The 72,089-nt window shown below is 41.6% G+C and overlaps 1 protein-coding gene across 1 annotated transcript; it reads right to left on the bottom strand.

Moving 5' to 3' along the window:
• Positions 1 to 38,606: 38,606 nt before the first annotated feature.
• TMEM38B (transmembrane protein 38B) lies at positions 38,607 to 54,784 on the bottom strand. Its single transcript, XM_030467833.1, has 6 exons — positions 54,575 to 54,784; positions 48,956 to 49,112; positions 45,740 to 45,924; positions 44,593 to 44,680; positions 42,842 to 42,959; positions 38,607 to 41,247 (listed from the first exon to the last, which is right to left on the bottom strand). The coding sequence occupies exons 1-6, from the start codon at positions 54,678 to 54,680 to the stop codon at positions 41,041 to 41,043; spliced, it is 861 nt and encodes a 286-aa protein (XP_030323693.1). The 5' UTR covers positions 54,681 to 54,784; the 3' UTR covers positions 38,607 to 41,040.
• Positions 54,785 to 72,089: the final 17,305 nt, after the last annotated feature.

Genomic DNA, 72,089 nt, shown 5'->3' with positions numbered 1-72,089 from the left:
AGCACGAAGAAGGATCACACAATGGTAGAATGAGACTGGTAAGAATCATAGAGAGAGAACACTTTCACTTTTCACTTTGGAAAGAATTACAGGCTACAGGTAAAACTCCACTAGTTTGTACTAGTATTAAATTAATTTTGACCTAGGTTTTTTTTATTTTACATTATAATATATAATATGAAATTAAAAAGTCTGAACACAAAATTTTTATCCTGCCTTTTGAATATTTGATATATTTGATATATTTCATACTGACGACATGAGGACATTTTGATATTTATCAGAAGGCTTTGATTTGTTCTTCTTCCACCATCTTAAAACAAAACTGGATGAACAGATCAAGACTTCAATACAGATGAAAGATGTTATGATGTTACAGTAAGTTCTCCAAAAGTGATGCTGTGAATCACTTTAACAAGTGATCCAGATCTTAATAGATATATCACATTGATTATGTTTATATGCATTGCATGAAATCAACTTTCTTATATGAAAAATTAAACAATATTACAGGTAAAGACGACCATGCCCTAGCTAAATCTTGAATTATTTCTATGGAAGAGCCCCAAAACTCTACCCAGTTCTATAATAAAGTTGAGCAGCAGCACAGTTGTGAAACTCCATCCTTGACATGTACATGCAACAAGGGATTCCATGGCTAAACTGCATTTCCCATAACAAAGAAGCAGGACAAATTATGTAAGTAGGCTTAGCCTAAAGAATTACATCTTCTGAGACACCAAAGACTGAATAAGAGAATGGATGAAGATAGTATATCAAGTCATTAGAATCGCATAGAACAGAGCAGAAACAGAAATGACATCGAGAAAAATAATAGTCCTACCTACAAATGACGTTTGCATTACAAAGCTCATTGTATGATTGACCTCTTTGGGTAGTGACAGTCGTTCTTTTAAGACTTTGATACAGTAGGTTTCTCTGATAAATTCAGATGGGAAGTTTTTCTTCTTTAAATAATATGGGGAAAAAGAACACATTCTGTGCATGAAAAGAGTATTAAAAAGTATTTGTAAATAAATATTCCACAGGACAATGCAAAATCAGTACCATGTCTTCAGGATCCAACACTTCAACTGGTAGAATTAAAAATAAGGAACAGATAAAGCACAGCTAAATATGCTCCTGGCCTGGTCCATATTTGCATTATATCAGCTCTCCTCAGTCTCAACTTCATGCTTGTTTTACCTCAAGCAGACCATCAGTTCCTCTCAGGCAGACTTTGTTTTGAGAGACAATTAATCTTACATCCCAAATTGCTTCCATTTCTGGTGAGCATTCCATTCTCCCAGTTGAAATTCCTTTGCATCCCAGACAGTGATTCCTTAAGTGGAGAAAACAGTCAGTCCTTCTGGCCAAGTGAAGAAATTCACAGCATCCCAGACAGACTTCTCCATTCTGTGCTCCATTGCCTACAACTGAGTTAAACATCTCTAAGTGAGTCCCATCTCTAAGCTTTGGCACACTGAGAAGCACGATTTCCACCACCAGCAATTAGTGCTTAATGAAAAAACAGTAGACACAACAACTCCCTACCAAGATTTGAGGCCATCTTTTAGCATAGACTTTCTAGAGTGACCAATCTACTTCATACCAATACTGTAGTATGCATCTGTTAAAGAAATACTTATCTTCACAGGCTTTGGATGGACTCCTGAGGTAGGGAAAAGATGAAAAAAAAAGCCAAAACAAACACTGGCTTGATTATTTTACAATTTATCTCTTGCTCAAGCACATGTAAACAAATCTCACCAAGACACAAGAAGGTGGCGTTACACTGAGGAATGCCTTCAGCTTGTCTTGGGAAGGCTGCTAAGAATTATTAGAATGCTTCAATTTAACTATTTCTTGATGACTTGCAAATGCACCCCACCCTTCACTTTACCTAAGATGGTGTCAAGCTACTACACACAGACCAGCAGCAGGGAAAAGAGGGATTTGTTGACAATATATTTGGAAAAAAAAACACCAGCACTGTTGTGTGTCAATACTCATCCAAATGTGCCCATTTGATATTTTACTGACAGAACTGAAAATATGTTTGAATTTCAAACTTGTCAAGATGTCTAGGATGCAAGGATTATTTTCCCCTGAGGGCGGATAAACAAGATGGATGGGCTAAACTCCGAATCGCCTAACGATCAAAATGCAAGGTAAGCTGTCATAGACGGGGCTCTTCTCATCCTTGCTGACAGCATGAATTCTGCTGAGTTATTTCTAGTCTTTCTGATTAATAGGCCCAGTGACTAATTAGTTCAAGAATCTTGGTCATAAACGGCACTTTGATAGCTGCCTAATGTTCAGTTTGAGAGAAAGACCCCTCTGATGTCAGCTGGAGATGTGTTCTACAACAAAACCTGTCCCTGCACAACCCTGCAGCTGGCAATTGGTGTACAGATGCAGCGTGGCCTTTACAGTGTAGCCACAGCCCTGGCTGGGACCTCAGATCCACACTGCCCCACTGGGCAGGGAAAAGCAGGGCTGCACCCATCCCTTGTCCTCAGGCTGAGAGTGGTCCATTCCCTGGCCCTGCGCCACTCCTGCAACTGCAGTGTCATGCAAACATGTTTATGTATAGCAGAACACCTTTCACTGGAGAATGGTAATATTCTCTCTCCTCAGGAGCAACATCAGTGCACCCTGGAAGAGATGTAATACAGTCCCATACATGCCAGGCACACCCCAAGATATACACTACTGCTCCGTATGATATTGCTGCTCCTGGAGGGAATCAGCCCAGCCATTCTCCATCAACCAAGAATTCAGGGATGATCACTCGAATGCACTCTAGCAGAACCACGCCACCCTCTGACTAGACGAATGCAATGACATCAGACCCAGACAAGTGTCTCCTTGTCAAACTGCCCAAGATACACTTGGCTATACTAGAGGTTAGGTTCTTTCACTAGTACCTCATTAAAAGGAGAATTATTTCATGGCTTCATGCCATTACTCACAATTTCTTCTATCATCCTTAAATGGAAGAGCTAGAATTAATCGACTTAGTCATTACATCAGAACGTCTTACACATCTTTTTAGATTCCACTGTTCTTTCAAAATGCTCCAAGCTACCAAATGTCATGGCCTGTACCTATGGCAAAGGACACAGGTGATGATTTATAACTCTCCCAGACCCCCAGTAACACGTTGATAACCCATTACAACATTTAGGGATTTTGCTTGCTGGCAATGGGTTCACTTCCAAGGTGTACTGACATACAACAATGTTAAGAAGAACTTGCTCTACTACAACTGAGAAACTGTGTTCCTTGAATTGTCTAGCCTGATGTAAAAGAGACAATGTAACTGACCATAACCACTTTCTGAGCTCTTCCTCTCTCTCATTTGCTTTGTGTCCCCCAGTCCACTCATTCTGACTTGTGGCCAAGTTTGTGAACATGTAAGATGTTCTTATCATAGAATCATAGAATCATAGAATGGGCTGGGTTGGAAGGGACCTCAGAGATCATCGAGTCCAACCCTTGAACCACCGTTGCGGTTGCTAGACCATGGCACTGAGTGCCACATCCAGTCTCTTTTTAAATATCTCCAGGGACGGAGAATCCACCACTTCAGTGGGCAGCCCATTCCAATGACGGATCACTCTTTCCGTAAAGAAATTCTTTCTAATATCTAACCTAAACTTCCCCTGGCACAACTTAAGTCCATGCCCTCTTGTCTTGTTGAAAGTCGTTTGGTAAAAGAGCCCAACCCCCACCTGGCTACACCCTCCTTTCAGGTAGTTGTAGAGAGCGATGAGGTCTCCCCTGAGCCGCCTCTTCTTTAGGCTGAACAACCCCAGTTCTCTCAGCCTCTCCTCGTAGGGTCTATGCTCGAGTCCCTTCACCAGCCTGGTTGCCCTCCTTTGGACCTGCTCCAGAACCTCGATATCCTTCCTGAACTGGGGGGCCCAGAACTGGACACAGTACTCAAGGTGTGGCCTCACGAGGGCTGAGTACAGGGGCAGAATCACTTCCTTGGACCTGCTGGCAATGCTGTTCCTGATACAGGCCAGGATGCCATTGGCTTTCTTGGCCACCTGGGCACACTGCTGGATCATGTTCAGTTTCTTGTCGATCCAGACTCCCAGGTCCTTTTCTGCCTGGCTGCTCTCCAGCCACTCTGTCCCCAGCCTGTAGCGCTGCATGGGGTTGTTGTGGCCAAAGTGCAGGACCCGGCACTTGGCCGTGTTAAACCTCATCCCATTGGAATCAGCCCAACTCTCCAGTCTGTCCAGGTCCCTCTGCAGAGCCCTCCTGCCTTCTAGTTGATCAACACTCCCCCCCTCAGCTTAGTGTCATCTGCGAATTTGCTGATGATGGACTCAATCCCCTCATCTAAATCATCAATGAAGATGTTGAACAGAACTGGGCCCAACACTGATCCCTGGGGGACACCACTAGTGACCGGCTGCCAACTGGATGCAGCCCCGTTCAGCACCACTCTCTGGGCCCGGCCCTCCAGCCAGTTCCTAACCCAACACAGGGTGCTCCTGTCCAAGCTGCGGGCTGACAGTTTTTTCAGGAGGATGCTGTGGGAGACGGTGTCAAAGGCTTTGCTGAAGTCTAGGTAGACCACATCCACAGCCTTCCCCTCATCCACCAGTCGGGTCACCTGATCATAAAAGGAGATCAGGTTGGTCAGGCATTCTTAGGATGTCCCCTGTGGTACCAGGGCTGCCGTACCCAGGAGGACTTCTGTGTCCCAAGCGAAATGTATTACTTGGGAAGAGTGTCAGGAGTGACTACTACACACACTACAGACTACGTCTTCTTTGGGATACAATATGTACTGCCACACAGAATTATTTTCTCCCAGGATAAAACAACCCCGGATGCCATACCCTGCAGAGTCATATAATGGGCAAGACACAGGAATGGCATCTTAAAAATTCTGTCCAACCAATTGTCTTTCTCTGATTAACATGGTTATGTTGAAATTGGCTATAAAGTGGAAAGGCCTTGTGTGTTTTCCCACCCCTGTAGAAGAGGATCCATATACATAACTCACCTGTAGCTGAGGCCCAGCACAGAGCCCTTCATATTTGTCTCTTCCTGAATTAGCAGAAGAGCAGACCAAAATCTGGGCGAGGTTCACATTCCATGGTGCTCCTTCTCCACACAAGGATCCATCCACTGGGGACCACTGGATAGCAGTTCCAGCCAAGAAAGACAGATGCACACATTGGGGGTGCAGGCTGTCCTGATCTTTAACTTGGTAGTCACACAGGCACTGATAAATCTGCTAAGCCATTGGAAGACTTCTCTACCACCTTACCACAAGCTTGTATATCTATGCCAAGATTTGAACCTCTGATCTCAGTGGTGCTTTCAAAAGGGCAAATGCAAAAATTCTCTATCTTGCATGCAAGTTGCCCCTTCTCCCTCTTCTCCTCAGATGACAAAAACACAAGTTCAACCTACACAACAAAAAACACAGCTGTCAAAAACACTACTCCCCAAAACAGCCTATATGACTGTGATCTTCCATTTTCCTCCACCTGTAGAAAGAAAAACCTCTGCCTGAATATTCCGTACAGAATGCTGTAAACCACAAATGAAAATGAAAGGACATCAGCTGTACCATCTCCACTACAGCAGCTCTACGAGGTTTTGCTTTTGCTGTTTTCTGTCCTGTGGGGGCCCAGTACATTTGAATAGTTGCATCAGGTCTTGATACCAAATTTCATGCAAGTTAACTTCCTTCTTGTGGTCTCTGAGACCTGGACCACACAAAGTTTGCAGAGAGGAACCATCCTGACAGCCTACGGGGAGACGACAGAAGTAAACAACTAGGTATGCCCAGGTGATTTACAAAAAGGGCAGCCTGTGATAGAAGACTTGAGTCCTTCTACTAGCTAGCCAACAAAATGTCTGCACATACAAAATCAAAGCAAAACTCAAACTAAAGGTGCTTTCCAGCATTCAAATCTGGGTAGATAACTCTGCAAGCATGCTGAAGAGTAGTATTGGTGTAACGCTTTACAGACTGGTAGATATACATTATTCGGCTCTGTTCTGTTCTGATTACTAATTCAGCTCTGTGGCTCTGTGTTTACCTTATTGCAAAGGTAAACAGGTTTCTACCCATAACCATGTTGTCTCTGAGCAGCAAACCATGTGTCTCTCATTTATAGTATTGTCTAGTCGTGTATCTTCTTACCCAGGTGACACTCCCTTCAGATACTACTTTAATACTATTGAAGACAGACGAAATCCAAGATTTTCCTAAGCAAAATTAAAAGAGCTATTTAAAGACAAAGATGCAGCAAGACTGAAGCAAAGATTTCCCAGGAGGGTCCCTACATGGATAAATTACTGAGAAAGAAGAAAATTCACCAGAAAGCTCTACCAAATAAAATGATCTATAGCAGCCTCTAGTTAGGACACTGTAGTAAGGGATATATGCGTAGAACAGAATGTTGGTATTGTAAATTTCATTCCTAAGAGACTTCAGTCAACTAGTGACAGATTTAAGTTTGACTCTAGTCTTTGATAAAAATATATGATGCTCAATTTAGAAACTTCTCAGAAGCCTGAAGCTTGTGCTGTTTTTCAGCACACAGAGGACAGAAGGCTACACGTTGGTGATCTTTAAGCAATCTTCAGACCTTCTACTCTCATCTGTGACAATACCTCATGAGATGAAGCTTCCAGGAAACAATCAAAAAGGCAACAGATGGAAACTCAAAAGCTCAGTGCTATGATCTAGGAATCTATGCACCAAGGACCAATTTTACACATTGCAAACTCTTATGAAAATGGGTACTATTGGCCCTCTCTTTAAATAGGTAATTATTCATGTCATTCAGACGGAGTCCCTTGCAGAAAGAAATGGCTCTTGCTGTGATGAACAAGTTTTTCAAGTCTAACAAACAGATCAGTTCCTGAGGGTATATGGATTGTCCTGTTAACTAAACAAGAGTCCCCTTGACAAAGAAGACCTACTGTTATAAAAATATGCTGGTTCTCACTGCCCATTTTGGATTAAGAAGGAAAAAGTAGAAGCAAAAACTTACTTCAGGACTATGACAGACTCAAGATTCTGAAGAAGTTTGCATGTGTAAGTATACTGAGGAAGAGGAAAGATCCAGGACTGATTAAAAAGCTCTGATCAAAGCCAAAAGATCACTCAAGAGCAATGTCAAAAGAGAAGAATAGCTCAGTGTATCCATCTATTTCACAGTTCAGTCTCAATCTGTATATTGCTTCTTGGGACTACCTGATGAAGAGAGTAAGCATCTAAAAGGCTCTGGGATGCCTACTTTTTACAAGACTGAAAAGGCAAAACAGTAATAAAAACCATGTACAAAGATCACCTTGGATGCCTCCAGATGCCAGCCCTGAACCAAAAGTGGATGGGGCTTCTGGCCCTAGATTTGAGCAAGGAGTGGACTGATTGCCTGCATGAAGAAAGTATAAGGGAAACTATAGTGTCTACAACCTGACGAAAGTGAGGAAAACTTCACAAAACAGTGCCCCAAGCTTGTTATCTCAAATGACAGCACAGTTATTTTGCACCTAACAGACGTAGAAGGGCTTCAGGAGGGCCAGCAGGCTGAGGCACAACAGCTCAGCAGGAGTGTGACACCCTTCCCTCAGCAACAAGACAGATCCTAGCAATCCAGCACATTCAGGACAAAACCTGTCCAGCAGGAAATACACAACATGTAGTGCAGCTAGGATCTTCTGCCATATAGTCCCCCCAAAACACAGCATGCCTATTCGCCCTTTTTTTCACCAGCATGACTTCTCACAGAACAAAGTCAAGATTACAAGCACAGTTCACAGACTAGGTCCTTGGTTGCCACTGGTACCTAGCAGAGTACCTTGTGTTCCAAAATTTCATGTTTCAGCTGAGTCATTCATATCCCCAGGGACATTCCCTAACTGCAAGACAGAACTGCCTGAAGATGAAATGAGCGCTTCGGCAAAAGCATCTCAGCCTGATTTCCATGAAGCCTTCTCTGCCCTTGACACTGCTAGCACCCATAAACAGTACAGGGATCAATATGGAAGTAAGTTTGAAACCCTACACCAAGAAGCTGATAATTTTTCTCTTTGAAAGAAAACATACATAGCTGCACACAATGACTACTAATCACATCATTTAACGTACTTCATTACTTCGTCGATAAAGGGCAGCATGAAAAAAAACCAGAGTAAGAAAAGCCTCATCCTCCCCTTCATTTATCCTGTCATTGTTGAATGCAAACTCTCAGGTACAGAGGATATCTAAGAGTCTCCATCTCTACAGCACCTTGTGCAACACTCAAATTGCAATCAGAGCTTCTAGGCATTCAAGCAAGCCATGCAATTCATACAAAGTGATAAACACATGAAATATAAATTATTATTATTTCCACAGAAATTTCATGGAGAGAGGTGGGGATATTTTAAAAGGACCATATGTATTCAGCCATCAACACTAATAACACGTCTACAGTGAACTGCCCCTGTACTCAGCCCTGGTGAGGCCACACCTTGAGTACTGTGTCCAGTTCTGGGCCCCTCAGTTTAGGAAGGATATCGAGGTCCTGGAGCAGGTCCAAAGGAGGGCAACTAAGCTGGTGAAGGGACTTAAGCACATATCCTATGAAGAGAGGCTGAGGGAGCTAGGGCTGTTCAGCCTGGAAATGAGAAGGCTCCAAGGAGACCTCATCACTCTCTACAACTACCTGAAAGGAGGTTGGAGCCAAGTGGGGGTTGGCTTCTTTTCCCAGGCAACTCTCAGCAAGACAAGAGGACACGGTATTAAGTTGTGCCAGGGGAGGTTTAGGTTGGATATTAGAAAGAATTTCTTTACCGAGAGGGTGATCAGACATTGGAATGGGCTGCCCAGGGAAGTAGTGGATTCTCCATCCCTGGAGATATTTAAAAAGAGACTGGATGTGGCACTCAGTGCCATGGTCTGGTAACTGCAACAGTAGTGGATCAAGGGTTGGACTTGATGATCTCCGAGGTCCCTTCCAACCTAGTTGATTCTATGCTTCAATGATTCTATGAACTGTCTTCACTTTAAACACATTAAAATGAATTTAAAAATTGCTAGATAGATAATGTGCAGTTTGTGATAAAACACACAGACTGGTCAAGACATTGAAAAAGAATACATCAACCTGTGTCACAACTACTGAAAAATCACCCAATTTTCAGAGGATGGGTACTCATTCTTTCAAAAAGTAGAGTCCTTAAAAAAAAAAAATTGAGTATTTTTAGACCAAGGTATCATAGAATCATAGAATTAGCCGGGTTGGAAGGGACCTCAGAGATCATCTAGTCCAACCCTTGACCCACCGGAGCAGTTGCTAGACCATGGCACTGAGTGCCACATCCAGTCTTTTTTTAAATGTCTCCAGGGACGGAGAATCTACCACCTCGCCGGGCAGTCCATTCCATAGCCTAATCACCCTCTCCGTGAAGAAATTCTTTCTAATATCTAACCTAAACCTCCCCTGGCACAACTTAAGACTGTGTCCTCTTGTCTTGTTGAAGGTCGTCTGTGAAAAGAGTCCAGTTCCCACCTCGCTACAGCCTCCTTTCAGGTAGTTGTAGGCAGCAATGAGGTCTCCCCTGAGCCTCCTCTTCTTCAGGCTGAACAGCCCCAGCTCTCTCAGCCTCTCCTCATAGGGTCTGTGCTCGAGTCCCTTCACCAGCTTGGTTGCCCTCCTTTGGACCTGTTCCAGGACCTCTACATCCTTCTTAAACTGAGGGGCCCAGAACTGGACACAGTACTCAAGGTGTGGCCTAACCAGCGCTGAGTACAGGGGAAGAATCACCTCCCTGGACCTGCTGGTGACACTGTTTTTGATACAGGCCAGGATGCCATTGGCCTTCTCAGCCACCTGGGCACACTGCTGGCTCATGTTCAGTTTCTTGTCGATCCAGACTCCCAGGTCCCTTTCTGCCTGGCTGCTCTCCAGCCACTCTGTCCCCAGCCTGTAGCGCTGCATGGGGTTGTTGTGGCCAAAGTGCAGGACCCGGCACTTGGCCGTGTTGAACCTCATACCGTTGGAATCGGCCCAGCTCTCTAGTCTGTCCAGGTCCCTCTGCAGAGCCCTCCTGCCTTCCAGTTGGTCCACACTTCCTCCCAGCATGGTGTCATCTGCGAATTTGCTGATGATGGACTCAATCCCTTCGTCTAAGTCGTCGATAAAGATATTAAACAGAACTGGGCCCAACACTGATCCCTGGGGGACACCACTAGTGACCGGCCGCCAACTGGATGCAGCCCCATTCAGCACCACTCTCTGAGCCCGGCCCTCCAGCCAGTTCCTAACCCAGCACAGGGTGCTCCTGTCCAAGCTGTGGGCTGACAGCTTTTTCAGGAGAATGCTATGGGGGATGGTGTCAAACGCTTTGCTGAAGTCCAGATAGACCACATCCACAGCCTTCCCCTCATCCACCAGACGGGTCACCTGATCATAAAAGGAGATCAGGTTGGTCAGGCAGGACCTGCCCTTCCTAAACCCGTGCTGGCTGGGTCTGATCCCTTGCCCATCCTGCAGGTGCTGTGTGATTGCACTGAGGATGATCTGCTCCATAACCCTGCCAGGCACTGAGGTCAGGCTGACAGGCCTGTAGCTTCACATCAGTAGTCTCTTTTGAAGGTATTTTAGAAATTTGATTTTTGGTTCTTGTGCACCAGCAGTATGGAGGACACCTAAAGCATCCCTTGATTACCGTACAGCCTCAGAATTATTTCTGCTTATACACAACTATTTTTTGAAAACTTAATCCAATACACATATCATTACTTTTATTTATCTACAGCTTGTTCTAAGTACGTACCAAGGTCTTAGTATTTAATTTATATAATAAAGGACTTAATATTTACCAACCAAAGAACCATTCTGCCAGCAAAAGTTACAAGAACTTCTAGAAGGTGTAGCTGATGAAACATCCTCTGATGAAATATGGGCTGGTAATCATGGAGAGGTGCACTTGATCTTTTGGGCAAAAATAGGAAGATGAAATTGGTGCATTGTGGAAATGTTTTATGGAAGAAGTAGAGCAGAATTTCCCACAAGGGACACTTCACCACTTGGAGTCATTATAGGAAGGTTTTCCAAAAGTAACACACTCTTGTCTGCCATTTTTGCATCAAATTTAACTCTGAAATCATGGGACAATACTGCCTGACCAGTCCTATGAAGGAGTGCAGACTAAATAACTCCACAGTATTCCAGAGGCTACAAGAGTGAGACTTAACAAGCTTTCTAGACTTCAGGAATATGAGGACTAGGGAAACAATATTGCATCAAAATTCTTTCTTCAAACTGTCTTAATCCAAACCACATTTGTGTTTATGGAGACTTCACAAGACAATAATGCAGCTATAATCCAAGATAAATGTAGCCAGAGAAGCCACTGAGTGGGATATCAAGACCTACCCATCCAAAAGGAAAGAAAGAAAACTCAACATGATAAACTTGTTTTGACAAGAGACAAGTAACTGGAGTCTAAAACTGGCAGCTAGACATGAGACAGGAATACCTTAAATACTGGTTCCAGCCCAGACCAAACTGTAGTTGATGAAGCAACTTTATCAGTTACTTACTGTTTGGTGAACCAGGTTGGAGGCCTCTGTCTTATTTCTTTTCTCTTCCTCTGTCAGTAGGTAACTATCCTAGAGAGGAGGTTCAAGCGCTTGTGGTGCCACCACCAGGACCCTGCTGAACAGACAGTCACAAATTGCAGTAAGAGGGGGAGGCAGTGGCAACATCCTTTCCTGAACTATGTCTCTTTAACAAAGGAGCAGACAGATTAGGTCTCAGGCACTGTCCAGCCATTGCCTCTCATCAGCATAAAAAAAGAACTATTGCAATGATAAAAACCTCAGTATCTTTTAACGTAGTGAGAAGCAGGCTTGTATAACTGAACTGTGATTATATACTCTTCCAGGTGTCTATTAGAGAAAGAAATACACAGAAAATTGCCTTACATACAGGAAGACAGAAAAAAAGTTTAAAAATCATGTATGTATATAAAATAAAAGACACACCATTTACATATGAACTACTAAGCATCAATGTTTAAAAAAAAAATTAAAAGTTTAAAATATCTAAATGCAAATAGCATAAACTGCAGAAAGCCAATGTTTCCCTCATGTCTAATTCTTAATTAAAGCATTTCAGAACTTGATTGAGGTATAATATCTACTCTCACAAATGTTGTGTATTAAATTCCTCACTGGCAAAGGAATTCTTATGGAAGGTTAATGCTTCCTGTAACATTTATCCTGGATAGTGTGGCTTCTCAAACAATTTTGTGGGCTTTATTTCCTGCACTGTTATCATGCTTTATCTTCACCGTAATAGCTTTACAAATCCCTCATCTTCTGCCAATATAAAGGCAATAGTTATTTCTCAGTCCCACCACACAGGTTAATTAAACACAAAAACCCAAGTTAAAATAACCTGTAGAGTGGACATAAAACCCAGAAAGCAAAGAGACACCAAGCTGAAGCTGTCGTACCCAACGCCACATAAACTTACCCAGCCAATATACCACTCCACTTTACACCAGTTTAAATCTGAAGACACTGGCTTTCAGCCTGGGAGGTACTGTCCTCTCACATGGCACAAAATAGGTATTTGCTCACCTGCAGTTAAGCCAAGCAGGACACCAGCATGAAACAAATACTGGGGGACAGGGCTCTACAGCCACCACAGAGTACCCTGGCCTGGAGTCACCAGACACATGCTGGGAGAACAGGGGGCCGCTTTCAAGTTCCTAGACATAAAGCATGTGTAAATGGAAAAATAACATCAGCTGCACTAATTGAGGATTCAATTGTTGTGTAAAATGAGTACAGCTGGCATGCTGAGGTGTCAGACAGGGCTGTGGCAGAATAGCAACTAAGAGCATAAAATATAGCAAGAAACGCATGTGCAGCTTCATCTCATACCCTCACACTAGCTGCTCTTTGAAGTCAGGTAGATTTTTTTTAAGCATACTGCCATTTCAGCAGACAGACCTACCATTACTTGCCAGCCATTAGTTGTGACATCTGACATGACACAGACCTCTGTACACACTGCTCCAAGATACAGCTACAGTTCCCACACACCTCACGCAGTGCTACAGAGCAACACTGTGAGACAGTCGCACATGCAGTGGGCAGAGACGAAACAACAAAGCCATAGAGGCATTCTTTTGTCATGTGAATGGAAGAGAAACCAGCTCCCCATGTTTCTGGGGAAGAAAAAAAAAAAGCAAAATATGCATGTGCACAAAAGTGTTCTGTGTATTACAGCTGGTCTTCTTGCGGTTTTTACCCATACATTAAGATCTAGCATTGGTACAGTTGACTGTGCTAGTATCCTCTCCTCCAAACTGCTTACTCCATCACATCATCTTTGTGTATGTCCTAGTGCCAGTCCCATTAGCAAGAGGATTCACAGGTATCCTCCCTTCTCAAACCAGTGTAATGAATGCCAAGTCTAAACACATGGTGCCATCATCATGAAATGTTTCCAGAGGCAGGACAAGGTTTATGTTGTGATTAGGGGGATAAGGAGTTATACATGAGATAGAGTAATATAAAATCAGAGATGTGAGGATCTGTCACTCCTCAAAAATTCAGCAAAACATTAAAAATCCTTGAGTTTAAGCATGCTATGTCTTGAATATGCTAGTTTAAACATCAGCACAAGAACAACTCTGAAAAACATGGTTAAGGCAAACATTTGTACGTGTTGTAGAAAGGGGAGGGAGAGGAGTGAGAACTGGAGAAGGACCAGCATGCAGCTCTGCCGCAGCAGCAATGCCAGCAGGGGACTGCGGAAGATTCAAGCGGCCTCATCGGGACACTAAGTCCTGTCCCAAGGACCTGGTGGAAGAGATGTCAACAAACTGGCAGGGAACAGAGGATGCCACTTAGACAGAGAGGGTGGAGTACTGGCTTGCGAGGACAGGTTGTGGGTCCAGGGCTGATTCAGCAAGAGGAGAGGGATGGCTTTGGGACAACTTGCAGCATCACAGTGCCTACCACGAAAAGACTGGTAAGAAAGGGAGAAGTTCCTCTCAACAGTGTCTCACAGGAAAGTAAGGGACAGTGGCATGGCTGAAACTGGAGAGGTTCAGGCAGAAGATAGGGACACACTTCTTCCCCTGAGGATGGGCAGGCAGCCGAGCAGGTTGCCCAGACAGGCTGGGCTGCCCCATCTTGGAAGTTCTCAGGACCCAGCTGAATAAAACTGTGAACACAATGGTCCAATGTCACATGTCAGCCTGCTTTGAGTAGGAGATTTGAATAGAGACCTTTCAAGGTCCCTTCCAACCTGAACTGTCCTCTGATCTTACATTGTAAATGTCAATACATATATACAAATACACACATGTTGTGTATAGTTGTAGATGCACACACAAATACCTATGTCCACGTGTACCTGTGCAGCACTGCACTGGAGTAAAACACCACCTTCTACAGCTGCCAGTGAGGTTTGATTTTCAGTTGCTTATTTTTTCAGGCATTGTAACAGATGCTGGTTTTAAGGGATTTGGTATAAAAACTTTCCTCTTTTCTTTGAGCTCAGATACCTGTGCTCTCTTCTTGCTACGCAGTTATCCTAGAGTTTGGAGGGCTGAGGAAGATAGGCTGAAGAAGTAAGATCATAGGATAGGTGAGTGATTGTTGTGTGGACATGACTGACAGACAATGAAGGCACAAATACAGGATGTGCTGCGTTCTTGTAAATAGCTAGAATGTCCATGTACAGGATATACAGCTAGCATTAGCCTTTCAGAAGCACAAGCAAAATACAATATAAGTGAATTTGACATGTGAGGTCTGACATTGGAGCAGAGCCTCAGATCAACAGGGAAAAAGTTATGTCTATTAAAGTTTCTTTCCAACTTATACCATTTATCTGTAAATACAAAAGTAAAGAAAAATAAACACAAACAAACAAGATCCAAATAGTTTCTCAGTTACACTCATGCTGTGCTACAGAAGGCTTGATTCAGGTCAGAGTTAGCTCCATTCTGTCTAATAGCTGTAGTAAAAGTGGAATCATTGCATCCTATGTGCAATTGGACTGATAACAAACCTCAGAGATACTCGCTTATTTTTCCTGCTGTTGGAGGCTTCAAAACAGCTCCACTACAATGCAGGCTAGAATGTGACTCATTGGACTGGTGCCCAAGTAAGGAAATATTACTTCTCCTCAGGTTACATTCCTAAAATTCACCAATTTCAAGCAGTTTTTCTCTCGCACTTTGAAGAATTAGATTTTCGTTTGAAAGGGCTGAACAACAAAACAAAAGGGTCTTCTCTATAATTTTTGTAAATTCTTGTAAAAATTACCACTGCCAAAGAATTTTCACATTTGGTTTAATCCTGAGTTTCTTTTAAATCAAGACATCATTCTGGGAAGAGTCTGCTTATGACCCAGTTACAAGAAACAGTACAGCAACCAGGGCAGATCAAGTTCAAGTGACAAGAGGGTCATTGCTGCAAAAGCAAAATGACACAGTGCAACCATGAATAATACCACAGAGAGCACCACAGAAGCAGTACAAATGAGTTGGCAGTAAAGAAACAGGTGATGGGTAAGGAGTGTTGTGATCTGTCTCCTTCAGCAGTAGTGAAGACCTGAAGGTAAAGGAGGACAGGCACCTACCAGGGTTGCTACAAAGTCGGCTTTACTGCTACTGCCTTTATGACAACAATATAAAGTAACTCCCACAACACAGTGAAGATAAGCTCTTTAAAGAAAATATAAAAGCATTAGCTTGGCAATTCATCTGAACCTCATCATGCATTGTAGACATTTTTGAAGTTTAACAAAGAAAAGCACATCATTAAAGAATACTGGTCTATCACTATTTTTATGCAAATCCTTTCAGATAGTTGGGTGGAAAATTCCATCTAACACACAGTGAGAAATAAATGTTGCAGGGTGGAAATTTCAGCTATACCAAGTGCATCTATCACTTGTATATTCCAAACTACTGTATGTGCCCTGACTACAGAATTAGTATTGATCCATTCACCATGTAAACATCAAGTACTTTCTACTATTACTTGAAATAGCATGCTATCACAATTTCTATTTCCTCCCTCTATCTTAAATAGAAATATTGCACATTAGCTCTTCCCTTCGTGTACTTTTTTGGACAGCTATGTAACTACAGTATTCACAGCTGTGCTGGGTTTCCTGCAGACATCTGCAGTATTACCATCAAATTACTTTATTTTCAAGTCATCTCTGATGGAAGGCAATACAACTCTCATTTACACTGAAACCTGTTACTGCGACTTCTCTTGGTAAAACACACAGGGTGCTTTGTTTTAGGATATCTGTTCTGACTACCATTATGAATGACTACCTCAAACAACTTTCCCAAATCTTACTCCCATACCTCTCATGAGTATCACTAAGGTAAGAGTGGACTACAAGAATCTCAGTAGATATGCCATCTGAGCACACAGAACTGAGAAAAAAAATCATTGCTTCCATCTTACCTGTATCAAAAAAAGCCAATGTGGCTAAAATGCAGCTTTGGAAAGTGCTGGGAGAAGCTTAGAAGCATAATATGTTTCACCTGTTGGAACCTTGCTTTGTCTCTGAGCATGGTGAAAAAGTTACAGCTGAAAGATAAGGGCTGGTCTCCAGAACAACTCTAAAATTTTAGATTTGAGAGCTGGTTGTAAAGTCTGGAGACTTCAGCAAGATAGCCATGCTTCCGTAGAGTAGTGTGGAACCTTTGATTCTTTCTCCAGCAGGCTGTGACTCACACGTTTTGTATTCCAGGTGCTAGGTCACAGCACCAGCAATATTTCACTTGTTTTTCAGTGCAAAATGAAGTGACTTCAGCCCATAAAGCTGCTGCAGCCAGAGTAGATTTTTCTTCAAAGGTAATTTATAGACTGCAACAGTTCTTCTTCCCCAAAAGAACAAACTTTGGTGCCCACATCTTACTGCAGCCCCAGTGGAAGCTGAGCCCCCTGCTCTCTTAGTATTTTGAAAATCCCAATTTGCAGCTTCTGAAAACATCCACACCACCCTCCGTCCATTTTGTGTTGGTGCTCCCATGTATAAATAATGTATCCTACTGAAACTTTAGTCACAGTTCAAGCTGATGCAAAAATAGAAACGCAGTGACAACCTATCCAGGCAAAACCTACAGGAACTACAGTCACTCCAGGAAGCTGCAAAGAAAGCACGGTCTGTACACCAACAAGGAGGCATTCCAGTTGAAAAAATTTCATTGATAATGCCCTGCTGCCTCCTTTCTGGAACCACCAGATTCAAGACCCTGCCTGAGCTCAAATGCTGTGCATCAGATGGCTGAGATCATGTCTCCATGGCAGCCAGACCCCAAGCCATTTAAAGTTTTAATGTCAAAAAAGACTTCATATATCGCATCAGGAAGTCCTGAAGCCTCCAGGGAGAATTGCCAAACACTGCATGGAGTAAGCCCCAGTGCCTCTGTTTGCCTCTCTAAAATGAGACTGGTGATAAAGACTTCAGGTAATACTTCTAAAAAGATCCAGAACAGAAAATTTTGGCAGAGAAGGGAAAGTGACATATGCAAAAACCTGTGGTCTCTTCTGCTTGGTGAATGGATGAAGTGGTATGGTCTGATTCCACAGTCAAAACCACTGGACAGCTATCCATGTGTGCCTGTCCCTGGAGTGCAGAAGTCATGAGCTGTGACCATATATGCATTCTACCCTGGGAAATCTGCTCTGTGTAGACAAATGAAACAGATCCCAGTTGGTCAGGCCTCCTTTTTAGACAAGCACTTGCAGCAGAAGCACACATTTCTCTGCTCTCTGCCTTTCGACCATGATGGCAGCATCCCTGGGAGATCAGCTCCCCATTTGCCATAGAGCCATGCTGTGGGCTATCAAAAATATTCATTCTTTCATATCTTTAAATGCAGAAAGACCAGAAGGCCTAATAATCTAATAAGCACACAGACTGGAAAGACCATCATCCCCACAGAACACACTGAGAATGGCAGGATTCTTTACTTCAAGAACAGTGCATCTTTGAGATCTGCTTCTCACAAGCCAGCACAATAAAGCTCCCGCCTCAGAGGTCACGGCAGTGCTTTTCACCGCATTTCAGATGTAGGCTACCTGATGCACACCCTCATGTCAGCTGCAATAAAAATTCCAGCAGCTCCAAGCCCAGGAAACATCTGGGCAATCTCAAACTATGTAGAAGTGATGGCAGACAGTAAAGGGTGGCCAGGACCAAGGAGGAGGAGGACTACCTGCAACCCATAGGTGCTCATACACCTCTCATCAAAGGCTCATTTTCTTCAGTAGACTTGCAGAGCCCCTCTCCGAGACACCCATGTAGAAAAGAAAGGAAACAGATGGTTCAGGCATAATTTTTTTTACCAGTACTGGAGTGGTAATGATTTATTCCATCTGATAATATGACCACGAGGTGTTGGGGCGCTTGAGGGGAGCAGGGATTCTCTCCCTCAAAAGAAGGCAATAAGAAGGCCTTTCTTCAGGGCAAATTATGTAAACTTCAGTGTGAGGCGTGTTTCTTATTGTTTATAAACATCGTGTAGGCCTGTAGTCCCAAGCAACTGCTGACAGCCATCTTCTGAGAGTGATTCTTTTGATATGACTCAAGCAATAGAGAAGCCTCTTTCCTCAGAAAACTGAATAAACGAGATCTCTGGCATGCACCACAGATTATCAGAGAAAAAAAACCCAAATGAGGAGATGGAAGACAGCCTCCAAGTTCTGCCAGAGGAGTGTTCAGGACTTAGTCACAAGCTTCTTTTCCTTTAGCTCGTAGTGTCCTAAGTGTATCTCTAAACCAACACAAACAAGAGGTCCTTCAGCAGTTTCTCCAGACCTCCTATCAGAAGGAGCTCTCCTCCTATCAGAATTTTTGGATGTAAGTGCTATGCCAGTATCCTATGGCTTTTCATCCAGACTTAGCTGTAGGGCTGCTACAGGAATGAGTGACCACAGCCACTGGGAAGAAGCTGCTGACAGATCCTGAAAACAAAACTGACAGCCCAGCAGTAGCACTTGGGGAGAGGGGCAGCTCAATTGTTTTAAAAAATTGAGCATGGGGTTGTCAAGTACATTGGAATTAATTGGTAACTGGGTAAGCAACTAACTCCATTTAGACTTCCTGAAAATCTCAGTTTTGTGAAAATTATCAGAGATAACTGTGTTATGAGTACATCACAGGAGGCACTAGAAATTAAGAGAGAAAAAACAAAAGATGCAGAAAGGAGATGCAGAGGGTAAATTCATCATTTAACTCATAGTCAGTGGATATGAATGGAGCTGTGCTTCATTGTCATGACAGCAAGGATATACTGTAGCATGTTAGCATTCCATTCCCATTACCAGTTTGGTCACTCATTTGTCTTTCTCACATCTTCCAGGCTTCACTAATCATCACCCCAGGATGTTCCGAAGTATTGCCTCTGTGTCCTCTGCCGAATCCACTCTGAAAGACCAACAGCTTTTTTCAGTTTTTCAGATACGCTTTGAATATCATGATTCATCAGCAGAGACCTCTGGACAATCTCTTGCAGTTACGTTTGTTTACTTAAAGATGTGTTATATTCTTTCTTAAATTATGCAATGCAAACAGGGAAACTGTGCTATCAGAAAAGACTTATTAAGTCTCCCTGTAAATTTCACACAACTGCCAATTATGAGGTCATAAAATCGTTCTCCTCCCACTTAGGCTGAAATAGTAAAGTCCTACACATAAACGGGTACCTAAGAAGCAACTAATGGTTTATCATTTCCTTGTGGCCTGTATCAATATCTGCCATTTGAAACCAGCACACTCGTGGAAAAGGTTGGCAGTACTACACTACTTTTCCTAACAGTATAACTAGGGTCTCTAAAGAGTAAAAAGGGAAGCCTCAGTGATCCCAGGGGCACTTAAAAATGTTGTCTATGGCACCAGTTTTTTTTTTTTTTTTAAAAAGAAGCAACAGGCGAAGCAGAGACTGGAGGCCAGACCTCTTCACCAGCCGAGCAGACAAATGCCTTTTGCCCCTACAGACACATCCTCTAGCTACCCATCCATGCAGCCTGCTTCCTATACTTTTAGCCTCAGAAGTGGCAGGAAGTAACTCATCAGATGAGCCATTCAGGAAATGTAGGTTTTGAGGTGTTACACCACCTCTCCTCTACCTTATGTGGTACTGTTCAGCTAAAATGTGTATAATTCTAGCCAGGGATTTCCACAAGCATGTCCACCTACATGCAAGGCTGGCACATATGCTAATTCTCATGGCCGCAGGGCCCTTTGCATTCTTTACACGTCTCCATGATGACTATGCTGTCCTTTATGCTGCTGAATGGCTCTGAACTGTGGCAAAGCAGCTTCTTCCCTCTCTTGTTACTGTGCTGACTTCAAAAGAGTGTTTTGTGCTTGCTCACTTCCTGGGAGAGTATTCTGAAGTGCTTATCTAAAGCCCTAAGTCCATCACCAGCACGCCAGAGAAGTGCAGAGATTGCAACAACCTCTAGAGTGTTCAAGCTTCCATCTGGCAGCCTTTTGGGTATCCCTCCTTCAGTACGTACACAGCTTCCTTGCAGTGCCCATGCCTTGTCTGGCTGTGGAACCTGAATCAGAGCAGGCAAAATGAAGCTCAAACATTTTGCCTCCACCCCTTGTGTTCTCTGTTGGTGACCACTCCAGTGCAAATCAACAGAGCATTTGGTGTTCAAGTAAGGAGTACAACGGGCTGGTAAGAAACAGTTCCTTCTCTCTTCAGCTTTAATTGTGTTGGCACCCTCAACTATGCTCACCCCTCCTTCTGCTAAATTAATGTACAGATCTCTGCATCTGAGCTCTGCAGATGTGATCTCCATCTGGAAAGCTATTCCACTGACAAAATACAGCTCAGTCTCACCAATCACCAGCTCTACTATAATGTCAATTGCAGTGAATTTTCTATGCCATTAGCTTCTGCCATGCAGACGTATCATGGATACATGTCTACACAAAGGCTATACCCATGGAAACCTCCATTAGATTGCTCAGGATAGAATGACCACTGCCTGCATCTGCTCTGAAAATCAAGAGAAAGCGCAGAGACGATGAGTTAGGTAGCTGCTTTCCGTGCAGCAAGGCTAGGACATGCACATAGGTCAGTACATTCAGGTTAAGTCACAGAGAATACATAAACAGAAAATAACAGCTCGAGCTCTGGAGTATTAATAACAGAATGTAATAAATAACTGAAGTCCAAATCCTCAAATGTATTCAGATATCTAAGTTCCTTTGGTTACATTCCCATTAAATATCCATGCCTACTCTACAGAACTCACCTGCAAAAGCAAGGCCACACTCACTGATAACACAATAATTGTCTCCATCAAAGCCATAAAGTCTTCAAAAGCAACTTGCTGAGAACTATGGTAGTAGGTGGTCTTTAACAACCCTGGGACATGCTATATGGGGAGGTTCATCAAGAACCATCCACATTTTGTTTGACAACAGAAAAATGTCTTTTTCATTGCTGCCTGTGCTACTCTTTAAATGAATCCCACATAAGACAGTTAGCTGGATCCTCTGAAACAAGAAGGCTACACTTGGCACCTGCTGTGTTGCAGACTGTGCCTGTGAAATTGCATTTACAAGGACAAGACCAGACAGAATGGCAAAAAACAAGGAGCTGCTGAAATTATGTATTTGCCTGTATTATACTGAGTTTATTATTAAGAGTAAGGAAAGACTGCCATGTACTTAACAGTGAACATCTCCTTCAATATGTCTTGAGAGTGGGACCTAAGCTGCTTACAAAATCAGCTTGGGGGGAGAATGACTGTCTACATCATATATTGCTAATGCACAAGTAACTGCTGCCAGCTGATTTGCAAATGCTACTATGGTGTACCTATTACCAGACAGTGCCTAGGTAAAGCTTACATTGTGAGTGACCTGTGGCATTACCAACGAAGTGTCACTCTGCAGAATTTAAACCGAGGTACATTCCTAATTTGTAGATATAAACACATCATCACATCCCTAAAGAAAAGGAGTATAGACTGTTGCCCAGCTGCCTCGTGTTTGGGCTTGTCCATTGAGAGCAGAGAAGGCACCTCAGTGGGTAAAACCTAACAATTCACATGAACTTTAAGTAGTAGGGAAGAACTTTATGTACAGAAATTCTCTCCAGGGCATGCAGAGTCTATGTGTGAAGCGTACCTGGAAAAGATAAGCTTGTGTTTGTCTAAACTTTGTAAGCTTGCTCATGTGAACTAAATAAGAGTCACTGACAGTCACAGAATCATAGAATTGCTTAGGTTGGAAAATGCCTTCAAGATCAAGTCCAACCACAAACCAAGCCCACCACTAAACCATGTCTTTTATTCACGAAGTTTGGCACTAAAATATGTATGGAGTAGTGCCAAGCTTCACGACTTCTCGGTAGACACGCAGTAACATAGGAAGCAACTTAAATCTATGCCTAAAAAACCCAGAACACCAAAACTAACCAAGGGAGCAACCAAAATTCAGATTTCAGTACACGAACCTCAACAAACCTGGAGACCCACAGGAGCCACATCGGTGGTGACTGCCTGCCCCTCCAGTGCAGTGCTCCCCACGACAAGGAGCCTCCATCAGGGCGCCGGAGGGCTTGTTGCTGCAGCACGTGCCTCGCGGCCGGGCTGCCGGGAGCGGGGATGTGCCGCCAGCACCCCCGCAGGCGGCGTTGGGCTCCTTCGCAGGAACGCTCCGCTGCTCGTCAAGAGCTCCCCGCTCGCACATGGCGAGCACCGCTGAGCCCACCAGACCGACAAACCGAAGAAAGCAAAAGGGAGAAGGAAGCTGGAAGTGACTCCGGCACCACCTCCCGCCGCTCGCCGCTCCTCCCACTTGAAACATAGGCCGGCGGCAGAGGGCCGCGCCGGGAGGTGTGGGCGTGGCCACGATAGCGGGGGGGAGATGCGCGGTGGCAGCGCTACCGTGACCCGACACCCCCTCCCCCCACCTCCCCACGCTCCCCAAGCTTTCCTCTCGGTGGCAGGCGGGTCGGCACCGGCAGCGGTACCGGCATGGCGCCCCGGCACCGATCGGACGGCGGCGGCGACGGGCGCGCGCCACCTGCCGGCGGGCACGCGCCAGCGGCGCGGCCACGTGGCACCGCCCGGCCCGGCCCGGGGCACGCGCGCGTGAGCCTTCCAGCTCCCGCCCCCTCGCGCTCCTCCCCCTTCTGCCCCCTCCCTTTCCCTCCCAAACCCTTCCGGCGGGGCCTCCGGGTGGCCGCGGGTTCCCGGTTTCCGGTAGGAGGGGGAGGCAAAGCCCTCCCCGAGGAACAGGCGAGAGCAAAGACCGTGGCTGCGTGGCGTATCGCTGCTCCCCCTTTTCCCTTTCCGCACCTTTTTCCTCCTCCCCTTTTCCCCTCTTCCCCCTTTTTCATCCTCCCTCAACCATCGCAGAAGTTTCTGCTGTTGCCAGCCCAAAATTCAAAACTAAGTTGCGCGTTGCATCTTAGTTACAGCCCAGCCGCTGATGCTTTCACGCATGCTTTCAATTTTTCCAGCCCCAACCCCCACCATTCAACCTCTCCACGCTGCTCGGTCCTGTTTCAGTGTTAACCACCTGTCTCTCCAGTCAGGAGAGTTCATGCGAAAAAACGGCAGCGACGCCATCCACGGTTATCAAACCGCTTGTAGTTTGTTTTTTTTTGTTGTTGTTCTGCTGAAGATGGCTTCAAACATGGGTCCTTCGATTCAGCATTTGAAGTCAGGTCAGCATAGTTTCTTTCAGAGGCCGAAGTGGCTCCAGTTATCCTCTTACGTACTCTGGTGTGAACGGTTTGGGATGTAGTTTTTTGAATTCGTGTTCCAGAAAGAACAGATCTGTGCTTCAAAAGAAATAAAAGCCCTGAGGCCATCTATACTTCCTGTGGACACAACTAGATTCTGTGGAAGACCATTTGCCATCCAGGAAAGACTTCATGGTGCAAAATTCATCAAAATTAAATCAAAGTAGACAAGAAGCCAGACTGGGAAACTTAGCCAAGTAGGTTATTTCCCACCAAGTCTAATGCCAGTTGTTAGAAAGGGCTTAAAACAAGGCTAATTTTTTAGACTTCAATCCAGAGCCATTGCAGAAATTCACAGAGATGCATCTGTGATCTAAAGTCTCACTTTTTCTGTATCAGGGTAAGACTTGCATCTGCTGACAACTGCTTGGTTAGAGCATATCCATAATATCAAGAGGTAACATGGAAATAATTGCTGTTCCATCTTCTGAGATCATTACTGTGTTACTTTTTTTTAAAATTCTGTATTGTATCATAAGACATCCCAGTGCAGAAAGACTTAAGTAAACAATTCTGTCATATTGCCACCTGCACTGAAGGTGCTGATAACCCACCTATATTCAATTCCCCTTTGGTCAAGACTGAACAGATGGGTTCCTTCGATGCTCAGCTCCAGGTGATTATCTATGGATAGCAGTAGTAAGGGCAAGACATTCCAATATTGTCTGCTGTCTTCTATATCCTCTAAGATTGCTTGTGAAAGTGTACTGCCAGGTGCATCCAGAACCAACTATAAATAAAAAGAATTTGACAGTCTTGCTGCTACTCTAGAATAACATTATAAAAACATAAAAGTACAGCAGCAGGTACATGAAGATTTTTATTGTTTGAATTCCTACAGCATCCATATAGCAGTGTCTTGGGAACACAGGACCAACAAAGCCATCAGGCACCCCAGGATCATGTTAGTAGGCTACTGCAGAATTGATCTGGCCATCAGCTTGCCCGTAGACACTGCCTAGCTTCACCAGTCACTTAGGGTACACGCTACTAGATGAAGTCCTTCCACTGATTCCAGTATATTTGACATCTAACACTGAGAAACACTGAAAAAGAATGGAGTACTTGTACAGAGTATAACTGATCCAGGTCAGTAGGGTTTCATTAATCTTGATACTTAGAAGGCCAAGAATAAGATACACTGTGCGTACCGCCCATCTGAAATCCCAGTACACAGTAATTTCTAAGACACAAGTCCCACATCTGCAGAGATATTAGGGTGACTGTCTCCCATTCATCAAACAGTTAGTGGGAGTTTCCAAATTGAAAGAGAACTGTAGGCAGGTTCCTATTCATATCTCCAAGGCATTGCTGGAAAACGAGCTTCAGCATGCACAGAAATCCTTGACTTCTGCTCTGATAACTGAAGGACATGTGCCAGAGCTGTCACATGGAGTATGAAATACTGATAGAGAAGCCAAAGTCTCAGACTTACCAAGGAGATCTTCTAGAAGAGGCCGTTAATCATGGCAATTGATGATACTTTGAGTTGGTCAGAGCCAGCAGTAGCAGTGGGGAAGGAGGAAACAGTGGAAGAGGAAAGGTTGATAGAAGAGGCATTGTTACAGCATAGCTGAAGCAACAAAGACCCTGAGGTTCTTCAGACACTTGGGTATCAGGGGTCTGTTATGAAAAGTAGAAAGCATTGGCTGGTGGGCAAGGGCAGGACAGGAAAACCACTCTTAAAAAGTTCTAATAAATGCGGATTTTAAATGTGTGGATTTTATATGTGCCAATATTACACACAGGGCTTCATTAGTTAAACATGTTTAGGGCTAGTGTACCACACCACTGCTATTCACTATGTGAAATATACACCTCCATGTACAAAAGGAAAAGGATATGTGACTTCTACATGGGAAGTACTGTCACCGCTGTGTTCAGCTGAGCCAAGTTTGTGGCAGACCTTGCAGCCTAGCAGAGTGCCAAATTGCCCAATGGGTTTTGCAGTGTACATGGTTTCATGTTTTATTTGGTGATGAATAATTGCCATAAAGTGTTTGTGGAGATAAAGAGAATAAAGCAAGAGTGTTATGCATGTTTTTTGCTAAGAATAATAGCATAGTATTTGTTCATGTAGTGTGCGAAAAATATCAACTATCACAATTTGGAGGCCCTAGGCCAAATTTATCTGTTACTGACACCATCTACCAGCATACTGCAGCTGAAACCATCAGTTAGTCCTCTATTTTAAATACTTCAAACAATATGAGATACCTCATTTTGAATTTTAAGCCAAATACTCTTTCCATACTCTTTCCATGTATATATTACATATACACACTTTACTCTTCCAGGATGCAACATGAACAGCCATTATAAAGAGAATGATACAAAACCAAGGCCTCCTCTAATTAAAGTTAACAAGGATGAATAACCAGTAAAAAAAGCAAATACATTCATAAACACATGCAAAAAAAAAAGTGATGTAACAGCAGCAGAAAGTTACTTTGCCATTTTCTATCTTCTCTGGGATCAGCCACCCCTGTCAGATGAATTATAAATGAGCCTTGTGAGACAGATGTATTCTAAGTTTGTTTACTTTGACTTCATTTTTTTATTTTTTTTTTTTCTTAAGAAAGAAGAGGGGTGATTTCAAAACAAAACCCCAAACTTGAAAAAAAATAGGTCAACGAGATCAGTACAACATGATCCAAGCTTAAATATTTTTTCCCTTTAACTGATTTTTAATTAGTATTTTCATAATATTTTATTAATAAAGGTCCACAAAGAATCAAACTTCCAGATACAACTTCTGAGCAACTTTGGACCTAGACTGACCTGGGCAGTGCCTCCAGTGGGTTCCCTGCTGATATACTACCACACTTCTGGCAAAGATGTTTTTACATCCTGGCCCAGATTTTGGAACTGAAAATTACAAAGAGAAGGAGGAATGAGCAATGTTAAAAATTGTAAATCAGTCCAATGCATTTCAAATTAGATTCTGGTAGAATATAAAACAGTGAAGGTGAAATATCGTTTACAATAGAAAAACAGAAGGAAATAAGAGAAAACCTGAATAACAAGCAATGGAATAATCATGTGACACAGCTGTATACTGCAGAGTGTGAGATGATTCAGAGGATCATAGCTGAGCAGTAATAACCTAAGGTCCAATTGTGCTTAACTCCGTGAAGTCATTGCTGCTGACTTTACCAAGATAAGGTATACAGCTGATACACAGCTCAGAGTTTGAAGACCAAGTGCCAGATATCTTGCAACAGATAACCTTCAGAAAAGATCCTTTGTCCATTTAAATCACCTAGACTTCAAGGACTTTGGATGAATTTTACCAGCCTGCTCCAGCTGGGGATGCAGTCATCAGTTGATAAAACAATTGTGGGAAAATGTGTTGTTAGGAAAGAAACTCATAATGGAATACAGTTCTAAATGTTGTTAAGTGAACTGAATATTTCATACTGATGTTGAGTGATATTTTCTCTTTTTGCAGCTACTGCCATGAGCAATGAGGAAAAAGAGCACTCCATCTGGCCACAATCAAAGGCTGATGAATTTCATGTCTAAAAGGGAGCTTCAAGACAGGCTTCTGGACTCCAGATGAACACTTAGAAGTGATGGGGAACCCTCTGTCAACTGAAGATTTATTCCTACAACTAATCACTTTCTCTTTTCAGATATGTACCTTAAGCATAAGCACACACCTCACTTTCAAGGCTTGGCCATCAAGCTGCCTTTATCATCAAGAACAGTTCAGGCTTCTCTTGAACCAAATATTTGATCTTCAAGTTCTAAAATCCATTTCTCTCCCAAATCCTTGTCACAAATTTTCCAGTACTCATAAGCTATAAATAGAGACAGATGGAGAGAAAAATAAAGACGCTTATGCCCTTGAAACCTTTTTGGTTTCTGGCAGGAAGAAACTTTCTGGCAGGAATCAGTGGAAGAATGGTAGCTATTTTGCTTTTAAAAACATTTGAGTTGCTCCTCGTAAGTAAGGCCAGCTGATGCGTAAGGCAGTTGACTATTTCAGTACTGTTGTGGAACTGGCCAAGGAGTTGCTTAAAATACTAATTCCTTTTGACAGAAGCCCTCCAAGACAGCTTCAGACAATTACGTCTGGAACTATCCAAAAGACAGACTTCAACCATGGCAAATTTTATATACATACAGGAGGCACAGACAATGTTACTTGTCACATATCACCATTTTCAGGAATGTATAATAGGTACTGGAGACCATTTTCATAGCCAGCACACTTGTTTTGAAACTGCTGGTCCAAAGACCTGATGTTTGATCTGTAGAACATCTCTGATCTCTGACTATGTCTCAGTTTGTTCTGATAGTGCAAATTTCTATCCTCCAACAAATTGCAGTGGAAGAACTAGGACTTCTGCATGCATATATGGTTGGACAGAGGCTCAGGTCTTAGAATAGGTAGAGCTTCTATGTAAAAGATAAATCCTAATTTTTAAACAACTTAAATTGTATGCAATTACACGCAAATTTAATTATATATAAATCTAAATTATAATGCAATTTTAAAATTAGAATAAACAGTTAAACAAACATGCAAATTAACTTCTAGATCTACCTTACTGGTCATTGTTCTCACCTTGCCTATTTTGTGCTGCTAAAACAAACAATTTAAATGCAGGAGGTGAAATGCAAGGTTTTTAGTCCTAGAAAAAGGACCTTCATGCTCTTTATTCATATTATATTCCAAGCTTTCAAAAAGAAAACAAAAATTTGACAGCTCTTGGATTAGGCCAACAGACAATTTGGACTAGCACATCTCCTTTAAGGAGATTTTGTTTGTTTTAGAAAAGAAATAAAAAGTAATAAATCCAACAATATATTGATAAATCTCATTTCCTTTTCAGATGGGTCAAGAAGCAGCTTTTAATTTGTATAAATATGATCCTGAACGTGGCCATTGGCTTTCAATCCAAGGCAGAAGTTGTGTGTGCAAAAAGTGCATTTACAGAACTGGACCAGTTAAAGGTGGACCAGTTATCTGTCTCTGTAGTTGCTAGTTTTCTGTTAATCTTTTATTCCCTGAATTGCTTGACACGTGTGATATTGCTGACATCTCTGTGTCCCGGGTGCCTAAGCTTCAAATTCGCTGTGGATGCGGAGTGCTACAGCACCTTTCACCGGCAGATGTCTCTCGGGCTGTGTAGAAGCACAGCCTGAAACGCTTGTGCAGTCAGGCCATAAGGAAACTCAGCTGGTACAAAACCCCGTTATAGTTCCAGCCTGGGACATGTGGAAATTTAATGAACTCGCTTCAGTAACGCAACTGCTGCTGTGTATAAAAAGTATTAGGGCAGAGCCTCGTTCAGTACATCTCAATCTCTACACTGCGTTTTGGCTGCCTCTCTCTGTTGAGCATAAGGGCTTCCTTGCTCCTTGAATAGCCATCACGACTTGTTTGCAACATCCTCCATGAATGCTTGTGGCCAGACAATTAAAAAAGCTAAACCAGCCTCTCTGCTCCTGTTTTTGGAGCCCCCAAGGATGCTTCAGTGTTGCTGAGAGTATGTTGCTTGGTCAGTATACTGTCCATAAGTCAGACAAGGTCAAAAATGCATGGACTAATACATGCGTTTTTCAGAGCCATGGGAAACACTAGGAAGAACCCACGTGGTGCCAGAAAATGCAATAAGGCAGAAGAGATGAGAATCTAGACACAATCCAAACAGTGGACTTTTTCCTAATATTTTTTCAAATACAAAACTTAAAAGACATTATCAAGGCTGTGTGTGCAGTGAGCAGAGTGATGCAGACAGAGCTCACAGGAAGAAATCCTCTGCTCAGGTAAAGAACCAAACTGCAGACTTCTTCCTTCCTTCGAGGCATTAGGATAATGGGACTGTTAGAATCAGGGAGACAAGACTGGATGAAGAGAGCACCTTAGTGGTGGACTCCACTTTGTCAAGCTCAGTCTCTCCCCTGCACAGATCTTGCACAGTTCAGATGGCGTAGGTACCAACTCTCCTGATGCTCAGAAAAATCCATACCTTGGCAGTCATAACATCAGCTTGTGACAGGTGGGAATGCTAAGCTGTGGAGGTTGAGTTGAATGCTGAATGCTGATTGCTTCAGAGTGTCCTGGTTTGGGCCAGGATAAAGGTGGTTTTCTGTTTCTGTACTTTTGCTTTTAGCTAAGTCCCTTGTAAGTAGTCTCTCTGAAATTAACAGCAAGTTTCTCAGACAGTGTGTGCTTCTATGATTGATAACACTTGATGTTTATAGTTCCAGCCAGAGACTGGTATGCAGAGCCAAGGACACTGCTTTCCTCAGCTCTGAGGAAAACGTTTTACTGTCCAGGAGGATAAAGAGGTCCCACCTGAACCCTCCTTTAGGGAGGAACGGACAAGATAGATGCCAGAATTGACCAAACAGAGTATTCCATTCCATATACGTCACACTCAGTATAAATTTGAGGCATCACGTGGGCCGAGCCAGATCTTTTCCTGCTTCCCTTCCTCCCCGGCATCCTGGAAGGATCCTGTCCATTCGTCTGCCTGTGGTCCTGATCCGTGCCAGCCCATATCTGTGTGTTCCTGCCTCCGGTTCCCGACTGCTGCCGACTCCAGGAGTCCAGCCTGGACTTTCCCAGGGCTGCCCTACAGCCTCGGTGGTGACGTGAGAGTTATTGGGGGAGAGGGGGGAGGAATGTGGTTTCCATTTTCCTGTATATTTGTATATATTTAGTAATTTTTCCCTATTTACCATTACTGTTTCATTAAAGTTGTGTAGTTTAGTTTCCAACTCATAAGTCTCTCTCCCTTATTCTCTCTCCTTTCTTCATCGAGGGGACAGAGAGATTAAAGAGAGCGTCTGTTATTCGGTTTAATTGCCGGGTCAGTGTTAAACCGTGACACAGAGCACTGAAAGACAAGTGATGAGCACCCATCCCATAGAAAGAAGACTACTTTCTAAAGGACACTTAGCATCCAACTTTGGTCCATCTGACTGAGCATTGTGGATGTATTTCCCACTTGTTTGCTTCCTTATCCAGATCCCTATGAGTAGCAAGATACTCTCAGGAAAATGGAGCTACAGCAAGGTTTTATTCTCCAGCCGGATCCTCAGCACATCCATATGGCCTTGTAAATGCATGTTGGAAAAGCCCTAAATAGAGAGCTTGTAAGATAGAATGCAACCACTCAAAGAAGTTTTCTTGGCCAAGGAAATGGACTTTAAAATGTGCCCAAACATGGATGTACTGTAATGGTTCCATCACAGAAGAGACTGTAATGGTTCCAGACAACTGCCCTTCCACTTCCCTAAATTATTTCTAAAAGCAGGGGCACATGCAAACCCAGAACCCAGCACCTTTTCTCACCTGGCTACAAGCTGAAGACACACAATCCTTCTGACAGTATGTTTAGTGCTGGGACCAAAATGATCAAAGCCACCTTGGAAATTTGCACATACAAGGGGAATAAAATATTGAATGTGTTCCAAGTACCCTCTGTTAAGTGTTCAGGCTAAAGCTTTAAAAGAGCAAATGTTAACAAACACTAGTTGTTTAGCTTAAATTAGTAAGTTTTAAGTAGAATGAATCACTCAGAGTCAATCCTTTAGCATTAGCATGAGTATTGAGATTCACTGAAGCCTGAGCCTGTGAGCAATGGACTTCTGCCTAGTTGTGCTTTGGCATGGGTAAGAGTTAATTTTCTGTAATAGCTGGTACAGTGTTGTGGTTTTGATTTAGTATGAGAATAATGTTGATAGCACACTGGTGTTTAGTTGTTGCTAAGTAGTGTTTTTCCTAAGTCTAGGGCTTTTTAGTTTCTCATGCTCTGCCAGTGAGAAGCTACACATGAAGCTAACCAGAAGATAAGGAGGCAACAACCATTGGCAGAAGCTGCAACTCAGCAAGGTAAGAATAGTCTGTGCCTCGAGACAGAAAAACCCAATGAAGCATTAAGAGACTCCAGACCAAAAATCACCACTGGACCAGAAAGGCACATGAAGAACACATGAAGAGAATGAGGGCTGCGTGCATTTTTTTACAGGAAACCTGGGGCTAAGCCTGAAGGAAGGGGTATGCATCAGGCTCATTGCAGTTGCTTGCTCCAAAGGGTCTGTGGTCCTAGTGGTTAAAGTTCTGAGTGGTATGTGTGTGTCCATGAATGATATGTGAGAATCCTTGTGCAGTAGCCTCATCCTTAATGTATCAAGAGCCTCCAGTGCACTTCCAGTGCCTAATCACACACAGCTGGAAACAGGATCTGCATTTTTTGATCTTGCTAGTTAAAACACATCTTAAATGGTTTTGTGGCACATGGGCACAATTGCTTTTGCTATGGAAATGCTATCACAGCCATACTAAAAGAGATTCTGACTCAAGCTTTGTCATGATTTATCTGTAATTCCATTGGTAAAAAGCTCTGAGAACAATAACAAGGCTGGTCACATCAAGCTCTCCAGACAATTCAGTAGCAGCATTCAGCCTATTTCACAGGTTATACCAGAGGTGTTTGACCTACCCATTTCATGCTGTACAGTCCTTCGTTTATTCGTTGTATGAAAGAGCATACTTTTGTGTGTAAAGGAGCATACCAAGCAGCAAAACTCTGGCAGAACCCCCTAACCATTCATAATAATATGAGGCAAAAAACACCAGGCAAGATAGGAGAGTTTTGTAGCACTCTTTGTAGTCAGAGACAGTAAACATAAGAAGATAAGTATAATAGGTAAGGTACTCTCATTTAGATCCAAGAGAGCCGTGGAGGATGAATTTTCACTGTTAATGCGCTAACCAGCCTTCATGTTCACCTAATGCTAAAAGCAGCTCCCACTCTGGGCTCCGTAAGATGATGGTTCTCAGATTTTATAGCTGTTCATATCACACAAGTCACAGTCCTGACAACCACGAGGTAAACCCTTGCATAGGACACCACTGGATGAAGAATCTGCCCCTGCTGCAGATGTTCCTTCTGGCTGCTGAAGCTTCACTACCAAGGTAGAAGCTTAGCACTGCATCTGTGCCAGTTTCAACGCTTCTCCCATTTTGCTTTGTCTTTGGAGACTGTTTATATTTCTGTAACACCAGCCCCAAGGCAGGCAAACAAATGCTTTTCCCACTTGCTTGAGATGCTCTGTTTTATAAAATGGGAAGCAGAATGGTGTGAGTTTGTACAAGTTAAAATCAATATCTTCTCCCTAGTAATAGCACTATGTGATAGGCTTAAACACTTTAAGCCTTAAGCATCAGCTTAACATTGGAAAGGAAAAAGAGACAGGACTGCTGACAGCAAGACTAATTGATTCTTTCTGTTTGTTGTTGTTGTTTTAGCATGAAGCTTTTTGAGGCACATCAACATGCGAAAAAATATTTTAATGTGGCTTATATCAGAAAATTACAACACCTCTCTTCATTACTGTGGTATTGAAATAAACCCCAGTCTGCAAGCTGAAGAGTTAAGGCAAGTCATCTGTAACTTTACCACATGACCACAACCTGACAAGGTAAGAATTTTTCTCCCCACTATGCAAGATTTTAAAATACTGTATTATCAGTAAATTATTCAGAAAAAAATCCAGCTGCAATATGAGGATTCTTTCAAAAACATATTTTTGTTTGGAAAAGAAAAGGGATTCATTTCACACACAGGCCAGATATTCACTGAAATTAGGTTTACTATTCTCTATCAATACCTAAGAAAATGTAATGATTTTCTTATACTAGGAACAATGCAGCTAGGAAAAATTACTTTTTTTAAAAAAAATTAACTTTGTTGAAGGTTTTAAGCATTTTCCCATGATTAATTAAATGTCAATTTTCCATAAGTAATTATATATCTAGTTAAAATAAAGGGAGAAAAAATTTACACAAACTATCTATTTTTAAAAAGAAAACCAGTTTTATTACTTTTTTTTTTTTCTACACGGAATTAAAAAGAACTTCCACTAGTACGTTTTTTTCTGCAAAAATATGGCTCTTTTCAGTCAAGCCCATTTTCATCTGGAAAGAAACCCTCAACAGAACAACTGTAATCTGTACTAATAATTCATACATCTAGAATACTCTTTCACCTGTCCTCCTGAAAATGTTCTACAAATAACAGACTGAACTGCACAGAGACAAAAGAACTGCTTTTGATTTATAAGAAAAGATAAAACTAACAAAGCAAGGGCCCACTTTTGAGAAGCAAATACAGGATCAGCCCAGTGCTCTCTCTAGCCAAGTATCCTTTTGTTTGCCTGGCAGGGGAGGCCAATCCCTTGCACTTGTGCTGATCCCTGTAATTTTCCAGGAACTTCAGCCAAGTAATTTTTTGGTGGGAGGAGACTGCCTTTACCTATCCCTAGATAACAGAATCTGCCATGCGTATGTGCCAAGAGTATATGCCTAGAGACTATCTGAGGTCAGGCATATGCTATATAATGTATATAAGATACTCATTATACTCCTCTACCATCTGTCAGTACACAATGAGGCCTGCCTGAGTTAGAAATGGTACCCAATTGATACACCTTTCTAGCATTGCTACCTGTGGCAGTGGGTTCTAAAGCTTAATTATACATTGTGCAACTTCAGTGGTAGCTCCTTTTTTTTGCTTGCTCAGGGTCCATTACCTACCAATTTGCTGTATTAAGCAAAGTTGCTGTATTAAGCAAAAATCACTGTGTGTGCATCAGGTTCAATTTTGATTTCACAGACCTTTGTGATAGCCAGTGTTTCCTCTCTTACAGTCTTGATATAGTGTGTTGGTCACTCACAGTTCTGAAGACGACAGATAATTTTATAAGTTTTATTGCTCTTTATTTTCACCATAAATAAGTTCTAGAAGCCACACCTGTTTGATGCTCCTGGAGGAGCAATGAAAAGCTCCATCCACATTGCTCACATAATAGGTGGTTACATCCTGTATTGCCTGAAATTACTACCTTACCATGCACCAAGAAGCAGGGATGTGTTTCACTAATAGTATCTTGTTGACAGCCCTCATTTATTTTTTCTGACATTAATGAACTGCTCAAACATAATTTCACTCTTCTCCACATCATTTCAGACTGACTAAAAAAAAAAAATCATCGCTGTTTAAAGATATCGCATTCTTGTAGTTCATGCTGCAAACATATCCCCAGGCATCTTACACTACTTGACCTTCTTAATCATTGCTTTGCCTTACAGCATTGGTGTTTTAATTTCATAGACATCCATAAAGGCCATCTACAGCTCAGAAATGCAGCACGTCACTTCTTAGATCAGCAACAATAGGCCATGCTGGTGGTAGAACCATATTCCTTAGTTCATTTCAGACAGCAGCCTGGGTTTCTACCTCTTGCTATAGCAATAGCACGTTGCATAGCATTTCCAGGAGTTACTCCACTTTGTCCTGACTCTTTGTGTTCTTGTTTCAATCTGGTCTGAAGCTCATTAACCTTGTGCTCCATGCAGTTTGTATTTGAAGGCAAGAACACATGCACATTGGTGCACTATTTGGAAACTTGTTTCCCATGTTTGCATATAGTAGCTTTTTTCAATTGCAATGCATGGGTTTGTTTCCTGAAGTTTCACTGCTTGTCTAAAGTATAGCCATTTAGTACTAAGTTTTTGTTATACTTTTGTTAAACTCTCTAGCATTTGGCAGCTATGTCTTCTTACTATATGGATATTAGCATTAAAATTTTCTCTTTAAACAGCCTTTGTGTTTCAGCTTCTTCTAAACTCAGTTATGATCCACTTCCTGTCAGACTTACTCACATAATGCCTGAAATAAGCATGAGATTTAGATACAAACAAGGGAATGAAAAAGTCACCAATACATTTTATTTCTATGTAACTATACTTTTGGCAAGACAGTTAAAAATCAAAGCCATTTACAAGACATCTGGATTACCCATGGGAGAGGTGGATTCCAAAGAATCCAATCTGATTTTGAACTTTTTAATCCAGAAAGTTTAATCTAAAAAGAAAACATTTATGTACTAGTCACAGGAGTGGATACCCAAATTACTGCAATGTAAATATTGGCAACTATGCCACATTACTTTATAACTGGAATTCGAGCTTGGCAATAAGGTCACCATCTCTCCTCTGCATATTATCAGTCTTTGAAGCCTAAATTGATTTTTAAAAAATCCACAAACCCTATAGAAAAAGCCACTGTCAAAGGGACAATTCACTGCTGACACCTCTTCTGGATGTGCTGTTTCTCAACATCACTGGTGGGGCCTATAAGCTAAACGCATCACACGAACTACGTCTCCTTGTTTCAGCTGCTATACTGAATTAAAGGGCCCTAAAAATATATTGGACAACTGGATTGAAGCCAAAGAACATGCCACAACTAATACAAAGGCAGCTGTTCAGAAAGATGATTCTCTCTCTCCTATGCTTCATTCTTTCCCTTTGCTCAACTTGAAAGGATCACTTAAAGCCCTAAGCCTCCCTCCTGCTGTTTTAAGGTTTCATGAGCCAGAAAGCAAACAGCAAAGAACCACCTCTTTTGCAGGACAGCAGCTCACTTTGGGATACTCAGTCCCACACTTCAGTGACTGGTAAGTAAAGATGGCAAAGTTTTCATACAGTGTCTGTACACAGACAGAAGTCATCCCTATGAAACTGAACTTGCCATGTAATTAATTGTACTTTCTTCAGTAAAAAACTTGTTTCTTCACCTGGGATTTTTCTTACATTCTGCAGTAACAACAGAAGAGCCACATAAATCTTCATCTTGCTCAGCATAATCTTAATTGCTCTTAAATGTATCCTCAAATTCCACTGGCAGACACTCAAATATACTTCTATATGATTCCATAAACGTCTCAGGATCATAAACAGATAATATTTTAAAAAAACAGAATGTGTGTTGGATCAAAAAATCTTTCAGTGGCCCTCAAAACGGGTGTGTATATATATATATATATATACACACACACGTATATGTTTATGTATATGTGTATGTATATGTATATGATATGTGTATGTGTGTATATATATATACACATACATAGACACATACACATATCATATACATATACATACATGTATGTGTATATATATAAATACATATATATATATATATATATATATATATTTCCAGCCTTGATACTCAGGTGTTTAATAACTGGTCATCTTTCAAGGGAGAGAAAAAATCTGACCAAACTGAAGGTCTGATTTGAAGTGATTACCACAAGGAATAATCTCTATATAAATCATCCAGGAAAAGAATGTCAGAAAGGTTGATAAACTTTTAGCCAAAATCAACAAAGTATACTCACATTAGAAAGAATTTCTTTACCGAGAGGGCGATCAAGCATTGGAATGGGTTGCCTTGGGAAGCAGTGGATTCTCCATCCCTGGAGATATTTAAAAAAGAGACTGGATGTGGCACTCGGTGCCATGATCTAGTAACTGCAGCAGTAGTGGTTCAAGGGTTGGACTTGATGATGTCTCAGGTCCCTTCCAACCCAGCTGATTCTATGATTCGCATGAACTGTATGCCACTGGCACTATCTGCTCCCAAAATCAGTAAGGCTGTTTCAACCATCTTGACAGTATGCTTCATTAACTTTGAAGAAACTTTGTTTTCATGAAAGAATAATAGAACGGTTCATCTGGAAGGTCTTCTTACAGGTCTCCCAGTCCAACCCCCCTGCAGTGAGCAGAGATATCTTCAACTGGATCAGGTCACTCAAAGCCCCATCCAGCCTGACAATGTTTCCAGGGAGGAGCATCTACCACCTCTCTGGGCAACCTGTTCCTGTGTCTTACCATCCTCATTTAAAAAGTATCTTCCTTTTATCTAATCTCTGCGTACCCTCTTTGAAGTTAAAACCATTACCCCTTGTCCTATCACTACAGGTCCAGAAAAAGTTTGTCCCCATGTTTCTAGTAAACTAGTTCAATTTAAGTATTGAAAAGGCTGCATTAAGGTTTCCCCACAGCCTTCCCTTCTCCAGGCTGAATCACCCCAATTCTCCCAGCCCGTCCTCATGGGAGACAGCCCTGAGGTGATTTTTGTGGTCCTCCTCTGGACATGCTCTAATAGCTCCAGATTTTTCTTGTGCTGACAGCTGCAGAACTGGACACACAACTCCAGGTGAGGTCTCAAGAGAGTGGAGGGGTGGAATCACCTCCCTTAACTGCTGGACACACATCTTTTGATGCAGCCCAGGCTACAGCTGGCTTTCTGGGCTGCAAGCACACATTGCCAGCTCATGTTGAGCTTTTCAGGCACCAGTACCCCCACATCCTTCTCTGCTGAGCTGCTCTCAACTCCTTCATCCCCCAGCCCTGGGAAGTCCCAGGGAGTTGGTTTTGCCCATGCATAGGACCTTGCACTGGGCCTTGTAGAACCTCATGACCTAGGCCCACTTCTGGAGCTTGTCCAGGCCCCTCTGGATGGCATCCCAGCCCTCAGGTGTGTCAGCTGCACCACTTAGCTTGGTATGGTCTGCAAATTTGCTGAGGGTTCACCTGGTCCCACTGTATGTGTCACTTATGAAGATACTAAGCAGCATTGGTCCCAATACACAATAAAGACCCCTGAGGGACACCACTTGTCACAACCTACTCTGTTCCTCTTCCATAAGCAACCTGTTACATTCCTCCTTCAGAGAATGTCAGACATATGCATTCATTAGTTTATCAAGCATAGTTGCAGCAGCTTTTATTTGTTATGGCGTTTTGATATCCTACTTCTTGACTGTAAATAAAACTCAGTGTGCAATACGCTGTTCTTGCCTGAGAACATTAATGCATTTCTCCATCAGTGTTCATATTGTTATGTGTTCCTTACTGCACAGTTTAACATGTTTCACAAAAGGCATTCAACTGCTTAACAGGGCAGCTTTATAAAAACAAATGCGAGTTACTATTTACAACATATTTTTTATTCTCAGTGTCAAATGCTGTTTGTTGCTACTGTTTGTAAGGCTTCATTCAGACCTCAGAATGAGGTATATTGAGGTATTTCTTTTTATAAAAATTAGGCATGCTTAATATAACAGATGAATGAGAATAACAATTGGATTTATGGGGAACAAGCCCTTCCAGCCTGAGGACTGAGCTGATAAAACAACTCTAAACCTTAATATTATATTAGTACAAAAGAACTGCTTCTAATTTTACTAGGACAATAGCAAAATTAGATACAGTTGACTAGTTCATGTATTCAGTTCTGCTGAATCTGACATGCCTTATCAGAACATAACAGCTACAAGGAATTCTTACCATCTCACACAGAAAAGTTTAGCAAACATATAGAACTATCCCCATGAAAACCAGGAAGTAATTGTTTATTTAAGGCATCCTGGACAGACTGTATTAAGGTCTTCTAAAGAATTCAGGTTAAACTCTGTGCAAATGGTTATCTTTTCTGTATTATAAAAAATCAGTTCTCAGAACACTTGCATGTAACCTCTTAGTCAGAGTCCTTTTGACCACTTATCCTTAAGAAGCCTGTGAAATCTATAAACATTGTTTGTTTTCATAATGCTGACAATAGGATTTCTTCCAGTAGAACTTATGTTGTCTCACAATATAAATTTTTAGTGTGATTTGTATTTCTCTTAAGGTGTTCAGTCAAGAAAAACAACTCTTTTTTAAAAAATGTTTTCTTTAAATCCAAAAGGACATAAAAAAAAGATACTTCCCTTCAAGTTGTAAATGTTAGAACTTTAGTCTAAGCATATTTTCACATTTACTTGGGTTAAGAGTAGCCATTTATCAGCCACTATTTCACAGTTGTGCAACACAGTTTCATACAACCAGTTTGTAGGGTTCTTGTAATATGGTATACCATATTACACCTTTCCAAAAAAAACATCCAGAAGTTTAAAAACTGTGGACATAAAACTTCTGATGGTGTTGCTAAATAATTAGTTGATTATTAACTAGTCAGTTGGCACTTTCAAGTTTCTACAAGCTACAAGAATCTGAGACACCCTGCAAGAGAATACTCCAAGCATTTGTAACTGTACACCAAATTTTGGTGTCAAAATGTCAGGAATGTGACTGTTATTTTGTCCAAAAAGTCAGTGGTTCTTTTTAAAAAGTATTTTTCATTACTGAAGAAAATACTCATTTTAGCTTCACAAGGTAGAGCACATACACTATAAAGTTGGATTCCAGTCTTGTGAGTTCAATGGTTTTGGTTTTTCACCACCACAGAAATGTGACCAGACAAGCACAAATTTCTTTGGTATCTTTTTCTTTTCTAACCTAAGCACAACACTGGTGACAGTTTTGTCATAAATTTAGATATGTACCTGGAATAAGAATTTTGCCTTTTCTAACCTGATCTCCCTCCACATTCTCCTCAGCTACCCGTAATAAAGATTAATTCTTCCTCCTCTTGCTGAAGAATACTCTTCAAAGTAGTACACTCTGAAGACAAATATATTTGTCTTCTTCTTCTAATCTGTAAGAATATTTTAACTTATTCTAAAAATTGGCACATCAATGGAAGATTCCTCTAAATATTCTTATGAAATGTAACGTCTCCAAATTCCCATATGCTGGGATAAAAGTGCAGGCACAGATGTCTAGCCCCAGTCAACTGGAAAGATATCTACAAACCACATGTAAATCACTTATGTAACAGGAAAAACAGCAATATGTCAAATGCTTGCAAATAAAGTGTCAAAGTAAGCCAACAGCAAAAATACTGAAATGTTCCTACTTGCTAACTGTAAAGATTTTAAACAGTATTAGATAACTCACTCTTATTTTAAAAAAATAGGCTAATAAGAAAAAATTTGCTTAAGTAAATGAAGAAAATCTAAACCAGTGCAATGTGAATTACAATAGTAATTCAGTTATTTTTCTAGTTAAAGGCATTGGTTTGGTACATTTTCATGGGTTTACAGTGCAATGATAAAGCCTTACTCAGTTGATTACTTTCTTATTTGGGACATGCTGTGAACACTTGGCAGCATAAATCCATGCTATCCAAACAAAATATAAGAATAAAAGGAGGGGGATGAAGTATTGAAACAAGTGATATATGAGAAAACCAAGCTGATTGTGACATTTTGAAACTATCTTTTTAGCATGTAAGCATTTAAATTAATTATAAATACAAAAGTTAGTAAACTTCTAAGCGCTATAAAAATTTGTGATTTTTAACTCAGAAATTCAACATGTTCATTTAGACATCTGAACAGCAGCTTACATAACACATTCTAAAGGCAAACAACAACACAGAACCCTGTTCTCTCCACATTTGCATTGCTTCAAACAAATAGTATACTCTGAAGTACAAATATCTTCAAAGGTTTTGAGCATTAAGGATATTGCACCACTTATTCTGTTTTCTTTGCTTGTTTTTTCTTAACACTATCTCGGTATTGTTCAGAAGATCGGTCACAGACTGAAGCCTCATTGGAAGATGAGGCACCTTCACCCTTCACTTGGGGTGGTGTCTCTTGCAATCTGAAGAACATACGGCCTAATGCAGCCTCAAAGAGAGCAAATGGAGAAGCTGCAGATCTTGTCAACATCATTGTTACCTAGGGAGAACAAGGATGAAGTTAAAAAAATGTTTTAATGCCAGAGCAACTAAAAAAAGCTAAAAGCTGAGTGGCATTTCTAATTTTTACATGATCCTGAGACAACACCACCAAAAGATAAATATGTTTTGAGCTTGAATTGATAAAAAAATGCTTTTTTTTTTTTTCTGACCTGTGCTCTTCACACAACTATATATAAACCATATGCTCAAAAACCTTAAGGTTTACTAAACTCATCCTAAGAGTAAACAACATCTAATGTCATACAACTAAGATAAACAGCAACTTTTATGTGTAAGTTTTGTATCTTGTTCAAACTGAGAAACTGTAAAGGGAGGGGCTACTTCCATTTATGTTAAAGGAATGCAACATGCATGTGTATATATATATATATATATATACGCACAGACAGAATTTAGTTAGAATTTCAGAAATTCGTACTCATTCAAAATTTTGACATACTCAGGAGGAAATTCCTTCAAATACGTAACTTTGAATCAGGATTAAAAAACTGTTTTGTAGATTCAGGTACTGGGCAAGTTTGTATTGCAACAGTTTCCAAAGTTTTCAGAGACATGAAAAGTTTCTAAAGCAAGACACTATTACAAACTGTTGCTTTATTAGTTAAGTAGACGCTTAAGCTCCTGATTGTCCTGTATGACCCTCAGTTTAAGAACTTGTCCACATCAGTGCAGCCTAACAGCCAGCTTCTGAAGACAGCTTTAATTTCTTATTTGCAGAATAAAATCCCTTTCCTTCTCCATTCCCAGCATCCTCAGCTCAACAATGCCTTTACTGGTTTAAGTGGAGAACCATAAGCATCAGCTTCAAGTCTTTGCTCCCCAGAGCAACTTCTCTAAAATTAAAACTTATCAGCTAGTTCTCAGAAAGAAGACTGGCAACTACCACTTTAAGACAGGGTCAAGTCTTTTCAGCAACAGCCCTCATGCTCTTAAGATCACTAGAGACTACTACTGCTGACACAGATTACATTTTCTTACCAACTGATAATCCTGAAAATGGGGATCACCCTGAAAATTAAGAAACTGGGGGAATTAAAGGATTCAGTAGAGAATAAGTATCTATTTTATTATAAAAATAGTTACAGTTACTTCCAAATGGTTTTGAGATACTTTCCACCAGAACACTTACATTGCAAATGTAAGTTTTCACCAAGATTCTCACCAAGCTAGGTGAGAATCTAGTTTCTTGCTTTGCAAATCCATAGATGACTGACTACACAGGTAGGTACAAGGAAGGCATTAAGCAGCTACTGAAAGAACAGCAGTTTCTTTCCGCAACCATACACTTTGCTTGAGATTATGCCAAAAGCACTGATTCCTTTTTTTGTGTTGTTTTTGGGGTTGTTTTTTTTTCCCCATACATTGAACAGTATTAGTAGCAGAAAACATCTTCAGTTCTGCTCATGTATAGAGAACTAGACACAGGTTTAATATATAAGTAGAAGCTGACCTTCCAGAAGCATGCATTCTAAATTGTAATAGAATGTCTGTGTTAGAACTGTTTTGCTCCAATATAACGAAATAAAATATTTTCTATTATTCAGTTATTTGCAATACTTTCACATTCTTACCTTGGAGACAACAAGAAAGATAGTGTATAAAAACATAAGATTGTGTCTTGCTATTGGCAAGTACTGGCTGTGTTGCAGGGTGAAAAGAATTGCTCCTATCAAAGTCACCTTCACAGGGCTGTAAATCAAACAAACAGCATTAATTTCTCTACTCTACAGTCAAAGATGCCATGACTTGGAAAGCAATAAATGTTCTTAATGTGCAAAAGAATTATGTCTTAATAGAACTAATTACAACATGTGGTAACAGTGACAAGGTGCAAAACCTAGGTATAATTAAAACCCAACTTTTACTTTATATACTACTAAGCTTTCTGCCCATAATATGGACAAGCATGAAGTTCAGCACTACTTTCCACACAAACTCATATTTGATAAAACCTCTTCAAATCAATGCCTCTATACATCAGCCTCCACTCCCCTTCTTCCTCTCCCAATATATGTTACTGAAGAGTTAAATCACAAAACTTGCACTATTTGGACTTCAAAAAATGTTCCTTTCCTATACTCCAGGTGCTAGTTATTCCAAGGAGTTGCTTAAGCTGCTGAAAATCAAGAAGTTTGGTCCACTGACACTACAGCAGTTCTAGAGTTATAAGGGTAGTCAGCTTATACTTGACTTGACCCAGGACTCTGCTACCCGGTTTTGCTTGTGTTGACTTACAACATGCAAAGATACACATCTTCTAGCTATCTTCAGTGTGGTGGCAAATCCTTTGCTAGGCATGCAGTCAGAAAACACGAGAACTCTGGTCAATTACCTAAAGTCATCTGAAGAGACAGCACTAATATAGTGGCAGAAAAATTCTGTGCATTTCTTAATCTGCATCTACATGTGACATATACAGGTGACATCCATGTTATTACAAAGCATCTAGTGTAGATACATTATTGGAATTTCAGAAGTCAACATCTAACATAAACCGTGAAAAACTGAAAAAACGCCAAAGGAAAGGCAACAAATTTATCTTATTTTATTCTGCTGCTAAGAGTGGCTGCCGAAAAGCAAGATAACTATAAAAAAGATGATGATGATGATGATGATGATGATGATGATGATGATGATGATGATGACTATTTCTAAAGACTGAGAGTAACATGGGAAAGATAAAACGAATTTTAGGAAATTACCACAGTGAGCTTATCTTGACTTACAAATTATTGCTTGTGGCTTTCTAGCCTGGCATGATCATTTTACTGTACAGACTAAAAAATGGGAGCCGTGTAATGTTCCCCATTCTTTGCTTCAACAAGAAAAGTAACATTTTTGCTATATTGAATACCAATTTGCCCCTTCTCAAATAAGTGATATCTATAGAGGAAAACAATACTGTCAGAGAAAGTAAGAGTGACAATGTTCAAAGGAAGTTGTCTTAATAATACTCAAAACAAGCACTAAAACAGCAGACTTCACTTGCATACTTCTGGTACCACTGTCCTTTAGTTTGGACAAAAGATCATGTCCCAGTAAGAAAAATTGAGTAAACATTGCTTTCCAGCAACTTCCTCCTGACTCAGTACTGCTTTCTATCAACTCATTTTTTCTTGACTCATCTTCCCATTTGTTCTTGTGCTGTCAACCTAAAACAATTAAACATCATCTAAAATTATCAAAGATCATAAACCAATCTTTCACAAGAAAACACTGAGTACAAACATGTCCTACTGAGGTTTTTTGTGACTGGAACCACTATAAGTAAGTGTAAATTTGAGTTAGCAAAACCACAGCTTGAGTATTTTAAAAAACTTACTAGGACATTTTCAGTAGTTCATTGGTTTCAGGTTTCCACACTCCTCTCACCAGCTGCTCAAAGTTGGAAATTAGGCCACCACCAGCTCCTGAAATTGCACAGATTTGCAATAAGCCTCTCCTGAATGCTACCACTACTGCACAACTTGCTACTGCTCCCAGTAAAACTTGCTGCACAAGGTGCTGAATGTGGCACCCAAAGCTCATATTTAGAGACTGATCCAATCTTTTAAACATGCATGACTGAACATCCAACATGAAACCTCAGAGGTTTAGCTACTTAACAAGAATCTCAGGTTTAACTTTATAGATAGAATCTCAACTGATGCACTTGTCACTACAAACAAATGCACTCATCACTACAAACAAATGTCTGAATTACTGAAGTCTCCAGAGGGGGTTGTATCATACCATTCTTCATGTCATCATGTAAATACAGTGTCTCTATAAGCTATGAAGACCCTCTGTGAGAAAAATTAATATATATTTTTACATTAAAAGAACACAAGACAAAAGGAGGTGTTAAGACACTGGCTAATGAGAATGATCTGTGTTATAACCTGGGAAAAGAATACACTAGATCATCACATTAACACATGTTGTTTCCCTCAGCAAAACACAATCCAGAAAACAGAACCAAAAGCAGCACCACTACTTCCTGAAGTGGTTTTGATGTCATGACTTCAAATACAGCCCTAGGAAAGCGACTTCCAGAATCATATTCCAAACAGCAGGCAGGCAAGAAGGCCCATTCCTGCATTTAAAATCAGTTAATGGTTAAAATAAAAAAAAACCAGAAACTAAGTTCTCTGGCCATGTGTAAGGAAAACAACTCTGAGGAAATACACTGTTGGAAGCACTAAAGCTACACAGATCTATTTCTTTATTGCCATGAACTGCCCAGCCTACAAGCCCTTACAAGACCTGAAGGGAAAAAATGAAATTCCTTCCAAGTTATTCAATGTCACCCTTAATCCAGGCAGAAAAACTGCTGCACAGGCTTTTCCCCTCAGGGGACTACAGACTGTACGAGGACTATCACATCCAGCACAGCAAGGACTGGTGCTACCAGAAGGGCTGAAGGGCGAGCATTTAAACATCACTCAAAAACATCACAATCCATCAGAACAAGTTGTTATGCATGCTACCTCTGGCCCAGCCCACAGCAACCATAACAAGCCAGGCATCTTTGAAGTGACTGTTTGCATGTGCAACGCCAGCCAGTATCTTCCAAGTCCTAGTCACTTCCTTCATTCCCGCAACCAGAAGGCGAAGAGGCAGAAAGTTAAAGCACCGGCAGAATATGTCTTGTGGGCAGTAAAACACAAGATACCTGAAAATCATGGGAAAACCCATTAGCAGCATTCAAAAGTTTTTGCTAGGGAATTCACTTTCTTACAACCTTTAAATGAGTTTTTGGAACATGACTAATAATGTATGATATACCTGATAACTGTTTTGGGTGGTAGACATACTGGAGCAAATCTGAAACGCTTTTGAGCATGCTTGAGCTCTTGCACCAAATTCATTAAACAGAATTTGAAATAGTTCTTACTGACTCATTGTTCCACAGGAAAATCTAAGTACATGAAGAAGTTTACCAACTGTTCCATAGCTCACATATGTTTTTTGTAATTCAGATTATTAAATTAGTGTCTGACTTTGTGGTTTCTTTTTTTGTGGGTTATTTTTCATTTGTTTGGTGGGCATTTTTTTTGTTTGTTTTTTTAAGGACTGCAACAGAGTAGTAAATTACATGCTGACACCATACTTTCATACTGGAATTACATAACTTCAGCAAGAATGCCCCCATTAGTTAGTGTCATGGCAGATGAAATGCACAGCTATTTTCAAACACACTTTGTACCTGAGTGACCACCAGTTCTAGCTTTTCCAGACTGCCAATTACAACCACATTTTTGTTTTAAAAGCACTAAAAGCACAGTAATACTATAATATTTTTATCAGATCCATTTAAAACAAAGTAAACACGGCTAACAGTGAAACTCTAAGCTGGAGCAGATCCTCCTGCAGGCTCTGCTAAGGCAAATGGAAAATGTGGAGGTGGTTGGTGGCAACCAACATGGCTTGACCAAGGGTAAATCATGCCTCACAGATCTGGTGGCCTTTCATGGGATATGGCATCATCTATCTGGCGTTGTGCAAAGCATTTGGCGTTGTCCCACATAGCATGTTGGTCTCAAAATTGCAAGGATATGGATTTGATGGATGGACCATTTGCTGGATATGAAGTTGGCAGGATGGTTGCAATCAAAGTGTTGTGCTCAAAGGTATGATGTCCAAATGGAGAACAGTGAGGAGCTTAAGGCTGCCTACCAAAAACTTCTAGGGCTATATTCTTCTCCAGTGTACTCAGCCTGCAAAGGAGAGATACACCTCTTGTATCTAATTTCACTTCACTTGGAACTACTACCAGACATCATAAAGAGGAAGAGTCATCCTTCATGGTTAGAGAATAGAAATCTGAACAGCATTTGACTTTTTCTGGGAGGAAAAAAAAAAAAAAAGCTTATCTTTTATAGCACGATGCCAGGTAAAGTTTGACTGAAGTCCTGCCTTCATTATATATTTTAAAATATATAGTTACATTAGTTATATATATATACTTATATTAGTTATATATTTTTAAACATAGTGTCATGCAACAGCCTACTTCCCTTATACAGTAAATTAACTAGGATTTATGTTAATAGGTAAGTACTGTTCTGATGTTTAGTTTCAGCCTTACTTTTGAACTACTTATATTTTTCCTTTTTCTCCTATTGTAAAGTCAATTGCCTTTGCATGCAACCAAGCTTTGGCTGATATGAGCTCAAAGATGTACAGAGAGTATGTATTTTAATGGCTACTGCAAATGCCAAATAATGCCTGTAATCAACAGGCAACAGTAAACAAAATTAATTTACAAATACAGAATGTGGGTTTAGGACCCTGAAGCACGGGTAACTAGATTGAACCTAGCATTGCAGTTTCACCACAGCGTTTTTGCCTATCATTTTTGCTAGCAACACTTACTAACCAGTAGATGTCACTCTTCTACAGACTATTCAGGAGCACTAATAAAGCACAGCATACCCTCTTTCATTTTCCAGCTTTACTTAAGGCTTGGGGAAATTCATTTCACATGATTCAGGATTGAGAATTAAACTTATTATGCTTATGAAGAGAGAACTCCGTAAACCTAGTTTAAAAGGTTTCATAACACTCATACCTTCTCATTTAAAAACACATTTGTGCACAGCAAGTTGCATTTGACCATGTTACATTCAACAGAAATCATGTTCTGTTTAGACGTACTCCTAACCTGTCATTTGTTAAAACAAGGAGCTATGTTGCCTGCATCAGTCTAATATGAATCATAAGCAGATCCTACAAGCTTTGCTAGTATTTCACTATTTATTGCACATTATTCCTTTCATGCATTTACATAAATGAAATCTGTCACATTCCATAGCAACATGAAGACCAGAAGACTAATATGCAGATATACACAGACTGATAGAAATACATACTTCCACTGCAATGGATTTGCAATTATAAAACCTAAGGAAGGTACAAGGCACAGATAAGATAGGAATTGATATTTCTAAGTTCAAACACCAACTGTGACTTACATATTTTGGTAAGCTTGATTCAAAGGTCACTTTCTGGAAAAAAAAAACTCCACTGGAAGGCCACACTTACATGAAAATACCTCCAGTGCTTTTTTTAATTCCAAACCAGGTCAAATTGTGGCCTTGATCACATACCCAATTTCCCATTCAAATTCTCTACTATATTCCACTACAACAACCATTCATTCATCTGGGAACAGGGAAAAAACAAAAAAAGGATGTCAGGAAGTAGAAATTAGGAGAGGAAAGAAGATCTGTGTCTTAAATTCCCAATTACAGAAAAGTTCAAAGCTGTTCTATCAGCTAGGCTCAGGGCTTCAAGAGCCCAAAGGGCTTTGCTACTGCAAAAAAACCAGACTGCATTTATGAATTACCTATATCCAGAAAAAAAACTAGTTAACTGACGTCCACTTTACTCCAAAATAATGTTTTCAGCTTTTTAAATGAGACCACTCTAAAAAGCAAAGGCAAGCCTAGCTTAGTGATTGAGCACTTTGTTTTAAAATAGCCTGTAAGAATTCTCTCCTACACACATTTTGTTCCTATAGAACAGGATCATAACAGCTACTTTGCTGCAGTAACATTCTGGATGAAGAAATAGTATCCAAATCCATATTTTAAAGTTAAGCTTCTGTTCTACATGGAAGCTTGAAGGTTCAATCTCAGTTTACAAAGTATAGCTACCTCAGAACCAACACTAAATCATCTAACTCAATTGTGCCTGCTTACCAAACTGAAGATGCCAGTAGAATATTTGTGCCCTTTGCCAGAAATGTTACTGGAGGTTCTGCAAGCATCACTGAAGACAAAACTGAACCACCAAAGCAATAAAGCATGGCACTAAACCAGCAGGCAATTGGGCTTTGGACTGCCACTTCCACAGCTCCTGAAACAAAGAGAAAGGATGCATCAATAGATATAAACATTTGAGAATCTCATAGTGTTTTAAAAGTCAATATTCTTCAAATAATTAAGTCCAACATTGCTTCTTTAGGTAATGAAAAATCCTGCAGAAACCTCTATGCTTTCACAGAATAAATCTTCAGAAATACAAACTTCAGAGTATACTGACTTAAGCATATGCTATCTAAATAAAAGTGACATTTTTTTCACTGAACAACTTTTGTGGGTTGGTTTATTATTATATAACTATTTGGCTATCAAGAAGAAAAAGCTTTCAGAGCACAGCTGAGAGGTCTCATTAACAATATGGCATAGATACACCACTGCTTTCAAATTTTTATTTAAAATATGTAGGTGGCTTTGCTGACCTAGTGAGGACTGGTACTGGTAACTTTTGGGACATGTATCAACAAAAGCTATTTCTGCGTGTAGAGTGTTCATTAATTCAAGGTCACTGTTTGCCCTTATAATGCCCTGCTGTGTTTGCTGACCAAAATGAAAGCAGTATCCAAAACAATTATTAAGTAGTTTCACCTGCAATTCTGAGCACAAAAAATATTACATTGGAGATAATGGGATGTCTTAACCACTTTACCAAAGTCACAAATATCCTCAAGCTGTTGTTTTGCATATTTCTTTCCACTTCACAGAATGTCAAGAGTTGGAAGGGACCTCTGAGGATCATCAAAAATCTAATGTTGCCAAAGGTTTCCCTTCACACAGGTGCCCTGTTTGCCTGAACTAGTTTAAATTTTCTACAGTCCAAAGCCTTTAGTTCACAAAAGCAGAAATAAAACCTAGTGTCTGCCCCAAAATGAAAACTGACATGTCCCCAGCACAAAGAAGAAGCTTTTGGTTTTTCAAGCATTTTTGTGAGAAAAGAAGCAAGATGGGAAGCTCCTATGTATTAAAGCGAATAGAGTGCTCTCAATACAATTCACTTCATAAAAGGTATTAAGAACTTTGTTCCAGGTTCAGTGCTGGCACACCTACCATATATTGTATAACTACCTAAATTCCTATGGAACAGCCGGTAAAAAAATGAGCACTCCTAAGTATTACAGAATATCTGAATACAAGTAACATCCCAATTTTTAAAAAACTATTGCATAATTTATTTTCCATATTGCAGCACCTGGTGTTCCACATAGGCTATGCTCTCAGTCTTGTTACTGTGTATAACCCATTCTCCAAAGTAGTTATCAATTACGTTCATGTATATAGATCTAACAGAAGAAAATTCTAAAGCCTGTTAATGGTAATTAACAGCAAAAGTAAAAATACAATTTAGCCTATTACATCCAGATCCCATATAACTGAGCGTGGACCTGTTTTCACCAACATATTTGAAAAGGGTGAGACACAAAATATTAATGGTTTGTGCTTACTATACTGAGGTTTCCTCAATTAAAAAAATTATAAAAATTAACATCTACAATCCTGATAGCCATTACACTCAGAAAAAAAGACAGGAAAGATTTTACTAAGTGGACACTCTCTGGTCCAAAAGAACTACATTAGCTTTCTTCTTTCATGTAATTATTCTGTTTAATGACAATTCTACATTAAAAGTATTACTATATACATACTTTAACGTGAAAGGACTGAATTCCTTTCCTTGTAACAGAGAGTATCCTCCCCCCATATTCAGTACTCTGAACAGTACTCAGTACTTCAACAGTACTCTGTTGAATAACTCTACTAAATGCTGCTGTAGCATTACAATACAATGTGACCATATGAAAAAGAAACATCCCAAACTTCCCAAGATGATGAGAAAATCCAGCTAACAGAGCAGCCAACATAAATCACATGGGAACATGTTCTGGAAAAGGGGAGTACTGCTAATAGATCAGCAGATCAACATAATCACATTATGTACAATCTTTAACTCCTGGACAGGAGTAATACAGGACCTAATCTGCACAGTAATCTGGCCTTCGAGCGAGACAGGTAACCAGATCATGACAGGAGGTTCCACATTCAAAAACTGTCAACCTCCAGACCAGTTTTTGTTTTTTTTTTAAATTTTAAATCTTACACTTTGGACATGCATTGCCAGGTAGGCATGCAACAACCACTAACCTCACACCTTGAAGCTTGCACTGGCAGAGAAGTAATGACCTTAATATCTCACTGGTGGCCTTCTCAAAATATCAAACCACCTCCTCCATCCCTACAAAATGCAGCATGACTGAGAGCTGGCTAACAAACTCAGCTGCTTCTTCACTCCATCAGGTGTTCAGTCAGATTACTAAGATAATGAAAGGAAAGCACTCCAGGTGCTGTGCCTTTGAGTTCAACATATCGCTCTTATTTTTCACACACAGGGACATTGGCTGCAATTAATGAAACACAGCTTAGAAAGAAGATGCTAATGTATCAGGATTGAAAAGGTTTAAATTCATTTCTATTGGACATTTGATATAGTTTCTAGTTCAACCTGCCTTGTCTCATGCAATTTGTGAAAACTTTTTCATTATTTTTCACTTTCCTTACTAAAAGCCAGGTGTAAAAGGACAAGAGACTGGAAAATTTACTGGATTTAAAGATTTTTCTGTTGGTCAACATTAGATTTTCTCTGCTCAAACATCAGTATTAACATTTCATACCTGCCTTCGAAGAAGAAATATAATAAACATAGAAGACAATGAAGCAAAAAACACTGATACTACTTTAAAGTTTATCATAGCATTGCTATATCTAAATTATGACTGTGATGTAAACATTCAGAAAGTAAGTTCAATTTTAAGTGGGTTTTTAAGTAAGTGGTTGTTTTTATTTGTCCACTGATGCATCCTGTAAAACCAATGAGGCATCATACAACCATGCAAAATATGGTTTGCTAAAAGGCCACTAGCCTTCCAAATGGTATACTTCACTTTCCAAGTAAAGATAGGGTTTCAAAATTGAAGACCTATTTTTGAGTACAGTGTTAAATGTTGTTTCTAGACAACAATAATATAACAACCTTGCCAGCAATGTATTTCTGCCAGGAGGACAAGATCTGCTTTAACTTTTCCAACACATTCCAAATCAGAAATACATACCACATACATATGTAAAGAGCAAGCCAGAAGAACTTGAAAGGTTTTTCTAGAACTCCGGTACAACTGTATATGATGACATCAATTAACTTAAAAGATTTAGAGAGTCAGATTTCATTTCGCAAAACTATGCTAAAACATAATTAGTTGTCTCAACAAAATCATGTAATAGAAAACTTGAAAGAACAAGACCAGCACATTCCTTCCAAATATGACACATTCTACACCCTCAACACCTTTTGCAGTCCCTCAAGTCCCCAAAAAGAAAACTGCTAGTTCTATACCTGACTGGAGTTACAAATGAGCAAATACTAAGCAATCCCAAATGCACTAATCAAGAACTCTTAGCTTAAATCATGCAGAAAGCAGCATGTTGGCTATAGTTCACCAGCTGTTGTAGTTCACCAGCATTCACAAGTGTGAGCAAGAAAATAGAGCTAGAAGGACTATACAAGTCCCAATTAGAGTGCGTACCCAGGCGAGATATAAATATCCACACTGAACTTTTTTCTAAGCAGTGAGGACATGTGGTATTTTCGTGAGTGTAATATGGGATAAAACAAATGCAGGTCTGACTTTATCACATTCACTTGATCACCAGCCACTTAAGCTTAGCCAGTTTTCTCCCGCGAAGTATACCTACTTGGTTTAGGTTTCCAAAAAGAATATATAGTTAGGCCAAGGGAATATTAATCAGTGATAATACATCCATCCTGAGTATTTCATTATGACTGCTACTTCAGTTACAACTTAATGTTTAGATCAAATTGCTTACAAGTGAGAAACAGCCCAGCATGCAGTAACCTGAATTACAGCAATTAATTACTAGAGGATGCTCAAGAATTCTGAAGTTTCCAGCAATTAAGCATCAAAGAAAAAAACACAATCAGCATAGATCTAACCAGACTTGAGATAACACTTGTAATGTCCCCAGGTGATGTCCCGCTGAAGCTGTGCCGATGGCTAGTGAAGCAGACTCCTCTCATCCTGGTCTTAATATGTGTCCATTACAGAGGAATGCATGATAATGTAACATGATAATGTAAAATCCCTTTAGAAAGTAAGTTTCTTTTTGAATAGAGTTATAATATACAATGGCACAATTCTGCACCCAGAAACAAAACTTGGCAAAGATACTAGCAAACATAAGCATTTCATACCAGTTTTCACAGCCTGCACTTACTCAGTGCAGGCTAAGTGCACTTACTCAGCAAGAAGCAAACTTCACCTTGACACACTCAGAAAGGGACCAAACAAACGGCACAGAGCCTCAAAAATCTGACGCAAGCATCCAAATACGCACAGTAATACTGAAAGCCAGCTTCGTTTCCTACATGGTTATTGGTTGGGATGCACAGTTACTGCAGCTGTCCAAAGCCACATAAGTACATATTCTAACCATTCAAGCCACACTAGTACCTATACTTGTGACAACTGAAAACTAGGCTTGGGGCCAACAACCAGAGTGCAAACGGTTTTCTAGAAAAGCCCGTTTATTCTTGGGACTTTTAAAATCCTACAGTGCAAAAAGGTTTTGAAAGAACTGTCTGATTTCACCCATGCCTCTAGCTTTGAAAAAGTAAGAATATTTCAGCCGGGGATTTCCTGTGTGGTTTCTGCTTTTAACTAGACGTTATTTATTGACTGGCTGACTAGCCAAAGCTGCAGAGAATGGGATTTGCACACTTAGGGACTAACAGAGAACATCTGGATTTGGATGCCAGACCAGCCGACGGCAGAGGCTAAGCACAGGAGGGGGAAGGACGCGGCTGCCAGGAGAGCCCCAGCAGCACACGCTCCAGGTCTGTGCAACTTCGGCGGCAAAAGTGGAACTTTGGCTCACCGGGCTCTCTCACTTCAGAGGCCACGAGGAGCGCTGAGAAACCTCCCGCTCTACGGAGCGAAACACAAGCCACCCGAGAGTTTGTGGGAGTATGCAGAGAACAGCGGCTTAGCGACTGGACGTCATTAAAAACAGATTTTTTTTCAGTGGGGGACAAAAGACAACTTCAGTACTTTTTTCCGTTTTACTGGCACACGAAGGTGCTCTACCCCACCCCGGGCCAGACACCCCCGGCTCTCGCAGAGACCCAGGCAAAGCCTCAACCGACGCACGCTACCCCGGGCGCCGCTCGGCCTCCCCTGCTCCCCGGGCCTCCCTGCCCTCGCCCTCCCCTCCCTCTATCCCTCCCCCCCCCCGCCCACGCATCTCCGCCGTCTTGCGTGGCAGCCACCCTCACCCACCGGGGCTTGGTCCGGACAGGGGACATGAGGGGGGAGGGTCACAACATTGAGGAACACAGCGGGGGACACAGGAGAAAGACAGGGGAACACGGGGGGACGGCTGGGCAACATGGGGAGTGGGCTCCGTCCCGCCCGGCCAACCGCCCCCACTCACCCCGCTGCTCCTTCAGCGCCATAATGGAGGCCACGTAGTTCGCCAGGTCGAAGAAGGGAAACATGGGCAGGTTCGAGAAGAGCAGCGGCATCTGCCACAGCTCCATGGCCCGGCGGCACCGGGACAGTGAGCCGCGGAACGGCCGCCCAGTGAGGCAACTGCTACCTCCTCAGTGGAGTTTGGTCCCTGCCGGCCGCCGTCAGCTGCGGGGCGGGGCCGAGCATCTGCCTTTCACGGCGGGAGAAAATGGTGGTGGTTGGTGGCCTTCTCCTTGTGTGGGGCACACCCATGTTGGCCCGACGGAGCCCAGCCAGGCCCTCCGCGGGTCTGGAGGCGTGTTTTGCCAGGCTGCCCACACCTGCAAAGGCCGCGGGGGTCTGGCAGGCACACCGCCTCCAGCTCTTTTACAAGCTGCCCCGGGCTGCGTCCGTGCCGCTGGTTCCCCTCGCCTTTATCTCCGTTTTTTGCCTCGCTGAACACTTAACATCTCCACGGGGTATTTTTTAGTGGCATTTTTTACAAAATCTTCATATGCCTTGTTCATGATGAGCTTGAGATTGGTTGTGGCCACTCGAGCCTTTTTGGCACTCGTGGTGCTTCCCCGTCTCACGTTGCTGCAGCTGCCTGTTAGGCACAGGGCACAGTATTGGGTACAAGTGCGTTTGTTGCCTGTAACCTTTTGTGTGTGTTCCCCTACCCCTCCCCGGTGTAGAACTGTTCATCAGTATTTGGGACTGCCAACACGAATCCCATGTTGATGTCATTTGTTGGTCACTTTTTAATGATTTGTGATACCAGATCGCCGTCAGACTTCAGCAAAAACCCTTTTAACACATTTTTACATCTGTTTTGACAGTGAAGGCAATAATGAACAGTTTTGTCTTGTAAAAGCAGATCTATAACCAGGTTTTCCTTAAATGCTACTGTATTTTCAACAAAACTAGTTTACTCATAAGCTTCACTAGTGAAATATTACTAGAAATGCACTCACTCAAAGATAACTTCTGTGTTTTCTTTGTCTACCAGACTGGCTCACTTGATATTAAAAGAAATTATGTTGTCATGACACTGTTCTTGATTGACCCATGTTGGGGGTTTTTGATACCCTAATTTTTTCAGCATATTAACTTTCTTTTCCCTGGGTATGCAAGTTAAATTTACTGGTTTGTGAGCTTCTGGATGGCTTGTCTACTGAAGAAAGACACTGCTTTTGCCTTTTTCGGTCAGTTTCCACAAGCTGATAAACTGTTGGTAGCACTTAAGATTTGCACATTATGTGGTGAAGTTCTTATTCATTGTTTACCAAGAACTAATTTCAGGAAATAATTGAAGTAACTGTAAGATCATCTTAAGTTTTATGCAGGGAAAGATAGCAATCATCTGAACTTTCCCCAGAATATTTACACCTTGTAATGAATAACAAACCATTCTTTTTGTTGATTTTTCTTCTAACAGTACCATAATCACATAATAAGTTCTCATTCTAAACGCCTCTTTCTGCTTGTCTAGTTACCTGTTTTCTTCCTAATGCTTGCACCATATGTCTGTAGCTGGTTTCTCTTTTCTGGACATTCCCATCCTTAATTTCATCTACATGAAGAGCTCATGATTTAGCTAAATTGATCTCTTACTTTATTAACATTTTAAATTCTTCTTTTTTGTCGTGCTTATGCGCAGACATGGAATCTGCAGTTTGTTTCCTAAAGCAGAAGCTAGTAAGCTGCATTCTCTGGCAGAAATCACTTCACCATCATTTTGTTTCACACTGAACAATGATATGTGTCTATGCAACATAAGTGTTACAGAATTTAGTGATACTAAACTGTAGTGATACCCATGGGCTGTAGAAACGCTAGACCATTTCTACTCCTTGCAGTACTCTTTTATCCCCACAGAGTGGCATCATGTTCATTCTTAGAAATGGAAATTGTTCACAGATTCACAGTGTTAAGGGTTGGAAGGTACCTCGAGAGATCATCGGCTCCAACCCCCCTGCCAGAGCAGGACCACCTAGTGTAGGTCACAGAGGAACGCATGCAGGTGGTTTTGAATGTCTTCAGAGAAGGTGAAGAAGAGAGTGGATCAGGCCAAACTGTTTGTGTGAATTTACTTTATGTAGAATTAGAACTTGTAATATATGTTAATGAATTTGTGTTCATAACCAGTAGAATTCAGGGATAAACTAAGAAAGAAGTGACCAAAAGCAGATGAGACATGCCAAGACCCTAACGGGATTAACTTCTGTCTTGGAGATAATTAGAAGTGTAAGTCCTGGCACCACTGAGACAGCTGGGCACTGAGGAGTGTAAACACAGGCACAAAAGGCAGGATGAGGCTGCCAGAACTAGCAGATAAGAATCATAGAATCATAGAATTAGCCGGGTTGGAAGGGACCTCAGAGATCATCTAGTCCAACCCTTGACCCACCAGAGCAGTTGCTAGACCATGGCACTGAGTGCCACATCCAGTCTTTTTTTAAATGTCTCCAGGGACGGAGAATCTACCACCTCACCGGGCAGTCCATTCCATAGCCTAATCACCCTCTCCGTGAAGAAATTCTTTCTAATATCTAACCTAAACCTCCCCTGGCACAACTTAAGACTGTGTCCTCTTGTCTTGTTGAAGGTCGTCTGTGAAAAGAGTCCAGTTCCCACCTCGCTACAGCCTCCTTTCAGGTAGTTGTAGACAGCAATGAGGTCTCCCCTGAGCCTCCTCTTCTTCAGGCTGAACAGTCCCAGCTCTCTCAGCCTCTCCTAGAGAGGAGAGTCCCTTCACCAGCTCGAGTCCCTTCACCAGCCTGGTTGCCCTCCTTTGGACCTGCTCCAGGACCTCTACATCCTTCTTAAACTGAGGGGCCCAGAACTGGACACAGTACTCGAGGTGTGGCCTAACCAGCGCTGAGTACAGGGGCAGAATCACCTCCCTGGACCTGCTGGTGATGCTGTTTTTGATACAGGCCAGGATGCCATTGGCCTTCTTGGCCACCTGGGCACACTGCTGGATCATGTTCAGTTTCTTCTCAATGCAGACTCCCAGGTCACTTTCCGCCTGGCTGCTCTCCAGCCACTCTGTCCCCAGCTTGTAGCGCTGCATGGGGTTGTTGTGGCCAAAGTGCAGGACCCAGCACTTGGCCTTGTTGAACCTCATCCCGTTGGAATCGGCCCAGCTCTCTAGTCTGTCCAGGTCCCTCTGCAGAGCCCTCCTGCCTTCGAGTTGGTCCACACTTCCTCCCAGCTTGGTGTCATCTGCGAATTTGCTGATGATGGACTCAATCCCTTCATCTAAGTCGTCGATAAAGATATTAAACAGAACTGGACCCAACACTGATCCCTGGGGGACACCACTAGTGACCGGCCGCCAACTGGATGCAGCCCCATTCAGCACCACTCTCTGGGCCCGGCCCTCCAGCCAGTTCCTAGCCCAGCACAGGGTGCTCCTGTCCAAGCTGTGGGCTGACAGCTTTTTCAGGAGAATGCTATGGGGGACGGTGTCAAAGGCCTTGCTGAAGTCCAGGTAGACCACATCCACCGCCTTCCCCTCATCCACCAGACGGGTCACCTGATCATAAAAGGAGATCAGGTTGGTCAGGCAGGACCTGCCCTTCCTAAACCCGTGCTGGCTGGGTCTGATCCCTTGCCCATCCTGCAGGGGCTGTGTGATTGCACTGAGGATGATCTGCTCCATAACCCTGCCAGGCACTGAGGTCAGGCTGACGGGCCTGTATTTTCCCGGGTCCTCCTTCCGGCCCTTTTTGTGGATTGGCATGACATTCGCCAACTTCCAGTCATCTGGGATGTCCCCCGTGAGCCAGGACTGTTGGTAGATGATAGAGAGAGGCTTGGCGAGCTCATCTGCCAGCTCCCTCATCACTCTTGGGTGGATCCCATCCGGTCCCATAGACTTGTGGGGGTCCAAGCGTCTCAAGAGGTCACTGACTGTGTCCTTCAATATTACAGGGGGGCTGTTTAGATTTTTATCACCTTCTATAGGCTCCAGAAGCCTGCTGTCAACAGAATAACCTGTCATTCTGTTGAAAACTGAGGTAAAGAAGGTGTTAAATACCTCAGCCTTTTCCTCATCTTTGATAACTATATTCCCACCCATGTCCAGTACAGAATGAATGTTTTCCTTGCCTCTTCTTTTGCTATTGATGTATCTGTAGAAGCATTTCTTATTGTCCTTCACAGAGGTAGCAAGATTTAGTTCATGTTGTGCTTTTGTCTCTCTGATTTTCTTTCTACATGACCTGACTATATTCCTAAATTCCTCTTGAGAAGTTAGCCCTTTTTTCCATAATTGATAGGCCCTCTTCTTAATCCTAATTTCTTTCAGAGTCTCCCAGTTCAGCCAGACTGGTTGCCTTCCCCGCCGGCTCGCCTTCCGGGACTCTGGGACAGCCTGTTCCTGTGCTTTCAGAATATGCTCTTTGAAGTACGTCCATCCCTCCTGGACCCCTCTGTTTTCAAGGGCTGTTTCCCAGGGTATACTCTGAACTAGTCTTTTGAATAGTCCAAAATCTGCTCTCCGGAAGTCCAACACAGAGGTTTTACTGACAACCCTCCTTGTATCCCTGAGTATAGAAAACTCTATTATTTCATGGTCACTAAGTCCCAGTCGTCCATCAACCACCACATCTCCCACCAGCCCCTCTCTGTTTGTGAAAAGAAGGTCAAGTGGGGCTCCGTCCCTGGTGGGCTCATTTACTAGTTGGAGCAGGAAATTGTCTTCAATACACTCTAGGAATCTCCTAGACTGCCTCCTCTCTGCGGTGTGGAGTTCCCAGCAGATGTCTGGCAAGTGAAGTCACCTACGAGAATAAGGGATGATGATTTTGAAACATCCTCCAGTTGCTTGTAGAATATTTCGTCGACCTCATCATCCTGATTGGGCGGTCTGTAACAGACTCCCATCACGATTTCGGCCTTGATGACCTTCCCACTGATTCTAACCCACAGGCACTCCACCTTATTATTGCTGACTTCAATTTCTACAGTGTCAAGAGACTCTCCAACATACAGAGCTATCCCTCCACCTCTCCTACCCTGCCTGTCCCTTCTGAAGAGCCTGTAGCCACCTATGGCAGCACTCCAGTCATGGGAGTCATCCCACCACGTTTCCGTGATAGCGACTACATCATAGCTTTCCTGCCGCACGATGGCTTCCAGCTCCTCCTGTTTGTTGCCCATGCTGCGTGCATTGGTAAACATGCACTTCAGCTGGGCTGCTGATTTGTCATTTATCTCGGGTATAAGGGGAAGTTTTATTGCAAGGGTCCAATTATCCTCTATAACAAGGGGATGAAGTCATCAAGAGCAAGAAAGGTAAAAAGTTCAACCCTGAGGAAGACTTCATTACTTCATCTGAAGACCCCCAAAGACCCCCGAACACATCCCCAAAAAGACAACTCCGCCCAGACTCCACCTGTTATGAATATGTATGTAAGGATGATGTAACCTACCCTTTTACTGTATAAATATCCTAACCCTTTCCCTTAACCCTTGGAACTCTTTGTCCAGCGCTAGCTGGGGGTTCCCCGGATCCGAAAATAAATACCTTTGCTGTTTAAAGACTCAAACTCTGTCTCTAAACAGTTTTGCTTGGCCTTTTTCGGCTTCAAAGGAGACTCCACAACCTCCCTGGGCAGCCTGTTCCAGTGCTTTGTCACCCTCACTGTGAAAAAGCTTCTTATGTTTACATGGAACCTCCTTTGCTCCAGTTTGCATTCATTAGCCCTTGTCCTAACACTGGTCATCACCAAAAAGAGCCTGGCTCCATCCTCCTGACATTCTCCCTTTACATATTTGTAAACATTAATGATGTCACCGCTCAGACTCCTCCAAGCTAACAAGACCCAGCTCCCTCAGCCTTTCTTCCTAAGGGAGATAAAGACATCTTTGTGGCTCTGCACTGGATTCTCTCAACCAGTTCCCTGTCCTTCTTGAGCTGAGGGGCCCAGAACTTGACACAATATTCCAGATACAGCCTCACCAGAATGGAGTAGAGGGGGAGCAGAACCTCACTCAGCCTACTAACCACCTGCTTCTAATCCACCCCAGGATGTCATTGGCCTTCTTAGCTGCAAAGGCACATCGCTGGCTCATGGTCATCCTTCTGTCCAAAAGAACTCCCAGGTCCCTTTCCTGTATGCTTCTCTCTGACAGGTAGTCTGATCAAAACTTCCATCTGAACATGGAAGGAGAGGAAGAGAAATAAAAATGGCAATGACTACAATGAATCTATAGTGACATAGAAGAAAATTGTAGTTTGGGCCAGCAAGATGTTCTGCCTGATGGAAATCACTGCACTGCAACTACTGCTGTGCATACTGCTAGTAAAGATATATCCAAGTCCTCTATAATGCCAGCAATGGCACCACTACTGATGTTGTCATGTAGCAACCTAAATCTTTAAACTCTTCACACATACTGCATCCTCTTTCAGTCTGTCTTCACTGTACCTGAAGCATTACTTCCAAAGCAGACATAGCTAGTGTGAAGGTAGTTCTCCAGAAGTCATCTTCACAGCAGTTAGGCAGGAAATATCTGTTAACTGACACAGCTAAACTAGAAAGTTGGTCTTGTGAGTTTTCTATCTCTAGCAGCACCAGGAAGTAAAAATTGCAGTTTGGTTTCTCTAATTTTGCAGATAACTGAGGAGAAATTTCTGAAATTTCTGTGTATTCAGCATAGTGCTTTAGCAGAGCATAGGGCAGAGGAACACACTATAGAGAAATCAGGTCAAGGAACACAGTCTGTGTACTAAAAGTAGAGTAAGAAATAAGAAATTTAGAATTATTCATTGATTTTCCTGCTGTCCCAGATATTACAGGAATAATTTAAAGATAACAGAGGATAAGCACCTCTGAAATAATTCTTTTCATCCGTGGATTAAATATGCAGATGCTGACAGAACTGTGGCAGTATGAGAGGGTGGTTATTAGTGTGCAATTCATGTGTAGCTAGGTACCCATGTACCATGCGTGACAGAGAGACAGAGAGGAAGAGACATAATTTTGTGTGTTGTGCTGATTTCAAACTGGAAGAACAGATATCCCTTCTCTTCTTGGCAGTAGGCTAACAAAAAGCTAAGCACACTATGCATGTAAGAAATCTACAGATAGACTGTTTGGTATTCTGCTCTGTTGCTTAAGTGTAAAGCGCAACATGAGAACAAAGTACAAGCCTGAACTGACACTCTTGCCCAAGGGATGTTAGGATGACCTTAAAAAAACCTACTGTAGACACCTGATTAGGTAACCAACTTCCACATGCATGAGAGTACGTTTCAGTAGGATTAGTTGTACTTTTCAAGAAAACACTGATAAATTAATACAAACATTTTCTGTGTTTGCTTCAAAAAACATTCCAGCTGTTAATGAGGTTGCCATATTTTTACTTCTGAAACAGCTGTGAAAGTCTAGGATGTTACATGCCTGGTTGGCTGTTCCTGACAGCAGCCTTCCTGCCTGTCATAACTAATCCTGGATAGACAGTTGTTCTTGGTCCACTGTCAGCAAGGCTTAAACCACTACTTAACACCTGACAGTAATGGAGAAGTAACAGAGAGATGGTGACAAAGTGAGTGTATGTCCACATCTTTAATTTCCACAGACCATGACACAGATAATCCATTACTCCCTAGATCTTACAGAGCTGTGGATAATGTGAATTAGAGCCATCATACCTGATTCATCTGTTGTGTCCATTTCATATGGCAATTATACTAATTTAGTATTTGAAAAGAAGGTCTGTATAGCCGGCATGGAAACACGGCTGGTGAAGTTCTTGCTAACTGTGGGATATGTTCATAGAATGTTTTAGTTCACAGTGTCAAGGATCCTACAGAGATTGGCCTGGAATTAAAAATGGTGCCTTAGGAAAAAAAAACCACAAAACTTCTCTAGTCATCAGTGTGCCTCAAAATTCATATCTGTACCCTACTTCACAAAATTAGGAAGCCAGAAATATTCCTGTTTTATGGATTACTAGATTAAATTTGCTCATCTTTCTTAGAAGATCTCTTAAACTCAAGTATATGCATCAGAATCAAATTGGGTAAAAATAGTAATCTTTGCTGAATATGAAAATGGACATTTTCATTGTCTGCTTTCTTCCGGCTGTGTTTGTGATCTGCAGTTATCTGACACAGTGCTATCTTCTTCCGATACAATTCCCACTCTGATCCATAGTTTTCTGTCTCATTCATATATCCCCATTTTCCAGCAGTCTCTTATCCCCCTCAAGCTGCTTACTTTCATCTTCTAGTACATTTTCCTGTTTCCTCTCTCTCTGCACCATATGTTTACCACCCTTAACTATTTCTTCCAGTGTCACCTCTCACAATTTTTACCACATTCACAGTTGCCCAGATTTTCTTGCTTTCTCTGTGGCATCCTCAGCATGTAGTCATGGCTTAGTATGCATATATTCAGGCCTCACCTTTACCACTACATACTTTCCAACTTTGTGCTTCATTACTGTTAGCTTCCTTCTTTTCCATGCTCTTCCTCCAGCAGGTTACTGGTTAACCTTCTCCTGTCTCCTTTCAGTTTTTCAATGAATTTTTTTGCTGAAGTGCTTTGAAAAAATTAGCTGAGAAAATAAATCATAGGAAGTTCACACAGACATTTGTTTCCTCTTCACACACTCCTCTTCATACTTTGGTTTACTTTCCTCATATGGTGGTTGATGCCAGCATGGATTGAAAACTGTAGCAATCAAAGTGTTTCTTAAGCTGAGCATCACTGACTTAACATGCACCTCAGATTCCTCTTCCCTCACACAACATTAATTTCTCACAAATATTTAAAAATCCCTTTACAGTGGAGAAGAAAATCAATTCTATTCTACAACTTTTAAAGCAGCAGCATATTGTTGATTCCTCAGTGAAACCTGTGGCTGGGAACTGGATAATGTTGTAGCCTATGCTGCTCCCTAGCATATGCCCTAAGATTGTCCACACAATTAGGCAAAGCGTGTGCTTCAGGCTCTTGAGTTACATACTCCATGTATTTTGTATCTTTATTGTAGAAGTAAACTGAAGTTATTACTTCATATAGAGCTGAATTCAGGTGCTAGAGGTATCCTGTACAAAAGCTGATTCAGGAATGCAGCTCTTAGAAATGATCACTCCTGAGTGACCACTTAGAGACACTTAGAGACTCCTGAGTGCTCAGTTCTTTTAACTTCTGATTAGGTTTCAGTGTTGGATTAAGCCAATTTTTAGATCATCTGGATCCTTAGCAGTACACTTTTTGGACAGAGCTGATTCCCAGAGTAGGCTAGAACTCTACTATTCTCTCTACTACTTCATTAGACTGACTGCTAGGTACTTAGTTCACAGCACTCAGTTGATCTAATCAAGGTTCAAAGATGTCTTTTCTTGAGCAGTCATGTAGGCTGAAGTAGCAGCACACAGGAGTACCACTGTGTCACTCTCCTGACATGTTCCCTGGCTGAACTTTTAGTTATTGTAATAACTTGTGATTCAGCTCCAACAAGTGCTGAGCAGGCTGTCCTTCATTATCTATGTGGTTCCTGAGAGTGTCTGCTCAATACACCTTCTGTATCTTTCATTTCTACACAACTGTGATTGTAGTTAATTGACTGGTTCCAGTCTATCCTACAGAACATGAGAGTCTGATCTGGGTCTGAAGTTGTGGGCCTACTTCAACCAACTTGTTGGTTTTCTTTCTGGAAAAATCCATGTAATTTATAATCACTGCTATCTGGTTTCATTGTTATTGCCAGCAATGGCTGGTGATACATTCCTTATATATTTCTGTTACTGCAACTTCTATTGCATTAGTTTTAGATGCCACAATATTACAAGTTTCAATGAGACCAAAGTTCTTTGCATTAAATTCCCTATATAGATACATACAGATTTGACAGATGGACCACTCATTGGATAAGGAATTGGATGGATGGTTGTGCCCAAATAATTGTGATCAGTGGCTCAGTGTCCAAATGGAGTTGTATGATGAGTGGTGTTCCTCAAGGGTCAGTACTCAGAGCAGTGCTGTTTAACATCTTTGTTAGGAACATGGACAGTGGAATTGGATACACCCTCAGCAAGCTTGCTGATGACACCAAGCTGAATGGTAAAGTCTACACACTGGTGCAAAATTCTGCACCTGCGGCGAGGCAATCCTATGCATGAATACAGGTTGGGAGGAGAAAGGATTGGGGACAGCCCTGAGGAGACAGACCTGGGGGTGATGGTTAAACAGAAGCTTAACATGAGCTGTGAGCCCAGAAAAGCAACCATATCCTGAGCTGCATCAAAAGAAGCATAACCAGCCAGTCAAGGGAGGTGATTCTGCCTTTCTAATCCACTCTCATAAGATCCCATCTGGAGTACTGTGTGCAGTTCTGGAGCTCCCAACAGAGTAAGGGCATGGAGCTGTTGGAGTGGGTCCAGAGGAAGGCCTAGAAGACGATCAAGAATCCAGACTGAGAATTGGGTTTGTTCATCTTGAAGAAAGGAAGCCTCGGGGGAGAGCTTATTGCAGCCTTTTTAATACTTAAAGGGGGCTTATAAAAAAGGTAGGGACAAACTTCCTATCAAGGCCTATAGTTATAGGAAAAGAGGCAATTGTTTTAACCTAAAAAAGGATAGATTTTTACTACATGTTTGCAAGAAATATTTTACTGTTGTGTAACGAGGCAACCAGGTGCCCCTAATTGCCGGGGAGTGAGCATGAGCTTGTGTCAAGCCCACCTGTGCCCAATTAGGGTGGGCCCCCACTGCGCATGAGCAGGACCAGGGGGCCAATAAAAGGTGAGTCCTGAGACACAGGCTCAGCTCAGTCCTGAGCATGTCTGTAGAGAGGTCAGTCGCTCTTGGAGCACTGTATTACCTTCATTGCACCACTAGCGCTCGTTGCCTGGGGCCTCGGCATTGCAGTACTGGGTATTAGCCAGCTGCGCCACCAGAGATATCAGTAGGTTTTAGGCATTCCAATACCTTCAAGAGTCTGGCCTTCAGGAAGCATAGGATCTGGGATTACTGCTTATGTCAGATTTCAAGATGATGTGGACACACTGAAAATATGAAATTGTCTCTTGATACAGTATTTCTCTGCTCTTCTAAAACATATCAAAGCTACTTTTGAGTAACAGATTTTCTCCCCACCTGGACTGTCCCTGTTAAACTGTAGCAAAACTTAATTCCTCTGGCTCCCCACCTTAGTTTACTCTTAAAATGTATCAGTCAGCAGATCCCTGGCTCCACTAGCCAAAATCTCGTCAGGACTAAAATGATAAAATGCTAATGCTGTCCAGACATCTAATGCAAATTGACAGCAAATACAATAGAATTCTGGGAAAGACCTGAATATTAAAAGGAAGGTCCCAAGTCACCGATTGCAACCCTCTAACAATAATTAACGGAAGGAAAGAAGTTTTTTACTATAAAAAATTCAGAGGGAAAAGAAGAACATGTGGCAGCTCAGCCGCAGCCAAAATAGCAGCAAAGACAGAGCCGCAAGCCAAGAGGCGGAGCAGTGAGAGGCAGAGAGCCTGAGAGGAACAGCAGCCAGGTGACAGAGGGTGAAAATTAAATGCCCCCTTTCTTCTCTTAATAGTCCTTTCCCAGAGTGACTCATTTGTTTTAAAAATCTTTCCTCTTGAAACTTTTTCTCCCATTAGAAACCTCTCTTTTCAGCGTGGTATCACTTTTTCTCCTGAAATAAACTGTGTAATTTGCTTAAATCATAAAAACGGTTACCTTTTGCAGTTTGTGCAATGTATAGAACAGTGGCTTATATTTCCTCACAAACAAAATATAAAATAATAGTTACAGACTGTAACACAAGCTATTTGTTCAATCAGATGTATTTATGTATAGTATAAAACTGTTCATATAAATATGGTTTGGTTTGTCTTATATCTGGTCAGCTCCCCTGCCTCACAGGGAAAAGCAGAAAAGCACGGGGCAGTTACATGCATATTATGAGCATACAGACTCCAGTCAGCATGTGGTAATTTCAGAAAGCATGCCCTTTATATTTGAATTTAGTCTCTTAACCTTAAATTCCTGATATTTTTTTCTGCTCCTTTGTTTAGTCACTCCACTCATGGTGTTATTTAGGGCTAGTTTTGTTGAATACTGTTACATACAGGCATTACACATTCAACAAATGGAATCTCAGATATAGGGAATCAATACCAGCAAGATACTGCATATTTTCAACCCCATCAGATGAGCTGTCTGTAATCCCCCAGCAAATACAGCTGAACACGCGATTGAACCTGACAACAGCTTTAGGACACACAAAAGATCACTTTGCTCCCACACCTCTTCCATCAGCAGGGGCATCTTCCCCTGCACCAGGTTACTCAAAAGCTCATACAACCTGGCCTTGAATACTTCCAGGGAGGAAGGAACATCCACAGCTCCTCTGGATAACCTGTTCCAGTGTCTCACTACCCTCACAAGAAAGAATTTCTTCCTAATATTTCACTTAAATCTCCCTTCCTTCACCCCCATCCTATTACTTCACGCCCTTGTAAAAAGTCCCTCCCCAGCCTTCTTATAGACTCCTGCAAGAGATGGAAGGCCACTATGAATCTCCTCAAAGTCTTCTCCAGTATGAACAACTCCAGCTGTCTCAGCTGGTCTTCAGAGGAGATGTGCTCCAGCCCCCTGATCATCTTTCTGGCCTACTCTGGACTTGGTCCAACAGCTCCATGTCCTTCTGTTGGGGACTCCAGAACATCCATCTGCCCTCCCTTGTGCACTTTCTGGGGCAAGACAGGACTGTCTCTGTCACCCTGCCTTGCACCAGGGCTTAGTTGATCAGCTTTTACACAATTTTGCTGCAAGTCACAGCACAGAATGACTGAAAAAATGCTCATGTTAATCTGTGGAAAAAAATTATGACACCTGAAAGGCAGCAATTTGGAGAAGGAGAAGGACCCCTATTCATTATATTGTAGGATACCACATCATTAATGTTCATTGGACCTGCTTGCCATGGTGTTTTGCTGTTCTTTGGGAGATGTAGTGGGTCTGCAAGGGTTTTATTGTACAAAATATTTAAGGAGTGCAGAGCAGATGTCTTCCTTCCATCTTCCCTTTTCCCTCTTAATAGCAAGAAGTTTATTTTCACCTGGAGCAGGAACTGTCCCTGTGAAACTAACCTTCTGAATTTCTGAATAAAAATGGACATTAGTAATGAAATTAAAATAATTAAATAGTTAATATTTCCCTTTATGCCTTTGGCTAGTAAATAACCTTCACCAGAACTTTAGGGGAAGACAGTTCAGGCCCATCTCTTTCTGAATGTGTTGTAATGATCCTTTCTCTCTCTTGTAGTCTCTGCAGGCATGCTCATATAGACAGTGTTTCTATTATGTGTGGAAGCAAAATGCCTCCTTCCAATGATTTCCTGATTGAAAGACTAAATATACTTCTGGTTTGTGACAAATATACTGAGCAGAGGTGGTGGTAGAGCTGTGCTCACTCACACCATCCTTGGAACCAGCTCAGACCATCTCTCAGTCCTGATCCTGCACAAATTCCAGTACACTGAGGAACAATCAGAGTTCTGCAGGCAGGTCAAGGGAGGTGATCCTTCCCATCTCTTCAGCACTGGTGAGGCCACATCTGGAGTTCGGTGTCCAACTTCCTACAACAAGAAAGACATGCGTGTATTGGAGCAAATCCTGTTAGTAGGCACAAGAATGATTAAGGGACTGGCTCATTTTTTATAGCAAGAGAAGCTGAGAGAGATGGGATTGTTCAGCCTGGAGAAGCGATGGTTGAAGGGAAACTTCAAGTGGTGTACCACTGGTATGTGCTGGGAGGGAACGACATATAGTGAATCAGGCTCTTTTCAATGGTGCCCACTGACTGTACAAGAGACAGTGGATACAAATTAAAAACTATGAAAATTAACAAAAGACTTCTTAGGTGGTCAGACATGAGGGTTGTCAAACACTGGAATGGGTTTCTTAGGGAGATTGTGGATTCTCTGTCTGTGAAGATACCCAGAATTTGACTGGCATAATCCTGGGCTTCTAACTTTGGGTGACATAGCTTGACCAGAGGGGGTCAACCAGATGATCGCAGGAGGTCTCTGCCAATGCAAATGATTCTGTGACAGACAAAATTCTACCATAATGTTACTTTAATCTTGAAAACATTTTTTTACATGTCTTTTTTATATTTCCCTTCAAAACTATTTCCTGGATGATTCCATCTGATTCAGTCTTATTAAAACCAAGTGGGGGACAATGTCAGCTTCAGCAGAGGCAGGGTCCATGTGAGTGTGTGTCTACAAGCTCAGTGCCTGTTACTGAATAGATTTCAAGTGCAGCATCAGTCTCATTGGACAGGTGAGAGACTATCTGTACCAAGAAGGCATCTAGTGTCAAAACTGCCATTCCATGAACAATTTGTGCACCATACTTCAACTACTAGATTCTGGGAAGGATTAGTTAAGGAGGTGAAAAGCAACATTCAACAGGAAACAGACTTCTCATTGTGCCTGTTCATTGTATATTCTCTGTGCTTCCTTTTCTGCTCAGTAGTGCAGACTAGTTTGGGACACTCTAAGCTGTCAAGAGCAGCAAATGGTTATGCAGAGTGTTCTTTGTTTGGCAGTACAGACAGCTTCTTTTGTCAACTGGCTTGAACCCATTGTCTGTGCCCCCCCCAGTCCATGCCCTCTCTCCTGTCCTCACCACCCTCATCCCCAGAGCCGCTCACCCTTTGCAGATCCCCTTACAGTCTGTGGGTTCATGAAGTACAAATTAGCATAATCAGATTAGATGCATGCTGTTGTTTGGCATGAAGCTGAAAAGAAAGCATGGTTATAAAGACAAGCCCTGAGGATGGAAGAAAGGGGTGGTATTTGTGTTGTGCTGTGGTGCTTAAAATTTGCACCTGCATAGCAAGCAGGTCCTCTTCTCAGTAAGGACCCTTAGATGGTATTAAAACATAGGAATTATTTGGGGGGAGGGTAAGGAGACAGAGAAAAGATGACAGAAGAGCTGAGATAGAGGGGAAAGGAGAAGAAAGAAGAAATTCTATTAGCTGAATTATCTGGACTGCAAATGTATAGTTTGCTAACAGTGGAAAACATTGTTTAATTCCTATTCATCATGGCTAGATCAGTTTGGTAATCTGGCCTATCAAGATAAGAGTTTTATAGTCTCTGCAGGAAACTGATAAGAAACATGGTAGGAAAAAAAAGCAAACTGTCCAGGGACAGTGGGGGTGGTTTTTGTTTTTTCCTAGGCATTTTCTCTGGTTGGCTCAAGTCACTAGGAGTAGTAAACAACCTGCTTGACTGCCTTAGTGCCACCTTAATTTTTTCCTTTCTCTCCTTGCTGGGACCGGAACCCTCCCAGAGGACTCAAGACATAGCCACAGGTTCTAAAAGCAGCTAGAGGCTGCATATATGCATGTGTATTTGGGAACATGAAATGAAAGGACTTAAAGGTGCTTGTTTTTAGAAAAATCTGAAGATACATTGCAAGGCTACTTCTACACTGCCAGCTCTGCCAACTGATTGCCTGACCAGTCACACTCATTCTTCTGGGTTCACTTAAAAGCATGCATGGACAGAGATTACAAGACAAGCAACCAAAAAAGCAGTCATGACAACCTGAAAATGTTTTAAATTGAACTCTCAAGATCAAGAGTCTTACTGACAGCCTTAGCCCTAGTCTTTTTCAGTACTTCATAGATTCAAGAAAAAAACAAACATAAATGTCAGAATAAGTCAGCTTTGAGGCAGTGTTTATATGCCCCTGACTGACTCAAACCTGACATTTTCAAGAAAAAAATACTGCTTTTGGTTTGATTAACTTAGCAACACAGGGCAGAGAACTTCTGGAAGTATTTACCTGAAGAAGTAGTTAAAATAGCAAATAAACTTTTTTCACTATATTTTTAACAGCATTTTCATTTCTTTGAAGTATGCAATTCATTTACAACTATATTGATAAGATATATTTAGATAATAAAACCCATATAATCAATATTTGTCTGTGTTGGTTCAGGAGCCTATACTCCCTAAAATTGTCTGAAATTAATAGGAGCCATTATATCAGGTCTTTCAGAATTAATTACCATTTTGACTTACTTGTCAGAAGTAGGAGAAACAAGGTGGTGATGTTCTGTTTTCTGTAGGTCACAGAATCACAGAATCATTGGAGCTGAAAGGGACCTCCATAGATCATCTAGTCCAGCTCCCCTGATACAGCAGGATCACCTGGAGCACAGTACACAGGACTGCATACAGGTGGGTTCTGAATATTTCCAGAGAAGGGGACTCCACAACCTCCCTGGGGAGCCTGCACCGGTGCCTTGTCACCCCCAGAGTTAGGAAGCTTTTCCTCATGTTCAGATGGAACTTCCTGTGTTCCAGTTTGTGCCTATTGCCCCTTGTAATCTCCCTGTCCTTTGCATCACTGAAAAGAGTCTGGCCCTATCCTCTTTATACCCACACTTTATTTTTATACATTGGTAAGATCTCCTCTTGGTCGTCTCTCCAGGCTAAAGCGTCCCAACCTTCTCAAGTTTTCCTCATAAAAGAGATGCTTCTGTAATAAATGGTTGTAATATATGTTAATGAATTTGTATTCCTAACCAGTGAAATTCAGAGTTAAACTGAGAAAGAAGTGAATATGGGGCTAGACAAAGCAGTTGAGACATGTAATTTTCCACTGTTTCAGTGTGAACAAAACAAGGCCCTAACGAGACTATCTTCTGTCTCAAAGATAATTAGGAATGTAAGTCTTGTTCTTAAAACAAGGCACTGCCAAGGCCAACTAGGCACCCAAAGAATGTGAATATCTGCAAAAGGAGAACATTATGATGCTACAGCCAACAATAAGGGGAAAATTATGGCTAGGGTCTGATATTGCCCTGTAACAATATAATGAAGTCAGCAAAATCAAGAAAGGTAAAAAAGTTCAAGTTTGAGGAAGACTTCTTACTTCATCCAAAGACCCCCTGACAGCCCCCAGATATCTCCCCAAAAGAGGACTCTGCCTAGACTCTGCTCAGACTCCACCTATCATGAATATTATAATGACATGATGTAATCCCTATGAGTATGTGTGTAAACCCACCTTCTTTTGAATATGCATAGAATTGTAATCAATAAAAGGGTATCCTAGAGTTTTAGATTTGTGTGTGAGTGGAGCAGAGATTCCCATGCACCCAACACTGTTTTGCTAATTGCAATTTCAATTTTATTAAATAAATTATACCATTAACAGAATATTGAGTCTTGGTCATTTTTAACAATCTGAGGGCTTGTCTGGGATCCCTCTCAGTGTTTGCACTGAGGTCAAGATTGGAGGGCACACAACCAAGCTTCAGTGGCTCCTTTTTGGGCCCCCAGCTTCACTGACAGGATCCTGAATCCGAAATTTGCAATAAGCAAAAATTTAATTTTTTTGTGGACTGCAGTAGTGTGTTTTGCCCGTAATTCTGCACACAAAGATCTGAACAAAGACGATGGAGACATAAGTATTAAAAGTGTATTCAGTTCGGT

The sequence above is a fragment of the Calypte anna genome, chromosome Z (genome assembly GCF_003957555.1).
Source record: "Calypte anna isolate BGI_N300 chromosome Z, bCalAnn1_v1.p, whole genome shotgun sequence".
NCBI classification, from domain to species: domain Eukaryota; kingdom Metazoa; phylum Chordata; class Aves; order Apodiformes; family Trochilidae; genus Calypte; species Calypte anna.
This window is presented reverse-complemented; position numbering and strand designations above follow the sequence as displayed.

Coding starts and splice junctions, on each gene's coding strand:
- TMEM38B (XM_030467833.1), bottom strand. CDS start 54,680: ATGGAGCTGTGGCAGATGCCGCTGCTCTTCTCGAACCTGCCCATGTTT. Junction 45,925..48,955: donor CTACTGGCATCTTCAGTTTG/GTAAGCAGGCAC, acceptor CATGATTTTCAG/GTATCTTGTGTTTTACTGCC. Junction 41,248..42,841: donor TCTTTCTTGTTGTCTCCAAG/GTAAGAATGTGA, acceptor TGTTCTCCCTAG/GTAACAATGATGTTGACAAG.